The sequence below is a fragment of the Mytilus trossulus genome, chromosome 2, assembly GCF_036588685.1.
Source record: "Mytilus trossulus isolate FHL-02 chromosome 2, PNRI_Mtr1.1.1.hap1, whole genome shotgun sequence".
NCBI classification, from domain to species: Eukaryota; Metazoa; Mollusca; class Bivalvia; order Mytilida; family Mytilidae; genus Mytilus; species Mytilus trossulus.
In genome coordinates, this window is record NC_086374.1 from 28,785,083 (window position 1) to 28,857,171 (window position 72,089).

General features: G+C 32.7%; 2 protein-coding genes and 1 long non-coding RNA gene across 3 annotated transcripts; all 3 read left to right on the forward strand.

Moving 5' to 3' along the window:
* Positions 1-30,381: 30,381 nt before the first annotated feature.
* Positions 30,382-32,411, forward strand: LOC134705018 (uncharacterized). Its single transcript, XR_010105463.1, has 3 exons — positions 30,382-30,491; positions 31,761-31,870; positions 32,353-32,411. It is a non-coding gene; the product is annotated as an uncharacterized LOC134705018 (long non-coding RNA).
* A 25-nt stretch (positions 32,412-32,436) lies between these two features.
* Positions 32,437-46,842, forward strand: LOC134705703 (mucin-2-like). Its single transcript, XM_063564424.1, has 8 exons — positions 32,437-32,471; positions 32,808-32,964; positions 40,571-40,721; positions 42,055-42,239; positions 43,325-43,406; positions 44,582-45,778; positions 46,207-46,292; positions 46,756-46,842. The coding sequence occupies exons 1-8, from the start codon at positions 32,437-32,439 to the stop codon at positions 46,840-46,842; spliced, it is 1,980 nt and encodes a 659-aa protein (XP_063420494.1).
* A 940-nt stretch (positions 46,843-47,782) lies between these two features.
* On the forward strand, positions 47,783-52,140 carry LOC134705019 (MAM domain-containing glycosylphosphatidylinositol anchor protein 1-like). The gene is made up of 3 exons (XM_063563787.1): positions 47,783-47,869; positions 49,816-50,000; positions 51,842-52,140. The coding sequence occupies exons 1-3, from the start codon at positions 47,833-47,835 to the stop codon at positions 51,929-51,931; spliced, it is 312 nt and encodes a 103-aa protein (XP_063419857.1). The 5' UTR covers positions 47,783-47,832; the 3' UTR covers positions 51,932-52,140.
* The last annotated feature ends 19,949 nt before the right edge of the window (positions 52,141-72,089 follow it).

The window sequence follows — 72,089 nt, forward strand, 5'->3', positions numbered from 1 at the left end:
TAACGTAGCCTTATTAACCTCTTATGAAGACTCATCCATCATCATTGCCGAACACATAATTAATTTGAAAAGGTCTTCCCGAATCGACTGGACGTACACACTGACAAAAAAAAAGGTGCCACTTATATTTACTCAAACAACGATTCTGAGTCAGATTTTAATCTCGCATGAAAGTTTATATTTAGTTTTTTTCTCGATGGTATCAATACAATATTTAACACTATAGTGTATGGGATGACTTTGAATTCAGAATATTTGTTCATTCTAATCATCTGTATGACCGATTTAAAAAAAAATCAAATTATGGAAAAATCCATCCCCCTTTTTTTAAAAGTCAAACGGTTGTTCCCTAACTGCTAGAAAAGTTGTTTGAAAATTTGAATTCGGTTCTACGTAATGAACATTTAAATGACATATAGTTTACAAGTGTGAACAAATCTTATGTACAGGTAGCTATACAAGGTGTATAGATGTGAACAAATTTGATGTGAAACTAAGGCCGTGTTCACACCAAACGCCGTGTAGAGTAAACATGTTTACAATCAGTTTAGTGTAGTGTACACTGGTTTCACATTACATTTGTTCAAATCTATACACCTTGTTTAGCTACCTGTACATAAGATTTGTTCCCACTTGTAAACTATATGTCATTTAAATGTTCATTACGTAGAACTGAATTCAAAATTTTTGGACAATTTTTCTAGCGGTAAGGGAACAATCTATTGACTGCAGAAGGGGGTGAGGGGTGGGAATGAAAATATTCCGATCCCCAATGGGGAAAAAAATGGTCATATAGATAATAAAAAAATTATTCTGAATCAAGAGTTTCCCCATACATTATAGTGTTAAATATTGGAAAAAAGTACTTGATCACCAGCATCGAAAAAAAAAGGAATAAAAACGTACGCGCGAAAAAAAATCTGACTCAGACAAAAAATAAATAACCCTCCCCCTTTTTTTAAGTTAAGTGGTTGCTACTTTATGAAAGCCTTTATTATAATTTGCAGTAGTTTGAATATACTAGAGATGTCTCGATTACGCATTAGAAAACGTTAGCTGCAGCTGCGGGCTTACAGCCGAAAAAAATGATTGAGATATTAGGGATCACTTCATTTTTATCTTTTCTGTGTGTTTCAAATGGTATTTCTTCTCCAAAGAGTATTTGGTAAAAGAATATGGTAACGTTTTTTTATTTATTTTAAATGTTATTTAACGGATCTGTGATACTAGAAAAAACATATCATTTACCTCACATTTTTTTAGTCATGCATTTTTGCGTGAATCGTTGTTTGAGTAAAGACCAGTGGCGAATATTTCTGTGTACGTCAAGTAGATTCGGGAAGACCTTTTTAAACGAATTAGGCAGCAAATATTTTTCATTTTTTGGGGAGGGGGAGCGGGTAGGGTGCGTTGGCTATTGATTTTTTTCAGGACAAATTTTGGTGACAAGTCGAAATCAATTTTAGCATTATATATAGTGGCAGCTGAGGTTGAAACAAACACATTTTTATTTTCAGGGCCAAAACCTGGAAACATTTTTTTTTTCTAAAACAAAATCCATAGCTCACCACACCCACCCCTTGCATTTATGTTTTATACTCAACTGTAATAGCCCCCCCCCCCCCCCCCCCAGAAAATCAATTGGTTGCTGTCTTATGGGTTCGACAATGATGCTGCTTTGAGTCTTGATCAGGATTTAATAAAGAACATTAAATTTTTTTTAACAAAAGAAAATCTGTAAAATTTAGACAACAATTTCTGTAAAGAACTTTACTAATAATTATCAAAAATATCAATTTTACTCGAAAAAAGTTTCCTCCTTAAATATATACACGGTAAAACTAATGTCCTAAATGCCTAGTTTTTTGTACACTTAACCTACACAAGGCCTACAGTGACTATCGACTGCGTGTAGATAAAACATTATTTAAACTACATGTAAACATTGAGTTTTATCAATGGGAACGCAATTGTGTTTAGTTTACGTGTGAGTTAAAAGATGCCTCTGCTGGTGGACTATTAATTCCCGAGGGTATCACCAGCCCAGTAGCCAGTACTTCGGTACTGGCATGAAAATACGGATTTTTTGTGTTTACTTATTAAAATTTGCTGTTACAAAATATTATATATTATTATAAATTAAGGAATGTATCTCCCTCATGCAAAGCTCTGATTCCTTTCACGAATTTGGCTATACTTTTTGGACCTTTTGGATTATAGCTCTTCATCTTTTATGTAAGCTTTGGATTTCAAATATTTTGGCTACGAGCATCACTGAAGAGACATGTATTGTCGAAATGCGCATCTGGTGCAACAAAATTGGTACCGTTGATTTTATTACACAAACACAACACCGAATTTAGGTCAATGTGAACACGGCCTAATTAAACCAAATGTAAACATGTTTACTGTACACAGCGTTTGGTGTGAACACGGCTTTAATCATTAAAAAACAAACAATCAAGTAACCAAGAAGCACAAAATGCCATATTGACAAAGCGTATAAGCAAAAATTAAAAACAAGAATACACAAATCTAGTGCGTTATAGCTGCTGATTTCCTGATGGCGTTGGTCAATGGTGCACCAACAATTGTTAAGTTTACTGCTTAGATTAGTGTGATAAGAACTACTCGGTAGATCATTGGTATTTAGTATACATTGGCATAATTAGCAGAAAACATCTGTTTGACATATATATCATAGTCCTGTCCCTATTTAAAGGGCCAAAGACATTCTCAAGACCTTGTCCCCTAGATCATGGATTAGCTATTTTCAATTAGGTAAAAAAACGAGGTGGTACGATTGCCAATGAGACAACTCTCCATAAGAGACCGAATGACACAGAAACTAACTATAAGTCACCGTATGGACTTAAACAATGATCACAGCTTATCGCATAGTCAGCTATAAAAGGCCCCGAAATAACAAACAGGAAAACTAACGGCCTAATTTGTGTACAAAAAATGAACAAAAAAAAAGAATGTGTAACAAAGGATCAAACGACAACCACTGGTTTACAGGCTAATGACTTGGGACAGGCACATTCATATAGAATGTGGTGGGATTAAATAGGAAAAAGGGATCCCAATCCTCCCCTCACCAGGGAGGGTGGTGTTACAGGACAACATAACAACAATCTATAATAGTCAGTTGAAAAAAGCTTACTAAAAATAACTTATCAGTACAAATAGAAATACTACACAGAGTTTTTTGTATTGTTATTCCGGTGTCAAATATTGTGACATTTTCTGGTTACGTTATTTTGATAAAAAAAAAATGTGTCTATAGTACACGGATGTTTCATCCGTACTGTCATTTTCTATGTTCAACAACTACTTCGACTAAAAACTTTAATCTGAAGCGGGACAGACGAACGGACGCACTGATAAGAAAATATACAGCCCATAAACGGGACATAAAACAGCTTGACTGTGATAGATAAATGAATTTTTGTAAGAAGTTGCATTACTTGCAAAACATATCAATTTGAGGAATATTTTGAGGCCCTGTCCCTTAGATCATAGTCCATGAGACATTTTCAATGTTCAAGTTTTCTGCTTAAGTTAGTCTGATTGGAACTGCTTGTAATAGATGATTTCTATGTGAAGGTGCAGTTATTTCAGTACATATAAGTTTATTTTTATTGTAAAGCCCCTTTTCCTATGTCATGGTCCAGTAACTTTGATTTTTTTGGAATTCTCAATACTAAGTTCTCTGCTTAAGTCAGTTCAATAAAAGTTTCTATAAAGTTGCATTACAATCAGTACGTATCAGTTTGCCGACTTTTTTTTTATGGTCCTCTCCCCTCGGTCATAGCCAAGTAAATTGATCTTAATAAGCAATATTGCTATTCATCACATTGTCCTTTTGATAATTTTCTGCCAGGCGAGACATAATAGAAACCAATAAGGGCCCTTAAATTAAATTAGTGTGCAAAATGGTTTCATGATGATATCACCTGACCTAAGAATAAGTACGTATTAATACGGTTTTGATAGGAACTAAAACGGACCAGTGCGGTCTTATACGCTTTAGTAAGGAGTAACTACGGTTGTTTTATCTGCGTTCAAATTTGTGCATGTTTAAAAATTGTCAAGGATATACAAGTACTACTACGTATGACTACGGCAACAATACGGATATCTACATACTAATACAGATTGCCACGAATGATACCAGATCGTATCCGCAGGTAATCCGGCGACAATTTCGTGGATGTGTGACCTATGCATATTTTTTTCTTCTGATTGGTTGCATTATGATGCAGCTGTGATACATCAACATCGATTGGTTTGAATGGGATAAAGAATTGGACTTTTCCTTTCTCAGGATAAAACGTGCAATGCCAGAAAATTAAATATGTGTATGTCTGTTCCGATCTACTGTCATTAATTTTTGTTCTTTTTTTTTTGGCATATATATATATTCACAGTTAAATTCAATATTGAAATATCAATGATTAATATGTGTTTATTTTCTTTGTCAGTCTGCACAATACACGATTCTCATTATTTAACAATGTTCCTATACAATGTTTACAAAAATGCATTATCTCAGGGTACTAATGTCATTCTAGGCAAACCTGCAGAGAGATACACCTCAAGAATCGTGTCTTTTTGTAAATAATTCTATTTTTGATGTAACGCGTCATCTTATTGGCTGACTCCGTTTTGTTACTCATATCATAGACACAATTTTGACATGTGACCATGAAGTGATCAACTTTTTTTATGATTTACGCCGGTTTAAAATGTAATTACGGGTTAAATCAAAAGGAATAATTGGAATATTTTGTCAGTCTATCTGTAATAACGTAAAAAATGTGGTACACAATGTTCAGTGTGCGGAACATTTTTTATGTTATTTCTTCATAGACATAAAAATAAATATTACAGTCATTCCTTAATTGTTCTGAATTTGAACAAGTGATTAAAACAGAATTAAAAACTAATTGTTCAGAGAACAATTGAAGGTCTTCAACCCTTAAAGATCAATTTTGATATAGAACTATGAAAATTCAGTTGGAAGATCATATCAAACGTCAACTAAGAGCTTATTGTACTCTGATTCCGCAAATAAATGGTTTCTGTATATTTTTTCGCTAAATTATGGAGATAAAAGAAGGACGAAAGATACCATGGTGACAGTCAAACTCATAGATAAATCGTTTATTCCGGTTCGAAATATGTCACTTCCGTTGTTTTTTTTTTATAGTTTACTAGATACTGATTTCAAAAATATATTGTTCAATACACTTTAACATTGAATAAGTACAAAATAGCTACTTCCGGTTTATCTTATACGGGATTTTTTAATAAGAATTGAAGATAAGCCAAAATCAAAAAAAAAAATCAAATATAACGTTGATATCTGACCTTGACCTAATTTTCTTAATTTGGATCAAGGACCTCAAATCAAAATATTCTAGGTCTCTATCACTTATGGTTTACAAGATAGTAAATAACTCTCGTATGGAGTGTTCATATCGCATTGGTCAACATAGAACCAATCATGCTAAGGACATATCGAGCAATTTTAAATTAAATTTGTCGCTTTCTTTTACGGTGACGGAGGAGATGCAGTCACAAGGAAAACAGTGTTCATGGAGATAACTTCTATAAAGAAAAAATTGTGGTTACGCAGTGTAAAGTCAAAGTCTCATAAACTTTTCGATAACATATACAATGTATCAAACATCTAAAGGACATCTTGCAAAACAAATTTAAACGCAAGAAATTAAAGTGACGGAAAAATAAAAAAAGTATTAAAACCAATTGTTCAGAGAACAATTGAAGGTCTTTCCATCCATAAAGTTCAATTTTGATATAGAACTATACAATTCAGTTTGAAATATCATATAATGCATCAATTGATAGCTTATTGTACAATGATTCTAGAAATAAATGGTTTCTATACTTTTTTTTCTAAATAAGGGAGATAAATCGTTATTTCCGGTTTGAAATATGTCACTTTCGGTTTTATTTGATAATTTACTTCATACTGATTTCAAAAACATATTGTTCAATATACTCTGACATTGAATAAGTACAAAAAATGTAAGATATTCTTTCTCGATTTTTTCTCTCGATAATTCGTATGACACTCGTGTATATGTCTCCTGATCTATTTTAACAGATCGTTGTATTGTAAATAAGGGTAAATTCGCATGATGTTAGATACATCCATGGCATGATACCATTTCCCTGTCCACGTACTCGGTGTCACTCCTTCTAGAGTTCGTGCGATGCTTCCTATTTTATCTGTAAGCCTATAATAAATTCGTCTTCTCTCAATCTATAAACAAGATTTTGATATCGTTTAACTACTCCACAACAGCCAAACAACCATGATGGCGTCCGTAAAATTTACGCAGGAATGATTTTATTTGCACCATTTGAATTACTTGGTTTATTAACGTCCTTGTCAGTAGCAATCCTCTATCAAGGAAATCATGACAGGAAAAACATACCCAGGAATAGCGTTGCAATTGGTAGATATATACTCCGTATGCAGGCGGTGCTTGAATTTAGCTACACAAATATGTAAAACTTGCATTTGGACGATGAAATCATTCTTTTGTCAGAAGGAACAGGGGCATGGTCGGTTCTCATTGGAATGCAGATAGTTTGTTGAAAAACACGTTCTGTATACGTAACAAATTTGTTGTCAATCAAGTAATGAGCATCATGATAATGTCAGTTTTATCTTCAATAACCTTTGTTTGAATCAAATTGATTTTTTACAAAGTAGGATTTATCTCTCCTTAGGACAAAACGCCTACTATGATCTCTACGTGGTCATTCTTTTGATCAAACAAATCAATACCGTATGTTTCAATTTATCTTTTAGTTTGTATTCTGGAATACTTGTGTACAGTGTAGAAAATCAAATACTATTGCCAGATGAAAGAGTCTTAACATATATGTACATTAGATACAAGAATAACTAAATAAATGACAAGTGTCGATAAATATTGACTTACAATTGACCGATAAACTACATGTACATTGGTATCACACGTTTTTAAAAAACGAAAAAAGGAAAAGAAATGAACATAATATGTGTTTGATAAATATCGAAATTAACCCTATCCGTGTTTATTCTTTCCATTCACCACCCTAAAGAATAGAAATTGGTAAAACTAAAACAGATTTCATATGACATCAACATGATAGATATGTAACGCGGTTCTTAACGGACGAAACTTCAAGATTTGATGGTAGCATTATACAATCAATCTACTATGAGACAGCTAGCTAATTATAAAAATCTATAACTTGTGTTTTCAATACCATCAAAATGTAATGATTTTGAGTTCTAGTGTGGTCACACGAATTAATGTTGTCCTGTTATTTTCCCGTGTGAAAGTTATATCCAGAAAAGCTGTTCGAAAGCACGAAATTTACCAAGCGTTTATTTCGTTTACTTATGTATACGTATTAGATTTGATACAAGTGAACTTCTTTGTATCTAAATTTTAAATAACTTGACTTAAAACATCAGAGAAACTGAAATAACTTCTTTACGGATTAAGACCTGGTGTTACTGTATAAATGAGTTTTAAATGTGCAATGCTTTACTGTTATTTAAACATGAATTAAACAACTTTATTTATGAAATATAAATGTGGACAATCTCGATAGTCACACAGTTTTAGCAATGGTAATAGAATAGGTTTTAACATGTATACAATTAATAGAATTGACGATTTGGTTGATTATCATATATTATCATATGTATATATACTTATCATACATGTCTAAGTTTTACTTTAATGTGTGTTTTTGAAATTTTTGGAAGAGTAATCATATTAACCTATATAAATTACGTAATTGAAAATGATAACTTTGACATTGGTAATAATTAAGCTCAAGAGACATACATAACAAGTCTTGGGCTTAAATCTTCATAAAACATGACCAAAAATTGTCTGACCAATTTAGAACATATTCACACATTCGAGTGACCTTCAAAATTATCCTTCCCATTGTGATATTTAAACCTAAATAAGAGTTCACTTTTTATTATGAACTAAATGTACAGCATAGGTAATCATCATTTCAATGGATGGAATGAAAAAGCTCGGACATAGATTGTGAGGACTTAATTGTGGATAAATTGATTGTTTTCTGCTTCTTTTTTTATAAATATAAAACTCTCTGTGTAAATATTTAAATTCAGAAATGTAAAAAAATCTTTGCTTTATATATCACCAGTCTGGCATTGTTTTCTTGAAAGAAAAATTAAATAAGTATTATTTTACCTACATCCTTCCCCAACTTGTTTTTGTTTATTTTATATATGTGTACCATTACACGGCGTTAGATAATGTATGAAAATTTGCAAAATTCAAAATGTTTTAATGTAATCTTTGCTCTTTCATCTTTAGTCAGTAGGCTCTTTTCACATGGACAATGCCTCAGGAGATTATACACTTCGTTAGAGCAATTATTAAGAGTTCACTTTCATAATAAACTGACAATAAAAAGTCATTCATGTATGGCATTTCATAGTGCATGGAAAACCTTGTACTATGAAAATAAAAGGGGACAACTGACTTTTCATTGGACGAGAAGGGGTGAGTGTGTTCTAAGAATTATGTGATTGTTAATATCACATCTTAGCTTATAATAGTTCCCAATAAGTTTACATAAGTTGCCACGAATCAAAGACATAAACATGTTTCCCTGGATATATTTGTTTAATTTTGAGGGATGAGTATTCGATTTTTTCGGCGTGGGGTGGGGTGGGTCGGATAATTTTAAACAGTAATTGCCTGGGCTGGTATAAAAAAAAGTATCAAGAAAAAAAAGCAATGCAATGGTTTTCTGTAAAGTCGTTTGTATTTTTGATTTTATAATATCACTTCAAATTCTCTTAATTCCCCCCAAAATACAGCTGTATATTTACATGTTTGCAATATATAACTCCATATATTGAATTATATTGTTAGTATGTCATATGTCTGTTAATATAAAGTTTATCAGTAATTTTCTAATTAAAGATAACGTTCAGCCATTCTAAGTATTGATAGATTTTTACAAAATACCAGGATATTTTCGTTTTTTAGGGTGTGGATAAAAATACCAAACAGTTTAACAGTGACAAAAAAAAGAAAATTAGAAGAATCGCACCTGTTTGTTTCTTAAAACAAAATTCACAATGAAGTTTAAAACATATCATTTACACGGAATGTCCTCCCCCTACTTACAATTTTATGCATAAAGTATGTAGAAATTAATTTATGAGTGTATAAAGCATATGTTATTGATACACTGTTCACAGTCAGGACCCAATTTGTAGACAACGAAAATCAAAAGACAATAGCTTTTGTCCCAGTACCATTTATTTGTTAGGTAGGCAGTGACATCAACACAGTATATATAAAAAATCATGAAAGATTCTAGGCATATCAGTTCGGTATCTTTACGTCAGTGAACATGTCCAAACCAAATACCCACGGGACATTGCGTTTTGTTCGGTTTTCATTGGTGTCCGGATTGTACAGTCAAACGGAAATCGACACCGAACTATTTTTTGCGCATACTTACAAAGAACAATAGGTGATACAGCAAACGACAATTTATTTTCATGTTGATTTAGATATAAAAATATAAGTAGATGGAATTAGACGTATTGTTACATTTTTGTAATCAATAAAAAGCCATTCCGTCAATCACGTTCCTCTTTGTAGAAATGTACAATAAAGACACAAACATGCTTATTTGTTGGTAATAATACCTCAAATATACTCGGGGATACTCAGTCATCATGTGTTTGTTTAATTTAATCATGCAAAATAATTTTAACAGGTATTTTGTTAATGCATATTTATCAACGAGCTTTAAAAAAGCCCTCGGAATTCGGTGTTGGCATGGGTCTTTTTTTCCGCTTAGATTAATGTTAAATCATGTGGAAATTTTGTGGGATTGACAATTGTTCAGTTTAAACTGAAATTCGGTGTTATCAGGATATGATTTACACAGGTTGCACTGTAAAACGTCAAATCGACGTAAATAAATTCAATTATTAAAGATCCTCCTTAATCTGTTTTTGGTGAATAGTTCGTACCCAATAATATCCAATCTTTCTATATTAAATTATGAGGACCAATTAAAAGATGTTTCATGTTGAAGAACATTCACTGACAGTCCAGTATCTAAAGAGTTTAAGTCCATTAAAAAGTTATAGCTATTTTGTTTTTTGGGGAAACAACTAGATTGACTAAAAATGTACATGATTTACGCTATTCTTCTGGTTTATTTTTCAGTTTTTAGTGGAGCAATTCATATAAAGAAAGGTAAGCGATCACCAAGATATGTACATTAAATATAAATAAATATTTCAATTACATTTTTTTACCTACTAAAATACATTCTCGAAGTAATCTTCAATATCAGGAGCCTTATGGTTTGTAGCGGTTGTCGATTATTGTTGTCTGCTTTAGTTTTAGCTTGTTGTCGTTTTATCATAAATCTGGCTGTTGGGTTTTTGTTTAAATTGTTTAACTTGTTCCATATGATTTTTGTCTGACTGACTTCAATCATTTACACTTTAACGGTATTTTTTCATGCCAACTGTTATATCCGCTCCAGTATTTATTGACCTTTCCTGGTCTCATCATAAAATAAAAATCCCAGATTTTACTAATATATCAATCAAGCCGTCTTCTATTTAGATTCTGAAATAAAAAGAACCTATTGTACAACCAAGTGAAGTGCATCAACACATTTAAATATTTCCAAAATACAAATTATGTTCAGCTTGTCGACAATATAAGATATTCATTTCTTAAAATCAATATTTGAAAACAATAATACAATCAGGAGTCTATAGTTCACATTTCTAACACTGGTTTGCAATACATAACTAATAACATTAAGCTGTACCAATGCTAGCATCATGTTTGCATTTCTTACACAAGTTTTATTTAATGATGATTGAAGTAAAACTATATTCAAAATGTGTACCTTATATACTTAATACGATAAAAAACTGATATACCGTATAGCGGGTTATTTTTGCGGGGTGTAAATTTTCGTTTATTTTAGCGAACAGAACAAAATCGAAAAAAAAATCCGCCAACTTTGTACATGCAAATGTTTTGATTGAAGTTTTGAACCTTCAAAAGAAAAACTATTAAGAGTATAGTATACCTTTTCTAAGGTAAATCGCGAAATTTCACACCCGCGACAAAACCATCTATACAGTAATCGGGACAGTTTTGTTTGTTGTGTCATGTGTACTAATGTTTGGCTGTTTGCATTTTTCATTTTTAGCAATGGCGTTGTCAGTTTTATTTTCGATTTATGAGTTTGACTGTCCCTTTGGTATCTTTCGTCTCTCTTTTTTTTTCTTCAAAAGTGTAAACAAATCTTGACAATAAATCACTATATGCATTTACATTCCTCAATATGAAGATTTCCTTTATTCATCACTAAACATTTTATAAAACCAATATCCATATTTGCATGCCAGTCATAAAGGTTCGACTGCAATTATGCTATAGGTCAAAACTTATTTAAATATTCAAAATTTAATACTAAAGCTGAAAGCCTGATTAAAATCGAAATGCTTTTAAAGTTTCGGCAAATATTGCTACATTCGCAAACACTTATAAAAAATAAGAGCTCTGCTTCAGGGAGTTCTAATTTAGAGGGAAAAAAAACCACTGAGCTCATATTTCATAATGTTGTCCGAGTTCTGTTCCCTTTTCATATTTCAAACTAAATAAAAACTCTTGAACAAGGGTTACTATTGAACAAAAACATTAAAATCAAGAGTAATTACATGACAGACTATATATTGGATTATTCCTGTCTGAGAAGATACAATTTCAATTAGACCGTTTGTTTTTGTTTGTTAATTTTTCTCAAATGACAATCTTTACTTCACCTTGTTACATTGTTCAACAACTTATTGAGTATTGAAAAGTTTGAACGACTTTTGTATATTTAGATTGCTTATGTTTATGTTTTTTTTAATATTTTTGTGGTGTTTATTAATTATTTTCTTTTTAATCCTTAATTTTATACCTTTTTGTATATCTAGTAAATTGTTTTGGGAAAAAGTGGAATCGTTTTTATATTTTTTTTTTATTTTCCCGGTTAATTCTAAAAAAACCCAGAAAGAAGTATTTATGAATTGAATAACCTTTATTTAGGAAATGCATTTATTCTTTCTTTTTAGAAGAAGTAGCCAAAACCATTAATGAACTGGATAACATCTATGGAAGACAATTACGCGAGGTAAGTTTGTAGAACATTCTTATGGTGGTATAGGAGTCTAAATAAAAATGATAGAATTTGTTCATACTTTGCCAAAACGTAGTATCTATTGATATATGTTGAAATATATAATAAAAATGATAGGTCACCGCGCATTTTCTCAAGCTACAGGACACGACAAAATGACACATTTTATTAGGATTATACAAGAAAAAACACTATTTTGTGGTTAGAAACTAAACAAAATGATAGAATGATGTTAAATACTTAAGGAAAAGATAGCTTTCAGACAATGCTTTGAGAATTTCAAAAGAAAAGATAGGGTCACCGTGCGTCTTTACCGGCTAAAATACAAAATAGAAAAAAAACCATTGTAGAATCCTTCAGAAAATGCACTATTTTGAGAGTTACCTCCCCTTAAAGGGCAATTTATTTATAAAAAATAAAAAACAAACAAAAATAATTAATTTTTTGAAAAAATATTATAATGTACAGTGTATAAGTTATATCCTTATAAATTGGTTCTTTTAAATGAAAATTCATATTGAATATCTGCATTCCTGCACCGAATTTTGCTAACTTGATAGAAAATCTGGTCCTTTGGTTCACTGTTTTTTACAATCCAAGATGGAGGAAGACACCCACACCACCTCAAACTAGATAATAATAATAATGAGGGGTCTATTGATAGCAAAGATTAACATTCAAACTCTCTTGATCAAGTTTAAAATAAACTGATGCATTTACCAAATTAGATTATAATGTGCTTAAAAGTGTAGATTTCGCATGCTTACATGTGTTTATATAATACCTGTTAAAGTCAATAGCTCCACGCAATATCTCTATAGATAAACTAGCTCAGTTGAGGGTGCAAGTGGGCATAGAGGGTGCACGTCCCTCATTTATCAAAAGAGATATTACTTTGAGCATTTATTCAAAACATCCTGGATCCGACACAGAAATAGCTTCATCGTTTGTAACTCATAGGTAAAATTTATGGCTGATACGATAATGTTGCAGCTTATTGTATATTTTATTGCATGTATTACATATTACGCGTCTTCCGAAGCCAGTTTGTCTCGTGAAATAGTGTGCTAATCTATAAAATATTTTAGCGTGTTAAAGTCATATATGCAGGAAAAGATACTTTCTTTATAGATTTATCCCATTTTCGTTATCTCTTTAATTTGATGCATACTTTAAAAGCTTTTGGTTTGTCCAAAGGCTACAGTGACTGATAGAAACGTATGCAATGATAGTATATATACGACCTACACTAAACGTTCATGATTGTTCATAGGTTATTCATGGAAAGTTGTCTCGGTAAAAATAATAAGAAATCTTATTATTTTAGCATTACGAAAGAGACGTTACATGAGGCTAGCATTATAATTTAATGTTCCACAATCAAAATCCGTGGAATCCTGTTTTACGTCAATTTAAACAACTAATTTTACTTATGTCTTAGTTTCAATTATTGCTTATATATTTCCCGTATATAAGTACAAAAATGTCTTACAGATGTTTTGAAGAATAGAAGAAAATCCCGTCCATCGTACAGTACTTTGCAATTTTTTTTTTCGTGTATAAAGCTTTCTTTCAATTTTTAATTGAACTTATACTTTGATAAGTGATTGAATATATTACATTGCATATTGTTTGATACGATTATTTCAGATAAGTCAACACAGGCAATTACAGGATAAAGACGAAAGCTATATCAGCAATGATAATGCTTTTCAAGGCAACCCACAACTTACGGAAAACTTACGGACACTTGACCAGGAACAAAACAAGGAGGAAAAGGGTCTCGAAGAGGGGTACAAATTTGATAAACCAACGGTAGGTTTTTAAATCTATATTATTCTTGGAAATGAAATGAGTAGTAAAGAGGGCGAAAGATACCAAAAGAATAGTCAAACTCATATATCGAAAATAAACTGACAACTCCATGGCTAAAAATGAAAGTGAAAGAACATCATCTATATAGCGGGAAGTAAATTTAAAGAAGATTGCTTAACTTCTAGTAGTTATCCTCAATTTAATCTAAAGGAGGAGATTAAACTGAATTCCATCAAAGGTTTTAAAATTGAAATATTATTACTTCGTCATACATTCGTCAAACTTTCGATATATAATATACATGTAATTTAGAAAAAGTTGTCTTATTTCAAATAGAGTCAATAGAAAGATTCGTCTGTTGATGAGCGGCCAATATTAACAGGTGTTTCATCTGTAAAATCAGAACCTCATTCAATAAAATCTAATAACAAAACGCTGGTTTAAGTAAAAAAATTAATATTGAAATATAAGATGTCCATAATATTCATATGACATTAACCTGTTTAGTTTAAAGCCTCTACGAAGCGAAATAAAGAACCTTAAATAGATTCTAAAATATCCAAGTAAAATGCTTAACTTGCAATGTGATTAAATAAACATGTCAATTCTTATAATAACATCAAACAGCGATGTTTGCCAACACGATGAAAAAGAACGCTTAAAAGTATACAGCCGATTAGTGGTGAAGTCATTTCTTTCAAACAACTTTACAGCTAATCTTAACAAAAGTAAAATAAAAACATACCGAACTTCAAGAAAAAATTTAATTCGCAAAATTCAAAGTAACTGGACAAATTGCAAAATTAAAAGCTCAAACATATCAAACAAAAATAAAGCATATTCTTGGCTTAATACAGCTATATCCTTAGGTACAAATGTGTGCTTTTTATAGATAGCTCACGATTTCAACTGTATGACAATCGCATGCAATTTCATAAAGTTAACAATAATGTGTGAACAACTCATCAATGGATTTTAGCTCGAGGAGTTAAAAATATCGTAAATCGTTTTCGGAGTGACAAATTAAAGTAACAAAATAAAAAGCAACTCAAGAAGTTTATCATCACACGAGAGGGCTTGTTGTCCAATGTTCAGGTATCTGTGCAATGATTGTAGACTCAAACAAATTAAAACAGATGCATTTTTAGGCAAATAAAGATCAATAACTGAGTACTTTCTTTAGACAGAATTCTTATGAACTAAAATAATCTAAATACACGTTGAATCTAAAATTGTAGAATTGTCATACATGTAACGCAAAATTCAAACATATTACTGTTTGCTGCAACTCAAAATTTAAAGCCTTAATCGACAATTATTGCCAAAACATCAGCGCGTCGTTATAGGGAGATATTTTGTAAAACTTAATCAAAAAGTAATCAAAAAGGGCTTTCGTCTGATGTGGATCTCATATAATGTTTTAGATATAAACTTGCCGGCAAAGGTCTGGGTCGAAAATTTCCATGTTTTATTTTTTATTTTGACTCAAATCGTTACCATTTTCAAAATAGGCATTCAGACATTAGAACATATCGGCACAACAAAACGATACTTGAAGATCAGTTAACACTTGAAAACATTGATTTTTTGTCTTTTTTTTACAGGATCTTGACCCTGATTCGGATTTGGCGTTTTTATTCAATGGAATGAGTATTGATGACCACGGAGTAGTACACCAGGTACTATTCACTTCATAGATAATATATGTATTCAGTTTTGCCTTCTAATCTGAAGATTATGATTTATGTTTTTTAAGATAAACAATGTGTATTTACAAAATGAAACTTACACATACCCTTTTTTCATCATATGTTCATCTCGTTGTTAAAACATAATAAAAGGTGTACTATTAAAAAAACTTAAATGCAGTAAACAAAATTTATCTGAAAATAAGGAGATGTTATATGATTCAGAAAGACAACTATTCAATAGATATAAAAAAGAAGATGTGGTAAAATGGTCAATGAGACAACTGTCCACAAGAGACCAAAATGACACAGACATTATTAACTATAGGTCACTGTTCGGCATTCAACAATGAGCAAAGCCCATACTTTATTTTATTATATTAAGACATCTTAACACACTGCCTATCAACTATCAACAAATATTGCATGTGAAAAGCCACGACATCACACAGTAAAAACTAATTTAAATGAGAAAACTAGCAATACTATGTAAGTTGCAACTATCGAAAATTTTCCTTATGTCGGAACTACAATATCCTTTCCTTTTTCACGAATATGACCTACCGAATTAGACTATTTACAGGATTTGTAATAATATAAGCAACACGATAGGTGCCACATGTGGAGCAAAATCTGCTTGCCCTTCTGGAGCACCTGAGATCACCCCAATTTTTTGGTGGGGTGTGTGTTGCTTAGTCTTTAGTTTTCTGTGTTGGGTCTTCTGTACTATTTTTGTCTGTTTGTCTTTTCATTTTCAGCCATGATGTTGTCAATTTATTTTCTATCTATGAGTTTGATTCTCCCTGTTGTATCATTCGGCCCTCTTTTATGTAGATTCTTGAAAATTATTTAATTTAAATTGTTGAAAAACCTCCACGGAGGAATGCCAATATATCGCCAAAAAAAAAGCAAAAAAAACCTTGAACTGTAACATAAATAATATAATGTAAAAGTATGTTCATTTTAAATTTGAAACACGTTTGTTTTTCATTATTGTTTTTGATTGCCCTCTTGGTCTTTTGTGTATCTTCTTTGAAATGAGATTGTTAGATTCAATTGTGATAGGAGGGTATTATCAGTAAATATTAAAATTTGCGAATATACTTAAAATATTAAAGTTTTTAAAACTGTTTAATGATGATGATTTGATAAATATGTACTGTAATTGTTGTCCTCAATGCTCTTCAACTACGTACTTTATTTGGCCTTTTTAACTTTTTTGGAATCGAGCGTCACTGATGAGTCTACTGTAGACGAAACGCGCGTCTGGCGTATATACAAAATTTAGTCCAGGTATCTATGATGAGTGTATGGACATGCTCTGAGTTATGATGCTCATAAACGGTTTTCTATCATTTAAACATAGGTGGCCTGTTGCAAGGCTAAATTTCTGTCCCTATCCAAAATACCCTCATTTTCCAGTGGCAGTCCAAAATACCCGACCATCATCCCAGATGGCCTCTATCGTATCAACCTACCTATTGTATTTATTGTGAATTTGTTCTCGTCCTGAATATGCATGAAATATTTGCCACTGGACGTTAAGCAACCAACAATCAATCAATCAATCATTTAAACATTTGGTCGTTCACGTTCTAGAAGTAAGTTATAAATAAAACATCTGGAAGTTGAATTGTTGTCAACTGTTTAATTCGTCCCAATACTTTTGTCGATTTCAATTTCATTTTCCTATATTTGCTTAAACGTCTAGGATTTAAAGTTTTAGGGATTTAACGTTCCCCACTTTAGACGCAATATATACGAAATATTTACATTGAACATTGCATCGATAAAATATTCCTTTTTGTACATATTAAAGCGGTTTCTGATGATATACATTCTCTTTGGCAGAATCACATGTTACATTGAAATTGATATGAAAGATTTGTAGTTGGTTTAGATGTTATTATAAAAGTCACCTTCAAAATATTTTTACTATAAAAGAATAACAATGACTAAAGTGATACAATAGCACAGTAACCACATAATGATATTTTTGCATGTCTGCATTTCTTTTCATTATTACCATAATATAAAAAACGAAGATTTGGTATGATTGCTAATGAGACAACTGTCCACAAGATACCAAAATGACACACATATTAACAACTATATTTCACCGTACGGCCTTTCACAATGAACAAAGCCCATACCGCAGAGTCAGCTATAAAAAGCCCCGATATGACAATTTAAAAGAATTCAAACGACAAAACTTACAGATTTATTCATATAAAAAATGAACGAAAATGAGATATGTAACACATAAACAAAGGACAACCACTAAATTACAGGCGCCTGACTCAGGACAAGATACATTAATAATGTGGCGGAGCTAAACATGTTAGCGGGATCCCAGCCCTTCCCCTCACCTGGGATAGAGGTATAACAGTACAACATAAGAACGAACTATAAAAATCAGTTGAAAATGGCTTTACTTATCAAATGGACAAAAATACAATAATGAAATTGAGAATGGAAATGGGGAAAGTGTCAAAGAGACAACAACCCGATTAAAGAAAAAAACAACAGCAGAAGGTCACCAACAGGTCTTCAGTGTAGCGAGAAATTTCCGCGACCGGAGGCGTCCTTGAGCTGGCCCCTAAACAGATATATACTAGTTTAGTGATAATGAACGCCATACTAATTTCAAAATTGTAAACAAGAAACTAAAATTAAAATAATACAAGACTAACAAAGGCCAGAGGATCCTGACTTGGGACAGGAGCAAAAATGCGGCGGGTTTAAACAGGTTTGTCGATCTCAACCCCCCCCCCCCCATATACCTCTAGCCAATGTAGAAAAGAAAACGCATAACAATACGCACATTAAAATTCAGTTCAAGAGAAGTCCGAATCTGATTTCAGAAGATGTAACTAAAGAAAATAAAAAAATGACAATAATACATAAATAACAACAGACTACTAGCAGTTAACTGACATGCAATAACCATATTAATGACATTTGTTTTCTGTTTTAGCCCATTGGACGTCATATCAAAGACAAAACAAGAGCCGTTGCAGACAACTTAGATTACCATCCATTCCCTCCTTCTGTGAGTGGTTTTCTTTTAAAAATTTTAGCTTATGACAACATTTGTATGCCAATTGAACCCATCAGTCTTGACAACAAATATAAAAGTAACGTCTAGTGATATGAATATAAAAGAACAATATTTAATATATGATGACGGAACACTCGCATTCCTTTCCAATTTGATTTCGTAAATGTACATGTTCCAGTCAACACAAGAAACGATACACAAGTTTGAACTTCGAGTTATCATGAAATATAAAAATTTAAAAAAAAACCTATTTTGTTATCCAATGAAAAACATTCAATTACAAAGCAAATGCAAATGATGAAAAGGATTTGACCAAAATGGAAAGTTAGAAAGTACCGAGCTATTGAGGAAAATGATGACAAGAATCGGAACTTTATTTCTAAAAAGAGAATAAGGCATTCCAATATCTGCAAAGGCATTCAAAATTTCAAGCAGGCATTGTTTAGACCTGTTGGTGACCTTCCGCTGTTGTGTTTTTTTATTTTGGTCGGGTGGTTGTCTCTTTGACACATTCCCCATTTCCATTCTCAATTTTATTGTTTAGGTTTAAAAGTGTTAATACCAGTATCATTATGCACATTTTTCGAATGATATAATTTTTTCCTTATCTACATAGCATCGTCTATTCTTGACGATCCGGTTCTTAGTAAATTTGCTGGTTGGTCCTTTTTATAGACTTCTATATCTATATATATATATATAACTCGTCTACATCAACCCAACAATGTTAGACCTGTAAATTTACTTTCGAAAATGTTTTGTTCTTCCCTCGCCGGGATTCGAACCCATGCTACTGCGATATCGTGACACCAAATCGCCTGCATTGTAGCCGCCCCGCTAGACCACACGACCACCTGGGCTTCATAAAAATGAAGCTTTCGCTGGCCATGTGTTACCTCTCCACGTCAGTGTTTATCTAGCGGCGTACTACAGTACATGATATATAAGGCATGGAGATGTATATATACATATATATACAAAAAAAGTTTCTTTTCAAGCGGTGTACATATATATACAACTAGTCTAAACATCAACTCAACAATGTTAGATCTGTAAATTTGCTTTCGCAAATTTTTTGTTCTTCCCTCTCCGGGATTCGAACCCATGCTACTGTAATATCGTGACACCAAATCGCCTGCACTGCAGCCGTCCCGCTAGACAACACGACCACCTTGGCTATACAATAATAAAGCTTTCGGTGGTCGTGTGTTACCTTTCCTCGTCAGTTTTATCTAGAGGCGTACTACAGTAAATTACATTTAAGGCATTGAGATGTTATTGTTACAGATCAGCTCAATTATCTATAGTAAAACATCCTACAAATTAATGCAAGATACAGTCACAGAAAATAATTATATTTATAAGTACGTCTGAGTCAGTGACAACTCTATTACAGATTTATCCATCGGATCACCAGCAATGATGGTGATACATGGCTGTGTACATTATGTATTCAGGTATCTTTCGTCCCTCTTTTATGTATATAAAACTCGTCTTAACATCAACCCAACAATGTTAGAGGTGTAAATTTGCTTTAAAACATATTTACAGATCTAACATTGTTGGGTTGATGTTTAGACGAGTTGTATGTACATAATGTACACAGCAATGTATCACCACCATTGATGGTGATCCGATGGATAAATATGTTGTAGAGTTATCACTGACTCAGACGTACTTATATATATATATATATATATATATGTATACAACTCGTCCAAACAGCGGATCCCCAGCAGTGATGGTGATAAATAGCTGTGTATATTCTGTATATACAACTCGTCTAAACATCAACCCAACAATGTTAGATCTGTAAATTTGCTTTCTTAAATATTTTGTTCTTCCTTCGCCGGGATTCGAACCCGTGCTACTCAAATGTATACATCAAACACAGTTGAATGAATCTTAGGTCAATTTGAAACAAATCGATTTTTATTGCCGCCTTGTAGTCAGCACACCGTGTCTTATTATTAGGTATTGTACCCGTCAGTTCATAGTTTGTTCATGTGAGTAGGCGAAACATATTTCAATTTTTGTCAGCACCCTCTAACCTTCAATGACAAAAAATATAACAATATGAAAAGATAAAACATTGTCGTCTAGTTCCGAAAAAACGGCATGTCGAATATCCCAAGAGTATAAAACAATAATTGCTTTTAGAGCTTGTTTAGATAATGCGTATTTGTGCTTAAGAATAATGTTGTAATTAGAATTGACAACGCAAAATTGTAACCTAGGTTTAAAGTATTGTGTAGCTATTTAACATTGTAAAAGAACAGCAGACGAAAGAGGGTGTCTAAAATATGAAACTCAGAGAATAGTGAAGAGAGTCAAACATTAATGGGACTATTTCATATTGATAAAATCATATATTGTTGAATGAAGACGGATATGTCATCTTTGTTCAACATTAATCCGCAACTGAACAATTCCCCTTATAATGACACCGTATGTAAGAATCATGGGTTTTGATTGTTTGATAGAATTGTATTTTTCGCCAATTTACTGTTTTCAATGAATATCTTTCATTTTTAACGTCGCCGAGTTATATGCGAAAAGGATATGCCTTTTTTACCCATCTGCCGTGGTGTTTGCCAAAAATACTCTATCCGACGGGACGCTTGTAACGTCACGATCATCAATGCGTTTTTGAACACTAACACCCGGTGTAACTAAACAGATTTAGCATGTTCTTGATGTGTATTTGCCAAAAAAAAAAAGTCTTGAGAATGAATTTCCCTCGACTTACGGCTCGCGAAATTTAACATTTTCTCGACTGCTATTTTTTGCAAATACCCCCTCCTTAACTTGATATATCTGTTAAATGTTTTGTATTGTTGATCGATATTTGAGCGCCTGTCCTACGTTTGACCTTTGGTTCTGTGCGATCATTTTAAATTTTTGTTGTTAATTTCTTTCGAGGTATAGTCTCGCCTCAATTTTGCTGAACTGGTATATAGTATTGTATAAGGGTCAGCTTAGTCTGCCCTGTTTGCATGAGTTTTCGATGACCGAGACACTGATTTGTTCAATTATTCATTAAGTAAAAGAAAATAACAACCATAACAAATTCTGAGGAAAATGCTCTGTAAAAAAAGTTGATTTAACCTGGCTTTATTGCGAGATAAACCTCTCACTTATGTGCTAGACGATCAAATTCAGATATAATTGCAACAATGGGTGAATAAAACAAACAGACATAATAGGTGAAAATGTAAAAAAAATAGATGTATAACAGTCAACAATTTGGAATGATCTTAAAAACTATAAAAATATGTCGACATAGAAAAAGATAAAGATTGCTAATGCTAATACATAAAATAACCAAAGATACAGGATTGAAATTTTTCTCGTCATAACTTCTTAATCTCGTAATGAATGTAAATGAAATTTTCACATGAGTAAAAGGGAACCGGTAGAAAATTAGCTTTCTGTTTTCATAATTCTAATAGTTTTATTGCAGGTATATATTTGTTTCTTTTTTAGGATCCATCTAAGAGAAATTTTGCCCGGACTTTTAATTTTTGGCCGGACGGAATTGTTCCTTATGAGATCAATTCAACGTTTAGTAAGTTGATTTACATTGATGACAATTGCAAATAAATAATTTACAGGTCTTAAACTGTACATTTTATTATATTTTATCATATACATACTTGTACATATATGTATTATTAGATACCAAATGAAACAATTAAACCACAAAAAGATGACATTTTGTATAGCTTTTGGTTTCCAAATTTAGTCAACTAGTCAAGTTGTCAAACATTCAAATAACGTGTTCCCTGTTCAATATGAAAATCAATGCTTGCATAATTTAAATACATGGTGTATACATGATTACCAGTTAAACAATCTAATATGAGGCAGGCGTTACCTGTGAAAGGACACGAAGTCCGTATCAAATGCATTTTGTGTAATTGATACGGACTTCGTGTTCTTTCATGTTGGTTCTATGTTACTCAAAGTCTCCTGACAAAAGAGACCGGAAATGAAATAGAAATAGTTTTCTGCGTAGATGCGGAAAAATTAAACAGTAAGACAAAAGTTAACGATTTTGTGTTCATTAGTTCATTAGAAATTACATTTTTTTTATTTTTTTTTATTGATTTTTTTACTGTTAAGGGGGACTTCGCCCACTTATAAATGTATACATTGTTTGCATTAAAATACGGATTTATGGAATTACAAGTCTTTGACCCGCCGCAGATTTTCATTTGAAACTCCGCGGAGTACATTCGAAATATTCTTTTATTATGACAATACAAGGAGAAGATATTTAAGGACAATACAAACTGTAATTCGACGACAAACACGCAATACCAAGGCCACGTTAATCAAGACGTAGAACTTACGGTTCCATATTCGTATTGCAGGCTGTTAATGTCAATTTATCGATAGTGTCTTAGATATTGCAATTTCATATTCATGGTATAATTTTTTAAATTTATTGATTGTGTCAAATACCCTAGTGTAACGTTTTTGAAGAGAGCATGGCTTTTAATGCAATCATAAGAGACGACACAGAGGTAACATTCAGATGAAATCAGTACAGTTTAATTTTGAGTTTATTCGATTCCTTCTGGTAAGCTTGGTATGGTATTTCCCAAATCAGTTTTTAAACGTCGGCAAATTCTTCGGATATTTTGAAAATTTGTAACCATGAAGCATGTATGTCAAAATTTTATGTTTCAAATTAATTGAATTTGTGCCGATGATTTTGATAATTGATTTTCACTGCGAAAGTTTGCAACATATATTAACCTTCAACCAACACTTATAGTCTTAAAAACAACTAATGATTTGATCATTCTACAATCGAACAGACCCTTACAGTTCTATCTCTAGGACATCTTTATCAATTTATATAGTTCAGTTTTTAGTTGATTTAATTTATAATTAGTCTTTATATCTAATTAGTTTTGTTTGTTCGGCTATTTATTTTTTCTTGTTCTTTAAATTCCTTTATCTATTTTCTCTACATTTTATAGTATTTCAAACACAATATTCTGATATATAATAATTCTAATATTCGACAATAGAATAAAGACTCTTAGTTTTCTAGGACACCTTTATCAATGAATATAGTTATATATTTAGTTTATCTTATTCATTATCCTTTTTAATACATTATTAGTGTCATTTTTTTGCCGATGTATAATTGTGTTGGCATTTTTCACAAGCAAAATACTGTTTACTAAATCATTTCAGAAAACGTCTTTGGCATATACGCCTTATAGATAAAGCTTAACCCCAGTAGTTTCCTTATTCCCTCTCCTTCTGTAAAAGCCACCTAAAACATTAAATTATGAAGACAATTTGTGTATTTGCAGATGCTAAACAAAGAATACAAATTATTGATGCAGTAGCAGAGTTTAATAAAAAAACATGTGTAAAGTGGATACCATATGACAGCAATACTCATATTCACTACGTTGAATTCATAACTCATCGGTGAGTTTATATAGGAGCATTATTCCATTTGTCAAAGATTCCAATAACTTATCACTAATGATAACAAAAATCAAAAACCAATACCGCACCGTATAGCAGACTACATACACCATCATTACCCGACTCCTGTAACGCTTACTCTGAGGAAAGCAGATACCAGAAAGTCTGATTTTGTACAGGAACAACATGTGGTTGGGTTGAACTGGTTGTACATGCGTCAAAACCTTTCACTTTGTCTTCATTTATTTACTTTAAGCACACACTGAAATATTTTCACAGTAAGGCTATGAATATGACGACCAGTAGCTTGAACATAGAGTAAAAACAGCCACAGAATTTTGTAAAGAGAACCACATTGTATTCGTCTCTGCAGGAAGCTAAATACGTTAAATCTGAAAAATTTCCAGCCTTTTTGTTATCTATTTCTAAGTTATATCAATTCTAAGAATTTATGAAACTCGGTAAATATAAAAAAGAAGATGTGGTATGATTGCCAATGAGACAACTATCCACAAAAGACCAAAATGACACAAACATTACCAATTATAGGTCACCGTACGGCCTTCAACAATGAGCAAAGCCCATACCGCATATAGTCAGCTATAAAAGGCCCCAATAAGACAATGTAAAACAATTCAAGCGAGAAAACTAACGGCCTTATTTATGTAAAAAAATGAACGAAAAACAAATATGTAACACATAAACAAACGACAACCACTGAATTACAGGCTCCTGACTTGGGACAGGCACATACATAAATAATGTGGCGGGGTTAAACATGTTAGCGGGATCCCAACCCTTAACCCTAAAGGCTTAACTCATCAGATAGACAAAAAATAAAAGTGGACGTGGCCGGGTACTTATACATCCCGACACAAAAAGACACAATGAATAGATCTGAGAGCACTCGCAGTTATCTGACAGCTAGTTCAAAGCCATTAACAACTGATAAAAAAATCATGCCTCTCAGACTAAGCCTGGTATTCTTGATAGTTATATCCAGGCTGTTTCGGTGATCAAATCGTAACAAAAATTGAATCTCTGAACAAAATTCTAAATAGTAAACTTCTACCAAAAACGAAAAACCACAAAAAAGCTGAATTCCGCGGAAAAAGTCAAAACGGAAACCCCATAATCAAGTGGCAAAATCAAAAACTCAAACAATTCAAACGAATGAGCAGCAACTGTCGTATCTCTAAAGTAAAAAATGGTGGTTTAAATCTCGTTTTATAGTTAACTAAACCTCTCACTTGTAAAATTTCATGATATAATCCCAAATTGATTTGGAATTAAAGACGAAAACTTTTTGCTACAGGTAAACAATGATATAATAGATTTAAACATTCGATTTACAGTTAGTTCTCATGAGTATACACGAATAGTTGTCGCTATTTTTTTTTATTTTTTTTTATCGTACATCATCTTTGAAAATAGCCCTTCAAGATGCATCAGTTTAAACGTTCCAATTTTAAACGGACTGTAAGAACTCTGTCCAATACCACAGTTAACCATGATTTAACTGTGATAACTTAAGGACACCTAATCAATGGTGTACACTAGTATATCTCGTTATTTAATGCCTGTTAGAGCTTTATATACAGGTTTTTATTCACACCCATACTTTTAATCATTTGATTTTTTACTACTTGTAGAAAATGCTTTTCGTATGTTGGTAAAATTTCGAAAAGTCCACAAATAATAGGGTTGGCCAACAGCTGTGTAAACGTATGTATTGGACATTTATGTTTTTGTTTCTTTGACAATAAGGACAATGATTATTTTCATTGTTATTCTAATTTCATATAATATGATTTACATCAAGGAATACAATTGTCTTTATATCAGAGAAAGGCAAAAGACGCAAAGGAACATTCAAATATAACAATATGTCCTCTTCAAAGCATTATATATAGTTTATAATTTCATTTAAATGAAAATCTTTCAAATAATTGAAATGATACCTAATATTCTTAAAAAAAAACAGAAAAAAAAGACAGGTATGAATAGAACTTATAGAAAGAGCTCGAGTGTAATATTATCTTTACAGAATTTAGATTTTATCAAATTTCACGAGGAGAAAAAACATAACTTCAATTTTGATTTTGTAAGTCTGTGTTCATTTGTTCAAGGGGGCGGGGGATATCCCTGCAAATTAAAAAAAATAGGACCTGATACTATGAATGATATAATGGTTCTATTTCCTATGATATTTCATGTTATATTGTTACTTTTACAGCAAGGAACAATTATGCATGAAATGCTACATGCCATTGGTTCTTGGCATGAAATGGCTCGAAAGGACCGAAACAACTATATGACTGTTGATATGCATAATGTTATTCAAGGAGCGGGATCTAACTTCTATGTAAGACAAACAAGTGACATTACTCCTTTTGATCCAGCATCCGATATAATGTATGGTGTGTATGTAAGTCTTATTAAGAATCAGCATTTCTTTTTTATTTTCGGGTGTCTGTTTCATTGTTTCTAAGAAAAACATCCCATTTATAAATCAGTCAGAATTCTACTTCGTCAGAGTTATATCCCCATTACGCAAGTTAATGTTTCAATCGTAAATATCGAAGCCATTGTGAGGATGACGCACTGCCAATTTAACTCCTGAAAACCAATAAGTTTACCCACATATCACCATTACGATCCTTATATACCAGTTGTATTCTAAAAGACAATATATATACTAGCTAATGAGCACCAAATAATGTACTTGTTTGAATTAAGTCAAATAGGAAACTTATTTCTAATCGATTGTCATCAACATTTTAAAAGAAATTCAAATTAAATTCAGTGGTTGAAGACTATAAACCCGAATTCTCACATACGATTTCAATATTTTTTCACGAAAATATGCATTTGTAAGATCCAACTTGTCGTCAAATACTTCTAGTAATTTGTTATTCGAACGCACCTACTCGGTGTTTGTGATTCATTATAAAGGTATTTCACTTGACCCATATATTTCATTTTTTAGTACTGTGAATGTTTGATAATATAAAGTCAACCTGTAACCTTGATATATACAGATGATAGAATCTGAAGTGAGATGATGTATCAATAATCTTGCATTTTACGTTTTCAAGACAAATACTCACCACAAACACGCCCTAACATATACAGATGCACTCGATGTTCTCTTAACGATGCAAGTGTAACCTATTTTTGGTAAAATCAAATGAATAGACACTCATGTTGTCGACTTGATATATATAATTGTTCTGTTTAGTTATGTCTTAGATACATTGAAGACTGATGCAAATTGTGTTTTTTCTGAAAAAATACATCGTAATTTATCCGAACACTATCTTTTAATTTGTTTCTATTAAATTTTGAAAGTTTTGTTACTATAGTATTAGCATGTATCGCCTTTTATAACAAAGAGCTTCGATTCTTTTGTTCTATTTCAACTGGGTTTCTGCCTGAAATGCTTAATCAGAATTATATACAAATATTAAGCTATAAATTTTGTAATATATCTTTACGAGCAGCAAATCGTTTGTTACAATTTCAAAAACACGAATATGTTATCGGTGTTGGTTAGCTATATACGGAAAATTCGGTTAGTAACATTAAGTTATTACATTTGATTGTGATAGCTTTGTGTTTGTGTGCCGATATTGCATTATTTAACCTTAGTTCTAATGCAATTATTTTGTATCAGTGGTTCTGATTGGATGACAGTAAGCGTAAAATTATCTATCTCCTTGTCTATAACGAAGGTAGCCAATATTTTGAACTGCTGAATGTATTGACATGTAACTTCTACAATAATAAGCCAGAAAAAAATCAGTTGTTGCACCTAACTATCTTCTTTTAAGAAAAAAATGTATTACATTCTGAAGCAGTAAAAAAGCTAGAAGACGACAGGTGTTTATGTTTAACGACGGAGGCATACCTATCACGTCACCTAGTGTAGGGAACAAAGAAGATAACATCTCTTCGCGGAAGTTTCATTAATGAAAATTACACACTGAAATAATGATCGGAATTTAATTAGGAACTTCCTTTGCATTAGAATAGAGATATATGTATTGAATTTAAAGCTTTGCGGACGTCCTTCGATAGTTTTACTGTCGCAAATAACCGTTTACCTGTCTCCGCTACGCGTCGCCAGGTAAACTAAATTTGCGACAGTAAAACTACGATGGACGTCCTAAAAGCTTCAAATACAATACAGTTATCACTTAATTACCCTATCTGACCGATACGGGGGCTGATATAGGCCTTTCGTGATTTGTTTTTATCAGAATTGATGTAAAGTCCGCGTTTATCCACTTTCGACATTGAACATTATGTAAGATTTGTCAAACTTAATTGATTTGAAACTCAGCATAACAAAAATCTAAATTAACATTGTTATATGGTAATATTCAAACAAAATGTGTATTTTATAAATCCTTATATAAAAAGATGTATAACAAAGTCATCCAGATGTATCACTAAATATTGCTCTAAGGTTCCCCCATAATTGTTTTCTACAGGAAAATATGTTTTTAAAAATTTCCTGACTATAGGAATATTCAATAAGCTGTTTCCTTTTAAAATATATTGATTCAATGTAATCCTCCGGTGGAGCTAGTAGTAAGTGATTTTTGTAAAAATTACACGACAAACTGGAAAATATTTAATTACAATTTTGATATTTTGGCGGTAGTATTAATACTTTGATTTAAAACTCGCTTTCTAGTCAGTGTTGGCATTTCGTATATCAATTTAAATTTGAGATCTAAACGACAGTTTGCTTCCTTCCTTAACACAGATTGACAACTTCAAACTAGAACCTATGACAAACGTTATGATATCAATTTTCCAATATATCATCAACTGCTCAGCAGTAAACTGCCACAAAGCTTGCTATATTATTATATGATGCTCGCATAATGTGCATGATTGTTTATTGAGACAAAGATCTAAAGTCTTTAGAAAAGATAACAATAGTTTAATATGTAACATGACATTTTAACTGGTTGTGGCGGATCGCAGATACTGTATGCATAGCAGGGAACGAAAACAGTTTCGACCTATTATATTTCGCTTTTTTTTATAGAGTTTATAAGATTCCATTTGGTTATAGTTTTAGCGCCGCTTTGTCTTCTTCATGGATTTCCATGTGATGAGGCTTGATAGACTACTGTTGCCTAAGAAATATTGCATACACGTGGCTCTTTTTAATTGATCGATGATATTTGTGTTTCTTTCTTATTCATAACACAAAAGTGCTAAGTTGATAATATTATCATTAATTTCTTTTTCCCTCATAATTTTATTTTGTTTTAGATGCATCAATATTTTTTGTAATAAAATGAATAGACTGTGATTTATTTCTTTAAAGGCAGCATATTTTTTACTGTTTTTAGTCATTCTCAAAAAATGGAGATAAAACCGAATTCTTCCATGACTGGAGACAGGAATTTCTTGCAGGAACTGGTAAAACTCTAAGTTTTTATGACATTGCTGATGTTACTGCAGCTTATGGATGTACTGGTAAGAGAAAATCGTCAATAATATTGTTTAATTGTTGAAAGATATAACCTATGTCAGTGTTTATTACGTGTTCTGTATGAGTGGTTTTACAATAAAAACTCTCTGACAAAGTGTGTGATACATGATATGTAGATACGTAAACAATTATTCGGATTCATTTTTACAGTGAAGTATTTTGAATGTTTCGAACCCTCAATGATCAGAAAATTTACCGAAATGATTAGAGCAATGCAAAATGAAACTAAAACCGAAGAAAACACATCAACTATGAGAGGAAAAAAAAACCAAAAAAAAAAAACACCATACATACCATAAATAAAGGTATCTCCAAAAAGAAATAAAACTTTCGAACATATTTCTTATTTGTTATTTGTTATGTGTTTATAGTGAAAAAAATGTTTGCAAATGTTAGAGATTTCTTATTGGCATAGCTTCTTAAAAGATATAATTCTTTTATGTTAAAATTTCAAACGATATTTTTGTAATTGGTCTTATTTCCGCATTTTCAGTTATTTTATAATTTAGAAAATAAGGATCATGAGGTTTCTTGCCCCATTTTTCAAATTTATCCCAATAACATGTTATCTGTACTTCTATTTTAGATTCGTGTGTCTCACCACCTACCTGTCAGCACGGAGGATTTGTTGATCAAACATGTTCATGTGCTTGTCCTCCAGATTTAACTGGCACTGTTTGTCAACAACTTGATCAAAGTAGTTGTATGTAAATTCTGAATATATAGTGCCTTCACCCGTAGTGTGATGCATTGAACATTTTTCTTTTACATATATAATGAAATGAAACATGAAACATGAAAACTTAATTAAACGCCTATTTCTACATATACAATATGTATTCAATGGCGTTGTACATAAATGACATATAAAATACAAAAATACTAAACAAAAATACAATATGTATGTACAATACCAAAAATTGAAAATTTATACTGTGATACACAAGAAAAAAGTCAGAAAAGTTCAAAATAATTTTGGAAGTACAATGTCTTCAACCGACATTTAAAAATATCCAAAGATTCAGAGTTTCTTACATTTGTACCTAGTTCATTCCACAATTTTGGCCCAATAGTACTAAAGCTTCTATCTGAAAAAGTTTTCTTTTTGTTATATGGGACTGCATAACAACCAATAGATGACTCTGACGACCTTAATGAACGTTTCGACACTTGAGGATTTAACAAATTGATCAAATATGACGGTGCATTACCTACATGACAGTTGTACATATATGTTAAGATTTTAAATGTAATTCTGGCTTTGATCGGAAGCCAGTGTAAGTCAAACAATGCCTGCTTGGCACTGTCATACTTAGAACGGTTTAACACAAGTTTGGCACACATATTCTCGTATATCCTAGTATCCAGTGTTTTCTCTTTCGTGAAAATAAAACTTCAAATAATTCCTGCTTCAGAAGTACTTTAAATTTATGCATGTATCATCATCTGGAACACTCAAAAACAAAAAAATTGAATGTAAGGAATTTACAGATAAGGAAAAACGCTAGAAGCTATCTGAATAAGGGAAATAAAAAGAATAGCACAGTCAATTTAAGTCAGTATTGCCTGATTGATTTGGAATTGTAATTTCTTAGTAAATCGTTATTCATCAAAGTGGGGGTTTAGTATTAATATATATTCTATATTATAATAGTCATGTTAGTAACTAGACACCGACTTGAGCTGATGATACACCCGGAAACTAACAGTCTTCCAGCAGTATAATCAACCCAGTTAATAAATTTATTCATAGATTTTTGTAGCATTGGGATATTATTTTTCATGTATGGATAAAAGTTGAAAAAAAGGTAAGATTTGAAACTTGAAAAAGTAATGATTCATAGAATTAACGCAAACATTTAAGATAAAAACGAATCATTAATTGATTTAGAAATTGATGTTGTATATGATAGAAACGGCGGTTATTTTGAATTATTGAAATGACATAGGAATGTATTAATACTGATTTCAGCCAATTGTGGAGGTACTATTAATATAGCAGGTGGTGAAACATTTTTTCTGACGTCACCAAATTACCCATCGAATTATGACACCGGTTTGAAGTGTGTATGGTTCATACAGGTAGGTATTGTTAAACAACTTAAATCACATAAAAATATATTTAATAGGCAGAAGTAAGTTTTGTTTTTATATGTGAGTATAGTATTGAATACATGTTAACAGAGGTATTTGTGAAGATTCCAGAGCGATATTTGTATCCTTTGATTATTACCTTTGATTAATGAATTTGATCTACTGTTAAAAATAGTTTCAGAGGTTCCTTTTTTTTTTTTTAAAGATATAGCAACTGTTGTATGTAAATTATGAATACTATGTTTTTGGTTGTTCGGTGTTTGTCCAAGGCTCCGTGTTGAAGGCCATACTTTAACCCATATTTTATTTTGACTTTTATAAATTGTGACTTGAATGAATAGTTGTGTTATTGGCACTCATATCACTGCTTCTTACTTATATTTATGTAGACGAAATACACGTCAAATTAAGCAAATTATAATCCAAATACTTGCTTGAATGGGTTATTTAAAGTCTTAATCATTTTACAGGGAGATCCTGGCAACCATATAAGAGCAACTGTTACCGATATGGATGTAAGCCATAACAAAAATACTTGCTATCACTGGATAGAAATGGTTTATTACCTCCTTGCCAACAAAGGTCCAGAGTACGTTATGTAATCTATATGTACGGAACAAAGTCATATAAGATAATTGCTTATGTTGTTAAATTAACAATGAAATTATTAAAATATTCAAACAAATATTGAAGGTGAATCTTACAAAGAGGCATAACACAGTCGCAGTCAAATTCTTATCGTTTAGAATGCTATAAGCGTGCAGAAATATGTAGTGAACTACGTTGTGACCTTCAACCTTTCATGATCATTGCAATTAATTAATTACTGATGTTCATTACCTGAGTTTTTTAAAAACAAATCGTCCAACAAATGATACTGCAATTTCTAAAGTTTTTATGCTTATCAACAGTGTTTTATTTTTAGGCGATGTGGTACTACGGACCATGAAGTCTGGGATACATCTTCCGAGGGAGAAATGAATACAATGATAATTAAATTTGACAGTTTTGTGGGAAGTGATAAGGCGACCGCAAAGGGATTCAATATAACATTAGAATCAATTGGAACAGGTCGGTTAAAAGTATATCTAATTATCGTTTTTTGTAACTGTGGCCAAGTTGTTAACTATTTCAAAAAAGGCAATTCGTTTCCTTATATGATATTGTTTAAAATATGTTTTTGTGTATATGCGTATCATAGTATATTAAGATTATCTAAAAGTTCGGCAGTTTGGTAAGCATCACAGACACTCTAGGATAAAAGTGATCGGTATATGTCAAAGATGTGCTACATGAGCAAGGCCTTTTTATGAAAATACTATAATTCTTGTTGTGTTTGAAAGGGTGCTCAAATATCAAATATTTATCGATTCCTTATTTTTCGCGACTGGAATTTTTAATTCTCATTTCATGATATTATTCCATTTAGAGAATGTCATTCTTAAGAAAATATGACCATTTAATGGTTCTGCATTTGTTTTACTTAAAACCAATTGAATATGCACAAAATTGATTTAAAAAAAATCCATAATTGAGTAAAAGACATTGATTAAAGTTGATGCTTAGTTATGAAGTATATGAATCTAATAATCTCAATATATTTCAAATATCCGCATCCGTAAACTCTTTCAAGTGTTATGTACCCTTTGGAAAGTCTCAGCTTTTTAGGAGCTTATCACATATAGTCTATACCAAAGTAAACAGATTCAAGATATTTTTTTTCAATTTGGTTGACACGTGTTAAATAAGATTATAAGTGAAAAGCAAACACTATAACATTCCGTGCAAATAGTCCAGTAAATGTTAAAATTAATTTGTATGTATATGTATTTATTTTTACAGTCGGTGTTGATCAACAATACGATAGACAAAGATGAATGTTTGTGATATAATTGCCAATGGCATAATAATCTAACGTCCAATTTATACAATAAATAGCTATTAGAACATACTCACCCCTTCTCGTCCAATGGAAAGTCAGTTTTTCCCCCATAATTTTCATAGTACATGGTGTTCAATGCACTATGAAATGCTATATATGAATGACTTTTTATTGTCAGTTAATAATGAAAGTGAACTCTTAAAAACTGCACTAACGAAGTGTACAATCCCATCAGGCATTTTCCATTTGAAAAGATCTAGAGCCTACTGATTAAAGATAAAAGAACTAATTTAAAATCAAAACATTTTCATACATTTTCGAACAGTACACATATAAAAATAAACGAAAACAATTTGGCTAAGGATGTAGGTCAAATAAAATTAATTTAATTTATATACCTGACATTTGAGGGATTTTTTTTCTTTCAAGGAAACAATGCCAGACTGCATATTTAAAGTAAAGATTTTTTTCCGGAAAAACACAATACACATACATTTATCAATAAAAAGTAAGCATTAAATGTTGAATGGTCTGAATTTAAATATTTGTTTTAAAAAAAGTCAAATTCAAAAAGGGGATTTATATAAAATTGTGTTTAAAAAAAAATATAAAAAAATCAAGAGATATAAGCATTAAATTTTACCTGAAGCAGAAGAAAATCAATTTATCTACAATTCGGTCCTCACAAACTATGTCCGAGCTTTTTCATTCCATCTATTGAAATGATAATTATCTATGTTTAATATTTAGTTCATTTTAAAAAGTGAACTGTTATTAAGGTTTGAATATTACAATGGGAAGGATAATATTGTAAGGTCACACGAATGTGTGAATATGTTCAAACTGGTCAGACAACACTTGGTCATGTTTTATGAAGATTTAAGCACTCGGCTTCGCCTTAGGATTAAATGTTCATAAAACACGACCAAGTATTATCTAACCTATAAAGAAGTCATGTTTTTTAAACACTCGTTACAATGATCACAGATATTAATAAATGTTATTTTTATTCATAGGATGTGAGAATAATCCGTGTGTTCATGGCTCATGTTACAGTCCAATGAACTCAAACAGCTATACCTGTACATGCAAACAGGGATTTATTGGAACCAACTGCGACGTACCCTCAGGTATGAAAAAAACACACCATACAACTGTATTATATGCAAAGTAATTATTAATTTAATATCGTATTAATGCATTTAATTATTTTGATTTCCAGACGAATACTTTATTTCACATATTAAATATGACATTTTTGTTTTTTAGTGCTGACATTAATTGTCAATGATATGGATATACTTATAAATTTACTGTTTACAAGTTTTTGAATTTTTTGCAACACTAAAGCTTTTCTACCTCAGGCATAGATCACCTTATCTGTAATTTGCAAAACTTTTATGAATTTTGGTTCTCAATGCTCTTCAACTTCGTACTCTATTTGGCCTTTAAAACTTTTTTTGGATTCGAGCGTCACTGATGAGTCTCTTGTAGAAGAAACTCGCGTCTGGCGTATTTACTAAAGTTAGTCCTGGTTACTGTGATGAGTTTATTTACAGCCACTGGATCGATGCAACTGCCGGTGGAGATTTATTTCCCCGACGGTATCACAAGCCCAGTAGTCGGCACTTTTTGTGCTGACATGAATTATCATTGATATAGTAATACTTATAAATTTACAGTTTACATTTTTTGATTTTTTTGAAATACTAAGGCTTTTCTACCTCATGCATAGATCACCTTAGATGTATTTGGCAAAACTTTTAGGAATTTTGATTCTCAATGCTCTTCAATTTCTTACTTTATTTGACCTTTTTAATTTTTTTTGGATTCGAGCGTCACTGATGAGTCTTTTGTAGAGGAAACGCGCATCTAGCGTATATACTAAAATTAGTCCTGGTAACTGTGATGAGTTTATTTATACCCAATGGGTCGATGCCACTGATGGTGGACATTTATTCCCCCGAGGGTATCATCAACCTAGTAGTCAGCACTTCTTGTGCTGACATGAATTGTCATTGTTATAGTTATACATATAAATTTACTGTTTACAAAACTTTGATTTTTTTGAATTACTAAGGCTTTTCTACCTCAGGCATATATTACCTTATCTGTATTTGGCAAAACTTTTAGGAATTTTGGTTATCACTGCTTTTCAATTTCGTACTTTATTTGACCTTTTTCATTTTTTTGGATTCTAGCGTCACTGATGAGTCTTTTGTAGAGGAAACGCGCATCTAGCGTATATACTAAAATTAGTCCTGGTTACTGTGATGAGTTTATTTATACCCAATGGGTCGATGCCACTGCTGGTGGACATTTATTCCCCCGAGGGTATTCTCAGCCCAGTAGTCAGCATTTGTTGTGCTGACATGAATTGTCATTGATATAGTTATACATATAAATTTACTCATTACAAATTTTTGATTTTTTTGAAATACTAAGGCTTTTCTACCTCAGGCATATATCACCTTATCTGTATTTGGCAAAACTTTTAGGAATTTTGGTTATTACTGCTTTTCAATTTCGTACTTTATTTGACCTTTTTCATTTTTTTGGATTCTAGCGTCACTGATGAGTCTTTTGTAGAACAAAACGCGCGTCTGGCGTATATACTAAATGTAGTCCTGGTATCTGTGATGATTTTTTTAAATATCTTATACGAACCATCTTTTTCTGCGAGGTAAAACCAAAAAACTTTATATTATTCCATGAGATCACTTATTTTTAAATGCAGTAGTTAGATTGTTATTAGGTTATTTTTTTTTATTTAGTTATTGATATGTTAAGTGCTTTAATACTCTTTTATTGTTAATCAATGGATGATTTAATCACATGAAAAGTAAAATAACAACAAAACTGACCTCCGAGGAAAATTCAAAACGGAAAATCAGTAGTTAAAACACATCAAGCGAATGGACAACCTTCATATTTCTGACTAAGTACAGACATTCCTAAATGTAGAAAATGATGGCCTCAACCTGCTTTAGTAGCGCTAAACCTCTCATGTGTACGACAGTCGCGTAAATTCCGTTATTTTGACTAAGATGCGTGAACAAAGTGTCACAAATAGGAGTATAACAACAACACGAACCCCAACAAAAACTTTGGTTGATTTCAGGTTCTCTGGGAATGTAAGCAGATCATGCTTCACATGTTGCACACGTCGTGTTGCTCATATCATTACAAAGCCATTGGATAGTCTTATTGGATGGGTCACATTCATGAAAAGGAAACATGATTACTATTAATAGAAAATTTGCATGATATATCTCCAATACATTTGTTAAACACAAAAGAGGCGGAAAATGGAAATCCTATTAATTTCGTGTGTCCGAAACGCTTCATGGTTTAACCTTCAACGTTATGAGGTATATGAAAAAAATGCAAGAGATACGTATGCTATATTGAAGACTCTTAAGACAAGAAACTGGCAATAATTAGGCAAATTAAACGGAACACGACAAAAGACGGACAATTACACTAGACACAACATAGTAAACTCAGCAACACGAAATCCCCAAAACTGGATTTTAGGTGCCTTTTGTGAAAGACTTAGCAAATCTTGCTAAACGCGTGGTACAATTTATGTTGTTCATGGTACGCATATTAAAGTCTCTTTTGGTGAAATCAATATCGAAGATTAAAGGAAGGAATTGGAAAATATCTTGTGCACACCACCAACAAAGACCTCATCTGGTTGCGTCACATCAACAAAAAAGTCTTCAAAACACGTTGCTTCTTACAGGGAAACCTGTGTAATGAATGTCAACAACAAAAGCATTCTTCATCTTAGTAAGACCAAAACAGTTGTATGTTTCCCCGGTATGGGATTCTCCTAATCATACACGACATAGATCATGTACAAAGACGAACAGCTCGCTTTGTTTATAGTGGCTATAAAGCCCCAGCCACATAGTAAATAGACAGCAAGATACATAAAGACAACAATAGTATACCGGTGTTAAAAAGTCATAAATCGGTACTCAGAAATCATGTTTACAAACCATCACCGAGGGAAACGTATAAACTATTAGAGGAAAATAAAAGAACATAAAGAACACTAAAGTGCAACAAAAACAAATGCCATCGTACAAAAAAAAACTAACTTTTTGATATCAACTACCATACGTCTGACTTGGTACAGGCCATTTTAAAGGAAAACTGACCGTTGAACCTTGTCTAATGACTGGCAAAACAGTTCGCTTTACGACAATGTTAAAACATATAGCTGAAATATCAATACTGCGTGACAGTTAAACAATACAACACACGCAAGAATATTCATCACAGAGAACAGCACAAACAAGAACAACAACGAAAAACAAAAAAGGACAACAAGTGCAAAAATAGTCCAGTATTTTACAAAATGCCTGATTTTAAAATTTCCCTGTAACATATATATTTGTTAATTAGTTTATAATTTATTATGAATACCTCCGAGTTTCCCTGGACTTATACCCTTGGTCTGAAAAGTGGCCACCTGTCTGTTTGAGATGCGCTAGAGTCAGTTACACTCCATTGCAGAGTTTGACTCGAAAACGGGAAGAGGATGAAGAAGCTTTGTCGTAGATCTACGAGTCACTACGTCAAATTTTGTCAAGGGTACGTAGGCAAATACTACCGGTTTTGTAGCGAAGCTGACTTTTCCACTATATATGGACAGTAGATTTGAATTCAAGAAACCGATGTTGATGACCAGTTTTGCTTGCAATGAAGATCATTGTTTTGTTTTAAATTCAAGACATTACTCAATTTCGGGTTCATGTTAGTCCATTTATTCTAACTCCCAATGCTTGTCTATTGTATATCATGACATGTTGGATATACTTTTGAACATGTCCTACCTTTAAATTATTGTATTTCGTGTATTTGAAAATTAGACGTTTTTGTCAGGTGAGAGTTATATACGATGTTTCAGCTACATGGTTTAAAAACAATACATACTTATGTCATACTCTTAACAAATATTAACTTTCGGTTTAGATTTGTGTTTTTATTTTGTTTTACAGTGTATTCAAAATATTCGAATGTACTGCAGAGATTGATCATTACTGTATGTTCGTTCAATCAACTGATGATAAATTCAACTGGGGCAAACGATCAGTGAGTACATATATCAATATTGTTTATAATTGTTGTTCATTTATACGATTTGAACATGTTAAAGCCTTTGTCGTTTAAAAAAAAACAATCGAACCTAACATCAATAATTCCCTTTAAAAAGATAGGCAATACGTATATCGTATGATAGCTTAACATTGTAAAACTTGCAGCAGTTACAACAGAACACAACAACAACCAACTACCGACATCCTCGTTGGAAATAGATAGACAAATAAAGGCAAAGAAATTCGAACAGCACGTGGTTTGAGACCTACTACAACAACCAACTTCCGACATCCTCGTTGGAAATAGATAGACAAATAAAGGCAAAGAAATTCGAACAGCACGTTGTTTGAGACCTACTACAACAACCAACTACTAATATCCTCGATGGAAATAGGCAGACAAATAAAAACAAAGAACAAAGAACAGCACGTGGTTTATAGACCATGACTTTGTACAGTCAAAAACTGTTGAGCGGTTAAAACCAGACCCATATTTCCCAATTGAGACTAGACATACGTAATAAACTGAAAAACATTGAATAGAACTTGCACATATCAGATACACAAAAGGATGACCACTTACTTGATCAGGTTGTGTACCATTTTCTTGCATCCATAAAATTTAAACCTAAACATGAACACTATTTAGATGATTACTAAGACTTATGTGGTTGTATTATTTGATTGCTCTTTGAATTACTTTCATTTATTTAAAAGTGCAGCAAACCAGTTTTAAAGCGGTTTTTATAACTTTAAAATTCAACATTGTTAAAAATAGTTTCAGAGAAAACGATGCAAGGATGATATCAACAATACCTGCGAATTTTTGGATGGTACGCTGTCTAATTTACAATCGACACAATCGACATGAACTCCGAAAGCCGTCTCCGATATAATATATGGATCTAGACACAAAATAGACTAGCAAGGAATCATAGTGTTTTTGGCTTATTTCGAATCATAGAAAATATGGGTACCATCGTGTTCATAAAAACGAGGTTTTTCTCGTCTTAATTGGAAAAGAATTAATCTTTTTCAAGTGAAATTAAACAAACCAAATATGATCAGTCAATGATCAATTGATTTCAACCGAAATCACATCAAAGGTCGATGTATACGAAGCTAGTAATGTTCAGGTACGGACTATAGAATGTCTTGAATCTATCAAATACACTGAGAGCTTGTATCTATGATGAGCTTATTCTCGTGGTGTTTTGTCTGTTGCTTGGTCCGTTTCTGTGTGTGTTGCGTTTCGGTGTTGTGTCGTTGTTCTCTTTTTATATTTAATGCGTTTCCCTCGGTTTTAGTTTGTTACCCCGATTTTGTTTTTTGTCCATGGATTTATGACTTTTGAACAGCGGTATACTACTGTTGCCTTTATTTATATATCAATATTAACAGTGTTATACAGTGATGCTACTGTCCATTGTGTGGTCGAACGCATGGTTCAATGCCAATCATCAATTCACTAATTCTTTAAATGCTATTTTTGTTTTTAAAAATAATCTGTGTTGCTGTTTATGCACAATTAAAGAACTCCAGATGCAAGTTATACTTACAGGTACCTGCCTTTGTGAAACAGACGTTTCGAGTAATTTAGTGAAATGTTGAGTTTGAATTCACTACGTTGAAAGTAATTTTATTCTTTTACAACCGTGGTTGTTCCCTAGTCTAAAACATTCCACTTTTCTTCAGGGTCCAACTAAATATTATACATATAGTGGAATAACGGGCGTGACTGGTCCTGGTGGTGCAAAAGAGGGATTTGTATATTTTTATACAAGGACTTATCCAGTAAGGAGACCGGGTGATGATGCAGTTATGTTTACTGATGTATCTTTTCCAAGTGAGAGCTCTAAATACTTTGATTTTTTCCTTTGCTCAATTGTTAGTAGACAGGTAGAATACATTTGTAACCACCTATATATATGTCAACTTATGATAAAATTGTTTTCTCTCAACGTATACTATATGGTAATGACACTCAAATTCTGATGATATGATTGTTCGCGTCGATAGCCAGTTCATCCTCCAATATATCCACAACGCTTTGGAAGTTACAATTGTATCTACTTACAAGACTTAGGATAAACCGATAAAATATTAAAATTGATAATGTTGACCACAAAGGACGTTAAAAGAAAATCACACATATATTGACCTACACTTAAATATTCACTATGGTGATCGATTGAGAACATAAGTGGCGCTCCATTGTGAACAGTTTAATGTAGCAACATTTCTACATCACCTTCACCAGGTGTTATTCCCTTGTTAATGCAATATTGCAGGGATAACACTGAAGCTTTTTAACCAAGATTTAAATTTTCAGCTAAAGTTATACTGACGCCATCATGATTTGATTCGCCGTTATAAAATATCTATATCGCCAATCAATCACCATTGTAAATCAATATATAAAACAATGACTATATCTGTGATGTTCTTTTTTTCAAATCCGATTGGAAGGATGGGATCAAAGTAACTAGGTTTGTTAAAGTGAGAGAAAATTGACTACATATGAGAACATTAATTGAAAAAGATACTAATTCTAGCTTTATATCAATCTCGCTTATGAGGTCTGGAGTCGGTTTCACAACAGATCTTACGACTAAGATTGATCGTAAATATAATGATTTTTTCATGACTTAAGACCTATTTTAGGCTTAGGTGTTCTGTTGAAATTGACTCCTGGTCTATACTCAATAGTAATCAAAAGTACCAGGCTTAACAAGTTGATGATAAGAGAAACACGGGTTGCTTATGGTAAAAATCTGAAGGATAAATGCAGTCGAAAGATATTGTTGAGCTCTTAACTCTTAACGCTTTGAGTAATGCAAAACAAAAGTATTTCGCCACATTTGCTACGCATTTTCATTTTATATTTTTTTTTATATCTTCATTCTAGGTTTTGAAATAAATAAGGCGTTCTTAGAATATATTTTTTTTTAAAATTTAATATTGATTCGGCAATACGTGTTAAATTCTTTTAACCAGGAAAACAAATAATATTAATCCGTTCGAAACTTGTTAAATAGTACGAGAACTAAAGATGATTGTTTATGTAGCTACATTATTTCCAAATATCTTAGGAATTAATTAGATAGGATAGATTTAACTTTTAAAACGTTTGCATCAATGTTACTCACAATGGACTTTTTGACTTTTTTGCTTGATAGAGGTCGAGCGATGTTTGTCTTTCTGGTACCACATGCGCAGTTATTATGCAGTACATATGGGGACACTAAAGATTACTATGACAGATGGTACTGGAGAAGAAACGTTATTGTTTACCAAATCGGGTAATCAGGGCAAAGAATGGATACAAGCAAAAATAGACATACCAGCTGTAGATAATTTGAAGGTACGTAAAATGTAACTCTTTCAATTTAAAAGATGTGTTACTCATTAATATGATAATAAGAAGATATGGTATACAACTGCCTCTGGGGCAACTATCCAATAAACATCGACAGATAAGGAAGGTTGAAAATAACACCATGTCGTCGTATGACCTTTTATTATACACGAATTAAAGTTACACTGGAGGGAATGATATAGAAGGTCCTTGGATAAAAATGAAAAACAATTTAAAGCAAAAAGATGAGGCTGAATTCAAAAAAAGGCTTTTGACTTGAGATATATACACAAAGACGTACGTTGGCCATGGTAAAACAGCATCACAATTCAACATACTAAAACTCAGTTGAAAAGTACTGAACTCGTCACTCATTTTAATGACCAAGTTTACCCTTTACACATGAAATATTGTTGATAGACAAATTTGAAACTATATAAATGTTTTCTAAATCCAAAACAAATCTGAACCTGATCCAACGGTCTTCAGAGATTCGTGTTGAAATGATGAATATAACTTATTAACAAGACTGCCAACACTGTTTAATGAATTATTTTTTAATTCCAATTATAAAAGACGCATAGCATAAGCATCGATCTAGTGGAAGTATACTTCTTACTGTTTGGTTGGCACACGTGGCAGCAATAATACATTTCGCATCGATCGAATACATGTATGATAAGCAAGACAAGATTTACACTAATGAGTTAAAGTAACACAGTCATCAATGGACCCTTTCAACCTTGAAATAGTTGATTATTTCAAAAGAAATAGTGGGACATTAAATTATAAAACATATCTGTACGATCATACCTACAAATAATCTGTAAGGCCTCATAGTGTCTATTGAATCCCATAAGCTGTGTTCTGAGAGGAACATACATGGTAACAATCTCACTAAGCGATCACAATATGCAAATGCTGTTCAAGATTTAAATGTTGCATATTGCTTCCTTGCTCAGAGATTCAAGCTTCTTGAAGTTCCTAATTTTGTTAATGCATTAAGATTGTTTTGCCTTTCTTTCTTGTCCTTGAAGACTCGATAGCACAGCCATTGTTAAAGTATATTACAGAATAATGTATCCTTACAGCTTACAATTAACGGAACCTCAGGGCCTGGTTGGATGTCAGATATGGCTATAGATGGTATATATTTGGTTCCTGGTACCTGTGGTTAGTATGACTTTGTTAACGTTATTAGAAAAAAGGATCCAACTACCATTTTTAAAGCTCATCTGGAGTTTATAATTCAAGGGAAAAGTGGCATACACCAAACAAAGCTAGAGGGAGTGCACTATAACCGAATAATGTCATAATCATGTTATTTTATTCATACGTATTTGTTAGGCAAAGCTTCAATATATTAATCGGATATTTCTTAAATGGACATTTAGTTAGAAAGTTTCGTTCTGGTTGGTCTATTTCTACAGACTATGTGGTCCTTTGACCTTATATACTTTTTGTATATCTTTTCAGCACAAATGTGTCAATCTATAGATTTCTAGTCTCCCAAAATATTAAATTGTTTAAAGACATCTGTTACCCAAATTTTGTCTCAAATCTTAACTGTCTTAACAGCAATATTTTCTCCAGTTGATATAAAAAAATCAGTCTACCACTTCTTTACAATTGAATGCATTGTCTCAATGTAGTGTGTCAACTCATCCAATCATCGTTGTCTGTCCACAAAGTGGCATTAAAATGCATGCGATATACCTTCAGAATGCTAGCTTATCTCATCTAAAATCATTGGACCAAATTTAACAACATTTTACCACAACCATCATTCGGTATTTAGATTTGAAAAAAATGTATCTTATGACCACGCTTCCAAACAAGCAATGTAAACATGGCTAAAACTAGGGATAAAAATGCAACGTTCGTCTTTCAAAACGTGAAAACCGCTACAGAAAGAAAAAAAAGACGTTCACAAAGATGAGATCAACAGTCAGACGACTACTTGTAAAAGTAAACCAAGAATGATTGAGATTTTTGGGGTGATTTCTATATTTAAAATAATTATAACAAAGTTGCAATAGTTTTGACAATAAAAAAAGGGCAAGATAAGGTCTAAAATGAATTCAGCGTTCAATTTTCATTTCGAAAGCTATTATAATAAATAGATAGATATTTTAAATAAAAAAAGAGACCAGCAAGACAAAATCTACCAATAGATTAGTATGGCCAAAACTGTTTGTCGACTACTCACTGAAAGAACAAAGAAACTTCAAAGAAGAGTTCATTTCTTTCCTTTTGCTTATTTGGGCTTTTCTTTAAATTCATCGAGCCGATTTTATTATGAAAAAGTAACATTTCTAATCTCACTTGACTGTTTGTGAATTTTACAGAGAGTCCTCTGTCAACACCCGCTCCAACTACATCAACAACAACATCTACTCCGACCACTACAACTACTCCAACCACAACAACTACTCCGACCACAACAACTACTCCTACCACAACAACTACTCCTACCACAACAACTACTCCTACCACAACAACAACCCCGACCACAACAACTACTCCGACCACCACCACAACTCCGACCACAAAAACCACTCCGACCACAACAACTACTCCGACCACAACAACCATTCCGAGCACAACAACCATTCCGACCACAACAACTACTGAGACCACAACAACTTCTCCTACCACAACAACTACTCCGACCACAACGATCACTCCGACTACAACAACTACTCCTACCACAACAACTACTCCGACAACAACTACTCCGACCAAAACAACCACTACGACCACAACAACTACTCCGACCACAACAACTACTCCGACCACAACAACTACTCCGACCACAACAACCACTGCGACCACAACTACTCCGACCACAACAACTTCTCCGACCAGAACAACCACTCCGACCACAACAACCACCCCGACCACAACAACTACTCCGACCACAACAACTACTCCGACCACAACAACTACTCCGACCACAACAACCACTCCGACCACAACTACTCCGACCACAACAACTTCTCCGACCACAACAACTACTCCGACTACAACAACTACTCCGACCACTACAACCACGCCAACCACAACAACCACTCCTACAACATCTACTCCGACCACAACAACAACTCCGACCACAACAACTATTCCGACCACAACAACTATTCCGACCACAACAACTACTCCAACCACAACAACTACTCCGACCACAACAACCACTCCGACAACAACTACTCCGACCACAACAACCACTCCGACTACAACAACTACTCCGACCACTACAACCACGCCAACCACAACAACCACTCCTACAACAACTACTCCGACCACAACAACAACTACGACCACAACAACTACTCCGACCACAACAACTTTTCCGACCACAACAACTACTCCAACCACAACAACTACTCCGACCATAACAACCACTCCGACAACAACTACTCCGACCACAACAACTACTCCAACCACAACAACTACTCCGACCATAACAACCACTCCGACAACAACTACTCCGACCACTACAACTACCCTGACCACAACGACAACAGTGTCTACAACAAACATAGGTATAAAGAAAAGGCATCGAGGGAAATGTGAATGGAGTGTATTATTATTTTACTTAACATGTTATGATATTCTGGTTTACCCCTTCTAAATCACAAGACATTTTGATGAAGTGTTCACATATAGTGTATGCATCCTTTTTTTTCTCTTTTTCGGAGTATTTCATATTCAGTTAACTGGAATACATACATCTTTGCAAGGAGATAGTTCGATTTAAAAAAAATAAGGAATTGTAGAAACGAGTTGATCTCATCTGCTTTCTATTCATTTTAATTGACTCTGAACTCAATATTTCAAAAGAAGGAAATAATAAAATGAAGTGTAAAAATGTATCTTTTTGATTGAGCTAAGCATTCGATGTCAAACAGTTGATCAAATACTGTGGGGGAGGGGTTTCACAAAAAAAAATGTCTGCCTTTTCTCTTTTCAGTTATTGAATGTGGATTTGAACAAGGACAAACATGTGCATTCGAAAATACTAATGGCGACGACTTTGACTGGACTATAGATCAATCAGTAAGTTTTATTAAGAAGCAAATGAATAATGAATATTTATCTACAACTGATTTAATTTGGAATGTAGCGAGTCTTCAGATTGGCTGACGGTGTTTTGTTTATTAGCTCATAGACATTATTCAATCATGTGACCATGAAGTCATCAACGTTTTTTCATGATTATCCGGTTGAAAATGGAATTAAGAATTAAATTGTAAGAAATAACATTTATATTTTATTTGTCTTTTCGAAATAACATAAACATGTGGAACACACTCCAATTAACATGCTACGCGAGTTATTCAGTGTGCACCTCATTTTTATGTTATTTCTTTATAGACAGAAAAAAATATTACAGTTATTTCTTAATTATATCACACATTTCTGCTAATTTAATTAGATTTGTAATTATCGTTGTGTCTTGTGTGCAACAACTAGTAATTTTTACTGAAATCTGTCATTCTTTAATAATATATTAATTCAGGGATTAAATGATAATTTTGCCATAACACAAACGGCTAATGATATTCTTGTCCAACTTGATATAAAAAGTTATAAGAATTCTACATAAAAGACTTTCAATTAGACGTATCTTGTTGGTATCAAAACAAAAATCTCGCTTTTGGTATGTTTTTTCCTTTCAAATAATAACGTCCTTTCTCAGAATACGGATAATACGAATAGTCGAAAATATACTGTGTTATTCTTGGCGATGAGGCGGCAATCCAACGAAACAACAAACAAATAAAAGTTTATACATTTGCAACTAAAATTTCTAAATGTGTAAATTTGAGTTAATATTTAAAAAAGATGGTAAGTTTGATTATAATGTTAAAAAAAAAATCAGCAAGTTCAATTTCATGTTAAAATATTTAGCAATCATATGTTTTGTCTTATTCACGTCCTCTCTGTCTCAATCTCATTGCCAGCTATAGTTTAATGTTCCAATATAAGACACCTTTTTGTCTTATACAGCTAAAAGCAAACATTGAAAACACAACTAAATTAGCAATATGAGACGTAATTCAAAAAGTGCTGACAAGTTGGGATCAAAATCAGATACATCTTGTGTCTAACAAAAGTATTGTGTTATAGCAATCACTGCAATGTTTTCTTTTGATGAACAAAGTAAATGATATAGTAATCACTAAATTATTTTCTTGTCGAACAAAGTATTGTGGTATAGTAATCAATAAATGTTTTCCTATGTCGAACAAAGTATTGTATTATAGTTATCAAAGGTACCAGGATTATAATTTAGTACGTCAGACACGCGTTTAGTCTACATAAGACTCATCAGTGAACTCATATCAAAATAGGTATAAAGCCAAACAAGTATAACAGTCGCTGAAATGTTTTCTTGTGATGTATAAATAATCGTGTGAACGACACATCAAAGAGGGAACTGTAAAACATGACAACAAACAAACACAATTTTATTTTTTATAGTAAATTCATTGCAATATAGGGCTCAACATTTACCTCGAATACTGGTCCTTCGGCTGCACACAGTGGTGACCAATATGCCTATATTGAGGTCAATGGTCAAAGACAGGGCTCTATGGCCTTTTTGAGCTCAAAGAATACTGACCTGTTCTGTAAGTATTAAAAACATTCATTTATATATATTAAAACTTTATATTAAATTATTTAAGTATTTTTTGTATTTTTATACAACTGCACTGTTGTTTTCTTGTAACTAGCTTTCGTGTTGTCTTAAGTGACATATGTAGACAGTAGAGAAAATTCTCGTTTATGCTCTTATAATGTGCAAGATAATGGAGTTTGTCAGAGCGAGTGGATTTTTTCGCATATTACCAATTTCCATTCTCAATATCATTTATAAACAGCCGTCGATCTAAATTATCAAATACTCAATCTCTTTATTTCCGATGCAGATGGGATTTTTCGACCCCTCCCTTTTGACCCTTATGTTGCTTATCTATTGTAATATTATGGTTGTCATCTGCTATCTGTTATGTTATTTAACACGTCATTTTGGGGCCCCTTCATAGCTTGCTATCAGAGTATGAGCCAAGGCTCCATGTTAAAGACCGAACTTTGACCTATAAAGGTTTACTTTTACAAACTGTGACTTTAAAGAGAGTTGTCTCATTAGCATTCATACCTGCTCTTCTTAAAATATCTAATATTATAAAAAGTTTCAACAAAAAGAATTGTATCATGTCTTAAGCCGTTGGTGAAACCAAAAGACAAATTGGTTGGGTAAGATTTTTTTTAAAGACTTTAGCATTAACAATAGTGTCTCCCCTAGCAATGAAACATGTAAGCATGTAATACAGACGACAACTTAAACCCCACTTTGTTGGAAAGCAGTGAAAAAATCTTTATAAGTAAGTAAAAGCTTTATCATCAATAAAATTAGTGACCATGATGTATCCCTATAAAAAATAATTTTCCGAAAGATTTCCTAAACTTTGAATTATGAAAAGATATTAGTTGTAGAAACATGTACAATGAACAACATATAAATTAGGTAAAGCGATCATTTATCATGCAACTAAATCTAAAATTACAACTGTATGTCATAAGTGTTACTGTCATTCGTGATATTACTTCGCATAAAGAAGTATCATTGACCTGTTGAGTAACACCACTAAATATATCATGACAATAAGCCATTTTTATGTGTTATTTTCATGTTTAAGGTGGTACCTAACACTACAGGGAGATAACTCTGTAAAATCAGCTAAACGTTTTAATTACGTTGTGTCTGAAGGGAATATTAAGCTTCTCAATGATCAAACTAGGTTTTTGTCAAACTGCTATATAACCTGTGTAATTTTACTGATTAAACAGTTGGTTCAATTTTTTTGAAATTTTTATATTTTGTTAAAAGTACGAAGTAAATACTATGTCAAAATTTTGAGAAAATTAAACGAGCCAAATTAATTTTATTCAGGTGTTAAGTACCACCTTAAAAACTGAAATATCATATTATTTATAAAATACAATATTTCTTTGAACAATGTTTTAACACTTTAACGTATTACCTATACAAATACCTATACACAAACTCGTGTATGCTGGAAACAGCAATGACACTATTTAGTAACACTATTTCATTTTAGTTATTAATATTATGTTATATAATTTGGATATAACATTGAACTGTGATACTTTTGTGTCATTGTAATTACTGAAGGGTCAGAGGTGTCACTATAAAAAATGCAATAGTCTTTGTTTTACATTGTCTTATCGGGGCCTTTTATAGCTGACTTTGTGGTATGGGCTTTGCTCGTTGTTTTAGGCCTATATATGTTAAAATCTGTGTCATTTTGGGCTTTTGTGGATAGTTGTCTCATTGGCAAACATACCACGTCTTCTTTTTGTTTGCTCGGTGACAATGTCGGGCGTGGGGTATGTGAGTTGCTCTCAAAGGTTTTTTCCCTGTTCATTTATATAAACTTCACATTTAGCTTGTTTTGATAATGAATTACATGTATATAGACATTACAGGTTGTGTTCCAATAACCATATCTTACATATCTGACTATTCGAATTATTATTGTCTTTATTTCAGCCTCTTCGTTTTGCCTCAGTTTTTATTATCACATGTATGGCAAACATATTGGATATCTAGCAGTGTACTCACAAAAACGTAACTCGGGCTGGTGGTCTAAACGTTGGGCTCGGTCCGGAAATCAAGGAAATCAATGGATCAAAGCCAGTGTGGATATTACTGGTAATATAAAGTCAGGCATTGTTGTAAGTATATAATCAGAACATCAGTTCTTTCTTCAAAATTTTCCTACCTTTTGTAAAGTTTCACTGAGATTGCATTGACATATAATTATATGCACTGACCTTAAATAAATCTTAAACTTTGACCTTTGAATTCCAAAATTACTACGAAGTTTCATACTTTAGAGTGAGAAACTGATTCATTTTGATTGGATTGTCAGTGTAAGAAAATATTGGGACTATATATGCTAGAAATATTTTTTCTAAAAGTGATAATTCTGTTTCTAATATAAAGAAACTTTTGACACTGCCTTTGTTTGTTGTTATTTGATAACAATTGGTTTGTGCCTTCTGTATCTGTTTTGCAGCAATGGACATTTGAGCGAAATGAAAGAATATTTGAACGATTAAAAAAATAGTTCGAGTTTCCAAGTATCGAATATCTAAGCGAAAATAAAAAAATAGCATTGGACATTTTAACGAAAACAAATTAAATAAGAATGATGAAGGAGTACCTCTCCTGTTCTATAGGTTTAATCTGTAAACCTTGCTCACCACGGGAAGTGGAAGTAGAATCTCAATGAGGATAAAGTTGAGAAAATATGTTTACAAAGAGTTGATAATGCATAAAATTCAAAACATTTCTATATTACACTGTCATCAACCATAAAACTCGCCAATGGCATTATTTTCAAGTCAGTTCTGGCTTAAAATTAAAAGCTAAGGCTTCTGACATATAACTCCCTCTTGACCGAAGATTCGGGTACTAAGTAGGTAATTTGTTTGCTGAACAGACGGACAAGTAGCTGCATTTTATAACTTTCTAACCGTTGACACATTGCTCTTAAATGCGCTAGTATATGTTGTTTCGTATACTACAATGGATTTCTAGCTCAGTGTTGATGATTTCTACTCTTGTTCGTCAGAATTAGTATTATACGGTCTTTGATTGATTAGAACATTGCAATTTCCATGCAAAAGCTTCACAGTTATCAAACCAATGCTTTTCGAATTTGGACATGTTGTAGCTGGTAACAAAATGGAGGTCATCAACGGGGTTGACGATTTTTACAGTTGTTGAGTAGTGTTGGCCCTTGTGTCACGGTACTTGTCTATCCCAAATTCATGTATTTTGTTTTGATGTGATATTTGTTATTCTCGTGGGATTTTGTCTGATGCTCGGTCCGTTTCTGTGTGTGTTACATTTTAGTGTTATGTCGTTGTTCTCCTCTTATATTTAATGCGTTTCCCTCGGTTTTAGTTTGTTACCCCGATTTTGTTTTTGCCCATGGATTTATGAGTTGTGAACAACGGTATACTACTGTTGCCTTTATAAATATAAACTGTCTATATACTTTTATTGATGACACGTTTGGCCTTTATACTAGGTTTAATGTATGAAGGACGAGATTTTGTGTAATACGATTTATCCTTTGACGCATGCATCACATTTAATTGTATGCATAGCAAAAAAAATAAGATATAAATAACAAAAATACCGAACTCCAAAGAAACATAAAAACAGAAATTTTCTTATCAAAAGCTCAAACAGTTACTCATCAAATGAAATTAAGAATAAATATTTTATTCCATACTAGGTACAATATGGATCTTCTCTTGATGTAGGTGCACATTGGAACAAACAATACTAAACGATTTTATCGTATGATATATAAAGTTGGACTTTTCAATTTTTAAAATTGTGTCAATTAAAACCAGGTTAAATTGTGAATTTATCATAATTCTATCATTTTCAAAATATAATACATTTCAAACTAATCAGAATGTAAAATATTAATACAGTTAATGACTTATTTGTACGAAACAAAAAAAAAAGTTTTTTCTACATTGTTATTATTTTTCAGATTGATATCGAGGCTTCGAAAGGAAGTAGAGGGAATAGAGGTGATATTGCAATTGATGATATAACATTGCGTACCGGTTCTTGTAACTAGCTTGTTACACTACTCGATATTGTGAACTGAAAAGTCAATTTATTGACTAACGTTATTATTATTATCTGTTCTAGAAATGTACGTGTTAGTCCAGCTAATATTGCCCGAAATTCACCTTTTAATTTTGTTTTTATATCAGATTATGTTTACTAAAAATTGTTGGTCGCAAACAAACAGTGTTTTCAGTATTTAATGTAATGATATTATTCTTCGTGCATCCATTTTTTTTAAGAAACGGATATCTTATTAAGTATATTTAAAGCTAATAAAAAACATTTGCATTCAACACATGTTTTGTTTTGGTGTAAGATAATCTTATTTTTACATACCACAAGTTCCTACACAGTGAACATTTCACTGTGGCTCATTGACGTTAAACTTTGTAAATTTTTTTAGATTATCAAATATTTGAGCCCCCAGCATCCTTGAAAACTTTCAACGTCAATATCTTGTATCTGATGTGGATAATTTGGTAGCGTTATTGATATTTCCAGGTCCATTACTAGACAAGTGGTAAGCCCACTATACAGTACGGCGATCACGTTGTCTCCGTACTTCCAACTGTGATTGAAACGGGATTTGAGCGAGATTACTATTAAAAGTAACAAAATAATATGTGATGCATTCTGGGTAGAGATAATTTATTCAAACGCTCTATTACTAGTTAGCACACAGTTGAAAACTATCTTTGACCATTGACGAAAAGCTCATGTAGATGCCATACTAATATATTAGTGTCACGAGTCATTATGATGGTTTAAAATGATAAAAGTTGTTTGCATTATTTATTAATTTAAAAACCACAATTGCAACTGTAGACAAACAGAATAAAACAAACTTCATCAACAAACGTTTGGTTTCAGAAGAAACTGCTATTAATAAGCTAACAAGTAACACTGATTAGGAACAACTTTCTATGATATTTATTTTAAGAAAATACGTTACGAATTTCAAACTTTAAGAGATTATTTGTAAAACTGCCGGGGAATTCTACAGATTAAACCTGGAAACAGTGTATCTTTTATTGATATCAATATATATACACACGGAAAAAAGTATTGCAACACCTTGATCTTTTAAAACTTGAATAATCAATCTCTTATTTTGGATGGAATATGATAAAATATTTGTAAAATAATATTGAAACGTAGTTAATGATAACATTGGCTTTAAAACGAACAAAAAATGTGTGAAAACAAAAGTTGTATCTAACCAAAATTTTTATACCAAATGAAGTGTTTTTTGTACAAAAAAATGCATTTTAAAACTTGTACTGTAGTCGAACTTTCGATGTCAGACATTTCAAAATAATTCTTAAGATGATTGTTCACATCATGGTTGATCGTTATACGCCAAAGAATTAGAACTTTGTGCGCAGCCTCCATTCTAACGGATAACCGCATCTTAACGTCTTCTGATTCCTGCGGTAAATCGACTAATTTGTTGCTAAGGTAGCAGCAACCATTATTGACGATGGGTATTGTTTATTTACTTGACTTCTTTGAACTCCGTGTCCTTTCATGCACTTTACGCTCAATAGTGTCCCATATATGCTCGATATGGTTCAAATTCGGGCTCAATTGGGCCAAGGAAGATAAACCGAACTTCATTGGAACAATGGATCTTCCTCCACGACGCTAATTTCCAACTTTGGCGAGCTCTGCACTATAATCTCCCAATTGATACGATATTTCCGTGCTTGCATTTCCTATCATGATTTTCTTGATGGAGGGTTGCTGCTCATAAGGAAGCTGTTAAACCAATAGTTTCAAATGGTGAAGTTGAAATCATTTCTCCGTAAATTTGACGGACGCCATCACGAGTTGGTTGACCGTTATAAAATAACCGTTTAACAAATGATATCGGATATGTTCCTTACGTCGTAATTACAATCCCCTTCCCTTACATGAATGTGACCTACCGAATAAGACTATTTACCGGATTTGATATCACATAAGCAACACGACGGGTGCCACATGTGGAGCAGGATCTGCTTACCCTTCCGGAGCACCTGAGATCACCCATATTTTTTTGGTGGGGTTCGTGTTGTTTATTGTTTGGTTTTCTATGTTGTGTCATTATGTACTATTGTTTCTCTGTTTGTCTTTTTATTTTTTGCCATGGAGTTGTCAGTTTGTTTTAGATTTATGAGTATGACTGTCCCTTTGGTATCTTTCGTCTCTGTTTTGGATACGGGCATCTGTGTGTCTGTTCGTAGCCAATGGTCCCCGAAATTGTATTATCGCACGATAACCAGAAGCGATGAGCCGATCTCGAACAGTTCTTGTTTAAAGGCTTCTGTATGGTTACCATTCTCTTCTTAGGATTGTATTGTTTGCAATAGAATTCCTTCTAACCAACCTTCATTATGCTTTAATTGCCCTAGCAGACGTAATAGGGGGTCTTCTTGACCTCGGAAGGTCTTTAAGATCGTTCCTTGCCTGATTTTTATTCTCAAAACGACTTATAGCGGAAAGGTGATGACCAACAATACGTGCAATTATCACAGGGACATACATCTTGCTGCAGTTATGCGTTGTGGATGACCAATTACAAGGTGTCAATAACATAAATTTATAAACTTGGTTATTTTAAGTGTTGAAAAAAAGGGGATGAAATCATGTTTTAGTATTTACGAGTACAGTAACTGCATGAGCAGATAAGAACTGATTGAGTCGATATATTTATTAACTCAGGTGGTATTTAAATAATGGTTAACTAGTTCTATTTCAACAAATTAGTTAGCAAAAATAAAAAGTGTTTTTAAACTTGAATTTCAATTTGGTGTTGCAATACTTTTTTTATGTGTATATGTTTCTAAACCATATATAGATATAGGAAGATGTGGTGTGAGTGCCAATGAGACAACTCTCCATCCAAATAACAATTTTAAAAGTAAACCATTATAGGTTAAAGTACGGCCTTCAACACGGAGCCTTGGCTCACACCGAACAACAAGCTATAAAGGGCCCCAAAATTACTAGTGTAAAACCATTCAAACGGGAAAACCAACGGTTTAATCTATATACATAACCTTTTTTAGCAAAACTACCAAATTGTACCCTCAATTATGAAAGAAATGGATAATAATTGTATACCTTTTCTTCAATCTCTTATATCTTCGATTTTGCGTATCATTATACATAGACAATAATAGCGCATTGACTTGACATATCAACGATTTAAGGATGAGGCTTAGAAACGGGGCAATGCTAGGCACTGCGAAAAAACGTAACAGCGACATTCACTAGAGTGAAGAATACACTTAACATCCCACCAAGTGCTCTCATAGAAGTCCCCGTTCAAGAAACATTAACAAAGATTGCGCCCCCCCCCCCCCCCCCCATGCGCCTGAAAATTTCTTCTAGCCCCGAAAAGTTTAAGATAAAATCACCACAAAATACAATAGTTACAGGCATGTAGACTCGTAAATATTGGCGCTCGGTAAGAACAACTTGGCAACATTCCAACAACAACTTTTTGTTTGACCGCAATTTGGCAAAATTTATAAATTATTGCAAACAATTTCTATTTCGCAAACCATGCATCAGACTTTCATGTATATACAAATCCGGCAGTAGGCTCCTTTAATTAAATATTCCAATAAAAACTTCTTTACAGTGAAGGACAAAGGTTAACCGGGAACGCATGTACATCCATGCCCAGGGTGTTTTTTGTTAGTTTGTTCAATGATTTCCCCTTAATTTTCAATTTCTTATTTGAGACAAAATTACATAAACTGTAGTTTTCAAAATTATTAGGCTAAAAAGAAAAGAACCGGCGAGCAAAGTATGACTTTGTTGTGCTTAATATTGAATTGCAGTACAGGAAATCACCTCCTCTGTGGGATTAAAAAAAAAAGAGGGACGAAAGATACCAAAGGGACAGTCAAACTCATAAATCTAAAACAAACTGACAACGCCATGGCTAAAAATGAAAAAGACAAACAGAAAAACAATAGTACACATGACACAACTTAGGAGGTTTTTTTTTTAAAATATTTGTTTTCACTTATTAAATTTCTGTATGCATAATATTTGTGGTGTTTAGGTTGAACATGTCAGTGTCAGGGAATAGGGATAAGAAAACTATTTATATTAATGCCGCACAACTTGAATATACCTATCAATTCGAAATATTGATTTAATTTGTCTTCATATCTTTAATTGACAATTATTATTTATTAAAGTAATTGATTTATTTGATTACATATACAAATATTATAAAAAATATTGACACCTTATGTTTGTGGCAAAAGATCTGGGTCCATTGTTTTACATCTCGTGATTAATTTTATTTGGCATCGCCAATTGCAGTCAGCAGGATTAAAGAACGTCAGTTGTTCAACCTGTTAGTCAAATGCGTGTTGTTTAAACATACTTTTTCACTCTTTTGTTCTTTTGGAAAATGTTGCTTGTGCTGTATTTATACCCTTCTACGACGATTTTTTTTTACATTCACACGTATAAAAATTGCGGTTTTTATACAACGCAATCATCGGTTTGAACATAGTTTTCAATTTATACTTGTTTTGTTTTTTTCGTTTGTGCTTGTATCATATTTTGCCTCCGGTCTTTTTGATTCGTCCATCCTATATTGACTCTGAAAATTCAAGAGTCTATCTTAAATTGAGGGTTAATTATATGGCATAACAGCTGGGCCACAAGTTTATTGTTTTCTGTTTAGTATTTAATTTATATTAAGATCCATTTTGTTACATCTCGTGATCAATCTTTTTTGGCAATCGCCAATAGCAGTCAGTCAACAGGGTTAAAGAACATCAGTTGTTCAACCTGCGAGTCAAATGCGTTATGATTAAATATACTTTTTCACCTTTTTGGTCTTTTGTAAAATGATGTGTGTGCTGTATTTAGACCCTTCTACAACGAATTTTGCTTTTTATGCACACGTATAAGAATTGCGGTTTTAATCCAACGCAAATCATAGGATTGAACGTAGTTTTCAATTTAGACTTGTATATATATTACATACATACAACTAAGTTTAATATTTTAGGATATTTTAGTACTATGGCAGTTACCATAGGGGCTCTTAATTGCAGGGGATTGTCAAAAGAAGTAAAACGCAGAGATATTTTTGATAGATGTAATGATTTGTTTTTCTTTGGTTAGAAAGGAACAAAAACTAAATCCAAAAGTGTCCCTAAAATCATAGCCTTTTTTATAACCTTATATTACACTTATTTTGACCTTCACCACTATATTTATTATTTACAATTGCATGTTGTGTTTGTTTGTATGTATATATTATGTTTATTAGGTGCTTCTAAAAATTGAACAATTTTGTTAATTTTATTGCAGGCACTAACTTGACAGAGACCTAATGAGAATCTTTTTTAAAAATAAATAATTATAGCCCATTTCATTAAAAGTTTTAATTTTTTTTTACATCGATTGAACATTTCCGTTTGCCGTAAATTTTATGTTTATCTATGAGTACATACTCTAACCAGTCTACTGACCACAGGTGTCAACAATAGATTATTGTGGTTAAGCTCGAGTAATAAAAAATTCCCGAGGCACATAAGTATAACGGGAATTGATTGTCTTCTTGCGCATGTGTAATACATGTACGTGTAGGCGTAGGAATTTTTGGCGCCAAAAAATTAGGTTGTAAAGTGACTGTTTTATATAGTTAATTCTAGCCTGTACTTCGTACTGTGAACATCGTATTTTGTGAGTGCCGTTCACCGTCACGCTATGGATGACTTAGAAAATAATGTGAAGCGTATCGTTAGTGAAGAAGTAAATAGATCACAGAATGAATTTTTATCTAAGTTGGACAGTTTATTTACTACTAAATTTCAAGTTTATGACCAGCAACAGAAGGAACGTTCGGACGCACAGTTCAACCGTATTCACAATGACCTTTTATCAACAGACAGTTACAAATTTCAGAGGAAAAGTTGTGAAGATCAATTTAAGTTCAACCAGAAAGTGTCTGTCGCGTTGAAAGAAGCAGAAGCTGTTATCGAGCCAAAAGACCCATCTGCCGCGAGGGCTAAACAGAAGATATCTGAAGGTATTGAACTTTTAAATTATCGGCAAAAATTAGTAAAGATGGCAGACTCTTCAGAATGTGGGTGGAAATTGGTTCAGGAGTATACCGCAAATCCTTTGGCGGACGATTCAGAAGATGACAGAAAGATATTTCGAGCACAAAACAGAGCGGAAAGGAAGATCAAAGCAGACAGAGTAAAGAGGAGATCCCGCGCTGAGCCTTATGTAAAACCAGCGAGTTCCAGTGGAAGCAGAGATAGACAGACAGTATCAAGGAAGCCTGGTGTTTGTTATAATTGTTACAAGCCTGGTCATTGGCAGAATGAGTGTCCTGAAAAGAAACGACCAAAGTTAAGTAAAATTTTTGATAAATGTTGTAATTTAGCTTGGGATTTGAGTTACAAATCAAGTTTTGAGTTAAAAGGGGGGAGTCGTTTATTGAATTCTGCTCACAAAGAGGTTAACGAAACAATGGTCAATTGTGTTAACGGTTCAGTCAGGTATGACGAGAGTAATGACCAGACGTCTGGTCATTTAAATTTACAGGTGAATGTTTTGACACCAGTAGGTAAATTAAATAAGGCAATACACAAATGGAAGGAGACTGAGTACATTTTAAAAGTAATAGAGCAAGGCTATGGTATACCATTTAAAACTCTTCCAGACAGTTGTGTTCTCAGAAATAATAAATCATCTTTAGATAATTCTGTTTTTGTAAATGGTGAAATTTCTAAATTATTAGATAAGAAGTGTATTTCAGAAGTACACGAAATACCGTATGTAGTAAATCCGCTAACGGTAGCATATAACAGATCAGCAAAACCTAGATTGGTTCTAGATTGCAGACATATCAACGAGTGCATACATCAGTTTAAATTTAAGTTTGAAGATGGGTCAGTTGCCAAGCAACTATTTAATAAAGGAAATTATCTGTTTCGCTTTGATTTAAAAAGTGCTTATCATCACATAGAGATATTACCAGACCACAGAAAGTATTTAGGTTTTAGTTGGCAATTTGAAGGGACAACCAGATATTATGTATTTAATGTTCTTCCTTTTGGAATTGCTAGCGCTGGTCATATATTTACCAAACTTACAAAAGAAGTTGTTAAGTACTGGAGGAGTCAAGGTTTTAAAATCCTAATGTACTTAGATGATGGTTTGGGCGGAGACAGTAATTTCGATTGCGCAAACCGTGTTAGCACTTTTGTAAGAGAAAGTTTGACAGAGTTTGGTTTTTTAATAGCAGAAGAGAAATGTATATGGTTGCCTGTACAGAATATTACTTGGATAGGGTTATTTTGGGAAATGCAATTTGGAAAATTGAGTATTACCGAGGAGAGAGTCGAAAGACTTCTTTCGGTTATTGACAAAACATTGATAAGTGTAGGTAAAGGCAAGCTTTTGTATAATGCTAGATTTGTGGCTGGTATTGTTGGACAGATAATATCAATGATGTCTGTAATGGGAAACGTTTGTAGACTTAGAACTCGAGAATTGTACAATTGTCTTATAATGAGAGCAAGTTGGAACTCGCTTGTAGTATTGAATTCTGTAGCTATTGAAGAGCTATATTTTTGGTTTGAGAACTTAAGAAAGTTCAATAGAAAGGGTTTTAATCTGCATGAGTCAGATTTTTGTGATTTTGGGGCGTATACTGACGCATCAGATGTCGGCTTTGGGGGATATGTAGTCCCAGCTGATACAGAGTCTGTCTGTGACTCTGATTGTATTATGAAAATGACTGATTGTGGTCTAGAAGTTCCTTATAACAGTTTGATAACTGTGACTAGTAACTGGTCGGTATCTGAAAGTGTTAAAAGCTCTACATGGAGAGAGCTTGAAGCAGTAAGTAGAGTAGTTAAAAGTTCTGTTACAATGCTGAAAAATCATACAGTTCAACTGAATACTGATAATAAAAACGTTACAAGCATAATTAAGAACGGTAGTAGAAAGTTAGATCTTCAAGAGATTGCTTGCGATTTAAATGAATTGTGCACAGAAAACAATATAAGTATTAAGACACAATGGGTTCCTCGGGAACAAAACACAATAGCTGATAATTTAAGTAGATATTCAGATTGTGATGATTGGGGAATTCATTTTGAAGTGTTTGACATGCTTGATGAGCTTTGGGGAAAACATTCTATAGATAGATTTGCTACTGATTATAACAGTAAATGTTTTAGGTTTAATTCAAAATGTTGGTGCAAAGGTACTGAAGCTATTGACGCTTTCACGCAAAATTGGCAAGGAGAAAATAACTGGTTGGCGCCACCGCCAAATTTGATAGCCAAGGTCATTAGAAAAGTATGCAACGATAGCGCGGACAGTACTCTTGTTGTTCCATTTTGGAAATCAGCTCCATTCTGGGCATTATTACACAATTCGAATTGCACTTTTGTTGAGAGTAAAATGCGGCTTACAAATAAAAACTTAATTGTAAGAGGTAGAGGTAATAATGGTATTTTTGGAGTAAATCCTTTGAATTTTGCAATGATTGCTTTTAAAATCAGATTTTGATTGTTGTATTTCTTTTGCACAGGAATAAAGCAAGAGCAGTTTGTGCGTGACGCCGTGGTACATAGTGGAATTGATGAAACTCACCCTTTGTACAGTTCGGTTGCCAGCTTATCAAGACGTTTATTGGGATCCAGAAGTGACAGTACTGTGAAAAAATATTACTATGGTTTTTTAAAGTGGGAAAAATTTGTTAGTAAACATTGTTTAATTTCTATGTCTGCCTCGCCTATACATATTGCTTTATATTTGTCTAATTTGTTAGATTCCGGATCAACGTACAGTACGGTATCATCTGCTGTTTATTCAATTAAATGGGCACATGAAATGTGTGGTCAAATTGACCCTACAAATAACTCTTTTGTTGAAAATTTAGTTGAATCAGCTAAAAGAACTGCTAAACCTGTTGTTAATAAGAAAGACCCAGTCACTACTGATATCTTAATTCGGTTATGTTCTATGTTTCATTTTTCTACAGATTTACTGGTAGTTAGGGATCTTTTGATGACTTTGCTAGGTTTCAGTGGTTTTTTACGTTTTAATGAGTTAAGTCAGCTTAGATGTAACGATTTTTTCGTAAAAGAAGAGCATTTAGTTATTAAGATTAGGCGAAGTAAGACTGATCAGTACAGATCAGGTGATGAAATTTTAATTTGTAAAGGTCATACTTTGGCTTGTCCTTATGCTATGTTTTTTAGATATGTAAGTTTAGCTGAATTAGTTTTGGATAGTGATATGTTTTTATTTCGACCTTTGTACAGAAGTAAGAAAAAATGTGCATTAATTAGTATTAACAAACCTATTAGTTACACTACTGCTAGGGAGTGTGTTATTAAGAGATTAAGACTAGTTGCACCTGAATTGAATCTTGGGTTGCATTCTCTTAGGTCTGGTGGTGCCACTATGGCGGCAAATTCAGGTGTCAATGAAAGGTACTGGAAGCGCCATGGTAGGTGGAAAAGTGATTCAAGCAAAGACGGCTACGTAGCCGACTCTGTAGAAAGTAGGTTAGCCGTATCTAAAACTTTAGGCTTGTAGTATATTTATTTTCTTAATTTTCTATCTTTGTTGCTCTATGCAGTACTCGAGCTAGTCAACAACATAAGTTTGTGTTGTGTTTTTCTTTATATAGTTAAGATGTATTAAGTGGAAAGAAGACTAAAAAATTCCCGAGGCACATAAGTATAACGGGAATTGATTGTCTTCTTGCGCATGTGTAATACATGTACGTGTAGGCGTAGGAATTTTTGGCGCCAAAAAATTAGGTTGTAAAGTGACTGTTTTATATAGTTAATTCTAGCCTGTACTTCGTACTGTGAACATCGTATTTTTAAGGGTTTTTTAAGGAAAAAAGATTTGCATAATTTTGTATTTGATAAATATATTGATTTTTATGTAGGTTGATTGGCTATACAAACGTAATCGTATTTAGACTTTTGTATCAAAACTTTTCATAGCCCTTGAGTCCTAATGACTCGCTTTTTTTTCTATTTCGATATTTACAAACAAAATTATGTTTTTCTTTTTCTCATTTGATAAGTGAGGTCCAACACTTAGAGTTTCGTTGGCATGGACAAAAGGACACAGGTTTCCTAAAAGGGTTTTTCCTGGGCGGCCACGAAACATTCATTTATTCAGTTATTCTAATACAGAAGGTCAACATTGATGAGTATATATTTTTGTTGAACAATGATGTTATTGTTTTCACATTGTATAGTGTATAATATGTTTATATTGATCATTTGTCTTATTAAATCGGCAGCTCACTCTATGCAGTACTCGAGCTAGTCAACAACATAAGTTTGTGTTGTGTTTTTCTTTATATAGTTAAGATGTATTAAGTGGAAAGAAGACTTTACCATTTCGAAACCGTTTTACATTGCCTTGAGATTCACGAATTAATTGTAGTTCACCCACAAACAAAATCTAACCGAACTACATACAGATGACCGCTTTAAACTAACATAATACCCCATTAAAAGATATTAACTATTTGATAAGAATAAGAAAAAAGTTAAACATGTTGAGAAATGGGGAAATCGAATATTTCACTTATTAAGTTTTTCAAGCATTACAATTCATTGTTCAATAGTTAGATAAGCCTTTTAAAACAACTATAAATTGAATGGGATTTTTGCTTGTCTGCAAATTGTATGTTGACGTTCTAACCTATTGTGTATCATATCATAATTTGTAATCTAATGTGTGTAGTCTGTCTATATAAGTTTTAACTCTATTAAGCTAACAGCATTTCTGGAAGTTTGTGATAATAGTCATAACACAAAAACATTTGTTTTGTTTTGTTTAGCCAGGATACAAACAAAAAATAAAATAAATACTTAAAGCTACAAACCTACTTACAGCCATGTCTATTGATCGCTGGCTAATAGTTGTCTCATCGGCAATCATACTTTAGTTTCTTTGGTAACTATCAAATACAGTCCCATATACTTTTTTCTTTCTTTATTTATTTACAAATTGTTTTTTTTTTTTTTTTTTCTAAATACAATACATATAACTTCTTCAGTATTACAATATCCCATTTTCATTCTCCTCTTTTTTATGACTATGACTTCCATATTTGCAAGGCTTATTTATTGGCTTTTAACATTTTTCAACTTTTCTTGCTCTTACTTTTTTGTATTTTTCTGTGATGATGAAGGTGATGATGATGATGATGATGATGATATGTGTGTCAGTTTTGTAATGCTCTCCTACAGCAGTCCTCTCCTAATTCCTGTAACAGTTTATTCATGTAATGGATAACTGCGTCCAGGATTACAGGGCTGCTATAGGTATATTTAATAACAGAAAAAAACAATGTGGACCTTCATCCAATTTACACATAGCTTCCTATCTAGACATATTTATAACCAACTTACGTTGCAGTCTCCTCATCTTCAATCTCTCTGTTTTACAAACAATTAATCCAAGATTAAACATTATTTTTCTTTTGTACGTACTTTATTTTCTCCTTATTAGTGGAAATGTAGAAACAAATCCTGGTCCAAGTTTTCGTAATGAATCGAACGCACCGTCGATGAATGAAACACAACCACATGAAAATTGTATATCCATTTGTAGTCTCAACATAAGATCCGTGAGAAATAACTAAAATTTCTAAATAATTTTTGTGATGAATTTGATATTATTACGCTATCGGAAACACACTTAGATCCCAACATTGCTGACGCCGATATAAAACTTGATTCCTTCTCTTCAAATATAGTCCGAAAAGATAGAAATAGCTTTGGTGGTGGTTTACTCATTTATGTCAAAGATGGTATCGGACTTAGTCGAATAAATGCACTCGAAACGAAAGAAGACGAATCCCTTTTTGTCAATGTCCATGCTAAAGGTCAAAGCTTCCTATTGTGTCACACTTATCGATCGCCTAATTCAGATAATAACTACTGGACACGATTAAATCATGCAATTGGGATGGGTTTGGAGGTCAATGAGAGGATGGTAATAACGGGCGATTTGAACTCTGACTTACTTACTACGCATAATAACAAACTGATTGACACATTAAATTTGTTCAATTTAACCAATGTTATTGAATTACCTACTAGAGTAACGGACCATAGTAGCACTCTGCTGGATCCGATTATTATTAGTGACTCTATGTCATGTTCCTTTTCAAATGTTCTAAAAACTCCATCTGCAATTAGTGATCATGATGCACCTGTTGCATTTCTCGAATGTCCAATGTCCGATTTTAAATCTTTTAAAAGAGAAGTATGGCTATACGATCGGGCTGATAAAGCCAAATTTGCTGAGAAATTAGACGAAATAGACTGGAATACTATGCTTCCCGAAAGTAAAACCACTAATGAGATGTGTGAATGTTTTACAATAGAATTTTTGAAAATAGCTAAAAAATGCATTCCTACTAAAATAGTAACAGTACGACATAATGACAAACACTGGTTCAATAATGACATAAGACGTGAAATTCGAATCCGAGACAGATTAAGGAAAAAAGCGATTAAATATAATTGTGAAAATAATATTATGAAGTACAAAAAACAACGAAATAAGGTAAATAATATGAAAAAAATCGCCAAAGAAAATTTTGAAACAATTTCGACTGTCTAATATCAAAACAACCCTCAAACTCAAAAACGTATTGGAAATTAATGAAAACGTTAATTAAATCCAAAAAAGGTTCAGAAACCATACCCCCTCTCCAAAATATTATAAATGATAATGAACTGAATGATACTGTATATGAAGATGAGGAGAAATGTAATTTGTTGAACAAATATTTTAGTATGATTTCAAAACTAGATGAAGATCATGTTGATTTTCCCGAATTTGATACAAAAACTTATAGTAAGTTTTCAGATATTCAAGTAAATATAAAAGAAATAATAGATATTATTCAGATTTTAGATCCAAACAAAGCATCTGGTCCTGATGTGATCAGTCATAAGATGCTGAAGCTGTGTCCAGAAAAGGTAGCAGTTCCACTCCATATTATATTTGATAAATCATTAAGAGAGGGAATATACCCAACTAGCTGGAAGATAGCAAATCTGATACCCATTTTCAAAAAGGGAGATTCATCTCAGCCATCAAATTATAGACCGATATCCTTAATAAGTTGTGTAGGAAAAGTTATGGAAAGAGTTGTGTTTAAGCACTTATACAATCATTTAAAAGCTAATAAATTCATTTATGAGTATCAATCAGGATTCCTCCCTAAAATTCAACTGTTCATCAACTCTTAGAAATATATAATTGCATATTAAACTCCTTGGAAAAAAAAAGATATAAATTGTTTTGTATTCTGTGACTTCTCTAAAGCTTTCGACAAAGTTTGGCATAGGTATCTTATATATAAAATGAAAGCTTATGGTGTTGTGGGAAATGTATTGAATTGGTTTCAGGATTATCTACACGACAGAAAACAGAGAGTGGTATTAAATAACTCGTCGTCTTCCTTCTGTAACGTCTCAGCTGGTGTCCCCCAGGGATCAGTTCTGGGCCCTCTTCTCTTTGACTTATATATTAATGATATTGCTGATAAGCTTACTTCACTGTGTCGGCTATTTGCTGACGACACATCATTCAACTATTCTGGTAACGATGGAGAACAGATTAGATCTGTTATTGATCGCGACTTGACTTGAAAGAGCTCGATGTTTGGTCTTCTAAATGGCTTATGTCATTTAAAGGAGACGTGACACAATTTTTTTTTTTTTTGATTAATTAATAAATATTGGTAAAAAAATATATTGTAATAAATTTTTCTTGTCAAAACATCATTTAACGGCCTTTAGATAAAACCGAAATTATGATTTTTTTCAAATATTGAGACTCCAGACCTCAGCTTTTCCTTAAATGGTAAAAATATACCTTTAAGTACATCTCATAAGCACATGGAAGTTAATTTCAGTAGTGACGCAAAATGGAACAATCATATTGAAAGTATAATTACAAGTGTAAAGAAACACTTAAATGTATTACGTAAACTTAAATATCGATTATCTCGAAATAATTTAGAAAAACTATACTTAGTTTTTATAAGACCCATTTTCGAATATGCCACAGAAGTGTGGGATAATTGTGGAATAGGATACTCAAATAAATTAGAAAATTTACAATTAGAGGCCGCAAGAATAGTAACAGGTCTACCAATATTTACAAAATCTGAAACTTTATATTCTGAGGTTGGCTGGGAATCTCTTTTTGAAAGAAGAAGGAGAAGAAAATTACAGATGTTTTATAAAATTGAGAATGGAAATGGGGAATGTGTCAAAGAGACAACAACCCGACCAAAATAAAAAAATACAACAGCAGAAGGTCACCAACAGGTCTTCAATGTAGCGAGAAATTCCCGCACCCGGAGGCGTATATGAACCAAAAGCATGCACCAGAATATCTATGTAATCTTGTACCTCCTTGCGTACAAAGTACAACCAACTACCCGTTGCGAAATGGTCATGATATTATTGTTCCATTTTGTAGACTTTCCCTTACTACTGAATCGTTTATTCCCTCTACTATACGTGAATGGAATAAACTTGATCCAAAAATTCGCAGTGTCGACTCTATTTCTAAATTTAAGAAAGAATTAAAAAACGATAGTCTAGTATGTAAAATTGAAACGTTTTATTTGTACGGCCCAAAGAAATTAAATATTATCTTAACGCAATTGCGATGTTCCGCTTCACCATTGAACAATGACCTATTTAGAGCTAACATTATAAATGATCCTTCTTGTCATTGTGGGTCCGATATTGAGGATGTCCACCATTACTTCTTCGTTTGCCCAAAATACACATTATGTAGGAAAAATTTATTCGATAACCTTAACTGGCTATCTGAAAACTTTGTTTTAGATACAAAACTATTAATTTGCGGACACTTGGAACTTTCGAACGAACAAAATATTCAAATTTTCAAACCAGTTCAGAATTACATAAAAAGGTCAAACAGATTTCTTATGCCTTGATATCTAGCGTTATTATTATTGCTGTCACAGGACGTCATCGTTGTCATCAATCCACAAGTCATCGTCACAGAAGTATACGATTTTACAAACTTTCTTTTTCCTTTTTTTACTTTGTCTCCTCTTTGTTCACCTATGAAAGCTAGTATTATATTGTATAAACTGTTCGTTTTATATGCATGTCCATTATATTATACTGTTATTGTAACTTTATATTGTATTATGGAAAAGACTTCATAAGTATGATTTACTTGTGTCTAATCCATTTTGCTTTAATTCAGCAAATAAAATATGTTTAAACTAAACTAAATAGATGTAATGAAAAATATGACATAACTATTTTGTGTGATACACATTGTACAAAAGAAAGAAAAAAAATGGAGAAATGAATGAGGATATCACGCCTTTTTTTGCTCGTTCACTGGACAAAGATGGGGAGTTGCTATACTTCTAAATAATGAATTCAAAGTTATTGTTCATAAACAATACAATCATACAGAGGGAAACTATTTAATTTTGGAAATGACCATTCATGAGTATCGAATAACTTTAGCTGGTATATATGGCCCAAATATTGATAATCCATGTTTTTTCTCTCAGAAGTACAGGAGTTAATCTTAAATATTTAAAAAATTTCAATAATTATGGCGGGAGACTTGAATGTAGTTCAAGATTATGAAAGTGATACACTTAATAAAAAAACAAAAAATAATGTCAAAGCAAACACTACACTGATAGAAATAAAGAACTCCTTAGACTTGGTAGATGTTTGGAGAGCAAATAACCCTGACAAGAAAAGATATACATGGAGAGGCCTGGAATTTAAGAAAAGTTGTTTAGACTATTTTTTTTATACCCACTGATTTTAAATCCTTGAGAAATAAATCTGATATAGATATCAGCTATCGTTCTGACCATTTGCCTGTTTCTCTAGTAAACTAAGATATGGGGAGGGGTACTTGGAAATTCAATAATAGCTTACTACATGATACTTATTATAGGGCTGGGATTTAAAAGTGTATATCAGACACTGTTAATCAATATACAATAGATCTATCAAATACAGATACTGGGGATGAAACAGAATTATCTGTAAACCCCCATATATTTTGGGAGGTATTAAAATGTACAATAAGAGGAAAAACTATCTCTTATACTTGATATCTAAAAAAAGGCAAAGAGAAGAATTTGAACTTCAACAACAATTAAATAGTTACCAAAGGTACCAGGATTATAATTTAGTACGCCAAACGCGCGTTTCGTCTACATAAGATAAGACTCATCAACGCGCTCAAATCAAAATGTGTATAAAACCAAACAAGAACAGAATTGAAGAGCATTGAGGATCCGAAATTCAAAAAAAGTTGTGCCAAATACGGATAAGGTAATCTATGCCTTTTTCATTTCCTACACCTGTACGAAGTACGAAGCGGGCAGGGGTCATAAATTGGTCGATAATTGGTTGCCTTATGTCCAGTGACAAATATTTCATGCATATAAACTATCCACTAGACTACCTATGGGTACATACCAGGGGCAGATCCAGCCATTTTTAAAAGGTGTTTCAACCAAAGATGTGGGAGGGGAATCCAACTGTTTGTACTCATTCAAAAGCATTTTCAAGATAGTTATAGGTTTTATGTGAAATAAAAAGAATGTTTTCAAGAATGTAAAGCTTTCACTGCAATTTAAGAATTGTCTGCTCTTGGTCAATTCATTTTGTCATCTTACCATGTAAATAAGTACATGTATAGTAAAACAACGCTTCGTTTATATCAATAAACATACTTTCACCAGCAGCTACCTTCTTTACATTCTAAAGTCAAGGGCCTTTTGAAATCCCATTTTTACAATGTTATTATAGTGAGTAGATTTACAAAACTACGTAAATGAGCTACATCCAGTCATATCAATGACATATCCAAAACATATCAATAGACTAATTACAGGATTACTCAAGTTGTAAATATGTGCTAAATTGGATATTGTATAGAAAGGTATATACTAGGAAAATAGGAGCTTGGGGCAAAGCCCCGCGCTCTAATTTTCATAGTATATACCTTTCTATACAATAACCGAGACAAAGTAAACGAAAGTGACAAAAGGAAAGGCAAATACCAAAAATCATAGAAAAAAGATCGTGAATGGTTGCATTATATAGTAGATCGGAATTTACAGTTCATTATTAATTCACTCTAATGATTAACTGTACAATATGTGAAAAATTTGTAGTGACAGACCTAGATAGGAAATGTATTTTCGTAATTGGATAGTCAAATTTCAGATTGGATTCTGTACTTGCTCTTGAGCAATCAGAACAGCACAAAAAATCTACGACAATAAAAAATAGGAAGGCACCCGAGGAATCCAAGGCGGGAAAATTAAACTAAAGCATTAAAATAAAATTAAACATCTGTAATTTATATTAGTGTTTGTCAAATTAATGTCATTTTTGCCGGACCAGTAGATTTGGAGCCGGACCAGTAGAGTTTTCAGTCCACTGGTCCGGCTGGCTAGTACACAAAAAAAGCTTAAATTCGACCCCTGGAAGCGGGTAGCCTTATCTCTAACTGCTAATATTAGGTCATCAGTACTGCTGTTGTTGTTATTAGATGAACCTCAATCACTGCTTTTGTTCTCAAGTATTTTTTTTCTCTTATTTAATGTTTTTATAGTTAACTCTAGTTCCACGTTTCTGCTTTCTGTTTTATGGAATCTATATAATAGTCGCGTATTTTCCTTTGCTTTGTCATTGATAGCTGCCTTTTTCATTTTAATCTGCTCTCCTTTCGTTTTGAGTTTTAACTCCAGTTACCTAATGTCTCGTTATTTAATATAAGACTGTTCTTCTTTGTGTATGCTCTATATAAAGAAAATGAACAAAAAACAAATATGTAACACATAAACAAACGACCATTGAATTCTAGGCTCCTGACTTGGGACAGGAACACCCATAAATAATGTGGCGGGGTTAATATAAAAAAAGAAGATGTGTTATGACTGCCAATGAGACAACTATCCACAAAAGACCAAAATGACACAAACATTAACAACTATAGGTCACCGTACGGCCTTCAACAATGAGCGAAGCCCATACCGCATAGTCAGATATAAAAAGCCCCGATAAGATTTTGTAAATCAATTCAAAAGAGAAAACTAACGGCCTTATTTATTTAAACAAACAAACGAAAAACAAATATGTAACACATAAACAAACGACAACCGCTGAATTACAGACTTCTGACTTGGGACAGGCACAAACATAAATAATGTGGCGGGGTTAAACATGTTAGCGGGATCTCAACCCTCCCCTTACCTGGTACAGTGGTATAAAAGTACAACATAAGAACGAACTATAAAAATCAGCTGAAAAAGGCTTAACTCATCACATGGAAAAAAAATGTGAAAAAAAAAGTGAACGTGGCCGGTACTTGGAAATCCCGACAACAAAAAGATACTAGGAACATATATGAGGGTACTCACAGTTATCTGACAGCTAGTTCAAAGCCACTTACAACTAATAAAAACAATCATATTAACCATTTGTGTTGATCTAGAAAGTATACATGTAGTATCTTAGAATAATTGTGTGAAAACTATGGATTTATTGTATGTAATCAAAGTATTACATTTTTGTGTGAAAAAAAGGGACTTTTTATCATGAAGAACCGCACCGCAAAAGGAGTTTTGGGATATGCTAATTTACGGGAAAGTGAATCACACTTCGTTCCCGGGAAATTTAACCATATATTTGAAAATGTCTCAGCTTCAACACAAGCTGTCACACATATACAAGTTTGCCATATAATCTGATCTACTTAAGAAAACGTTACCATTACCAATTGCGCATATTGCCTCAGGTGAATAAAATGATAGACTTACTTCATTTACTCCTATAAACTAAAGATTCAAATGATAATGCATAACTGGCGTCTTGAAAGCCCTTCTTACTCTGCGCCAGAAATTTCAAATTGTGAGTTAAAATCGGGTTTCGATCCATCTAGTGTTAAATTAAGAAAGCAAAGTGACATACTTTCAGTAAATTATAAAGGAGAGATCACCAATCCTCTGTTGCTTACTAAATGCTGAAGAGGTTGTAAATGGTAGCGATTATAATTTTGAGGATTTGTCTTAATTTTAAGATCCTATTTTTTACAAAGCAGTAAATTTAATGTACAAAGTAAAATATTAAACTGAACTTAGATGAAAAACGAATTGACAACAACTGTCATATTTCGTACTTGGTACATGTATTTTCAAATGTAGAAAACGGTGGATTAAAACTGTTTCTTCTTCTTCAGAACAATGAGAGCAAGCAGGTTGTCCTGCTAAGATTTTGGACAGGATAAAACACGGGGTGAATATAAAGGCAATGTTTAAACATTTTAAGTGAAACGTTAAGGTTCGTTGTTATGATTCAGAAGATATAGAAAGATGTGGTGTTAGTGCCAATAAGACCACTCTCAATCCAAATAACAATTTATAAAATTTATTCATTATAGGTATATCAAGCCCTCCCCAACCTGCTTTTTTCAAAATTCTGCTAGTTGCGAAGGGTTTGAGAAATTCCTGTGTGACTATAAACTAGAAAGAATAGTAAATGGACCATTAACTGTAATAGGCAGAGTTGGGTGATGTGATCCGCTGTTACTTGTTTTACCTATCACCAATGAGCCATCAAAACCTCGTATGTGCCATGACGAAAGATACTTGAAGTAATGGATTGAGGATTTCCCTTTTTCTTAAGATTGAGTGATAAGTCTGGTTACGATCATATACTTTTAAATCCAAATTATAGACAGTAGGCTTGTACATGATTTTAACTTTCTTCCATTCGGCTTCAAAGCTAATGCTTTTATTCATCAAACTACTGATCTGGTCCCATACAGCTGTTGTCGCTTTATTGGTGTACCTTCTCTATTCTATTTAGATGATAGGTTAGTTTCCAAGTTTAGAAATTATAATTTGAAGAAGAAATCACGGCATGCCGAATTGGTAAAAAGTTTGCACATTTTTTGTCAGGTTCTTGTTAGATTGGGATATTTTTTAAACTTGGCCATGTGTTGTTTTATACAAACCAGATATTTGAAATTCTTGGGAATGTTTTTTGACTAAGCTAAAAGAGGGACAAAAGATACCAAAGGGACAGTCAAACTCA

Coding starts and splice junctions, on each gene's coding strand:
- LOC134705019 (XM_063563787.1), top strand. CDS start 47,833: ATGGCCTTTTTGAGCTCAAAGAATACTGACCTGTTCT. Junction 47,870..49,815: donor AAAGAATACTGACCTGTTCT/GTAAGTATTAAA, acceptor TCTTTATTTCAG/CCTCTTCGTTTTGCCTCAGT. Junction 50,001..51,841: donor ATATAAAGTCAGGCATTGTT/GTAAGTATATAA, acceptor ATTATTTTTCAG/ATTGATATCGAGGCTTCGAA.
- LOC134705703 (XM_063564424.1), top strand. CDS start 32,437: ATGGTTTATTACCTCCTTGCCAACAAAGGTCCAGA. Junction 32,965..40,570: donor TTGGAACAGGTCGGTTAAAA/GTATATCTAATT, acceptor ACTTTTCTTCAG/GGTCCAACTAAATATTATAC. Junction 40,722..42,054: donor TACTGATGTATCTTTTCCAA/GTGAGAGCTCTA, acceptor TTTGCTTGATAG/AGGTCGAGCGATGTTTGTCT.